This window comes from Lepus europaeus, chromosome 1 (genome assembly GCF_033115175.1).
Source record: "Lepus europaeus isolate LE1 chromosome 1, mLepTim1.pri, whole genome shotgun sequence".
In the NCBI taxonomy this organism is placed as follows: domain Eukaryota; kingdom Metazoa; phylum Chordata; class Mammalia; order Lagomorpha; family Leporidae; genus Lepus; species Lepus europaeus.
The window spans coordinates 91,389,725-91,461,813 of NC_084827.1; the positions used below are offsets into that span (position 1 = coordinate 91,389,725).

General features: G+C 38.3%; 1 protein-coding gene across 3 annotated transcripts; it reads right to left on the reverse strand.

Moving 5' to 3' along the window:
• Positions 1-19,041: 19,041 nt before the first annotated feature.
• Positions 19,042-41,028, reverse strand: MMADHC (metabolism of cobalamin associated D). 3 transcript variants are annotated; one of them, XM_062186562.1, is made up of 9 exons: positions 40,939-41,028; positions 40,449-40,507; positions 37,475-37,514; positions 34,244-34,388; positions 30,962-31,179; positions 28,065-28,170; positions 27,365-27,495; positions 20,451-20,537; positions 19,042-19,558 (listed from the first exon to the last, which is right to left on the reverse strand). In XM_062186562.1, coding segments are annotated over exons 2-9 (924 nt in total). In that variant the 5' UTR covers positions 40,451-40,507; positions 40,939-41,028; the 3' UTR covers positions 19,042-19,363. The 3 variants fall into 3 exon arrangements, with proteins under 3 accessions (XP_062042546.1, XP_062042554.1, XP_062042562.1); XM_062186570.1 differs by lacking the exon at positions 37,475-37,514; XM_062186578.1 differs by lacking the exons at positions 37,475-37,514; positions 40,449-40,507 and having other exon boundaries at positions 40,939-41,020.
• Between the last annotated feature and the right edge of the window lie 31,061 nt (positions 41,029-72,089).

The following is a 72,089-nucleotide window of genomic DNA, read 5'->3' on the forward strand; positions in this document are numbered from 1 at the left end:
GCTCCTTGATTCTGTGTCCTCTGGAGGAGAACACTGTCCTCACATGGCAGAAAGGATGGGAGGGCCAGCCAGGTATCTGAAGCCACTGTTAACAGGAGCATTGATTTCATTCAAGATGCTTTTTTTTTTTAAAGGCCCCACCACTTTTTAATATTACTGCCTTGGGGATAAAAATACATGCATTTTAGAGGGAAACATACATTCAAACCATTGCATATAGTGATATCAAGCAAAGATTGAAGTAATTAGCATAGAACATGCTTTAATCCATTTTTATAGGTAGTATTGTATATGAGGGAACTATTGAAATAATTGGTCATCATCAAACTAGTAGTCCTATTGTCTCAACTGTCTGTTCTGCTATCATGAAATAGGTGCATTCATAAGGAATCTTGCATGATCAAAATGAAAAGTGAATGTAAAAAACAGAAGTTTCAGATTCATAATATTGTTTCTAAGGAATTTCAAAAATAAAGGTGCTTCTTATAACTATACATGTGTAACTACAAAATGTAAACATTATTGAGCAAGTTGAATATTTTATCATATCTAGGATCTTCAAAAACTTCATAAAAATGTACTACCTCTTACCTCCTTTTTCCATGAACTTTGTGAAGTGCTCTTATATCAAAGGTATTGGCCTTTCTCTATTGCTTCTTATAGCCTCATTAAACAGAACCTCCTGCCATTTCTATCACCACTGATGAAGCAGAGCTGCTCAAATAAAGCAGGAGTACTGTGAATTGCCCCTTTAAGGGCAGGGAAGGCTTGTAATTAAGATTTGATTACAAATGCATGATTATGCAATGCACACTGATGACGTTATAAAAGCCCATACTGTACTTGAAAATTTGTTTTTGTATAGAGAATAAAACATTAATTTTAAAGCCACTCCATCAAATCATCAAAAATGGCCAATTAGAGAAGAGGCTCACAGACTAAGACCCGAGGAATCCAGATTCTATTGCAACCCTGGACAAATTCACTTGATTTTCTCATCTGAAAAATAAAAGGAAAGACTAGAATGATTTCTGTGACCCTCCCCAAATATTCAATGCCTTTTTTTTTTATTGCCTACAGGTTATTAACTTTGTAAAGTTCTGTTATTTTGCTTGACAAGGTTCAATGAATGTGTCTATTCCCACATGGCTTATTTTTCAAAGAACCAGAATATGATCTTAGTAGTAAAATAATGAATAATTATAATTGACTCTTTCTCTGCATAGATTTTCCCTGTATTTCATGTATTATATATATTTTATCTTTATTTTAAAAATTTATTTATTTATTAAAAATCTTTAAGGTAAACAAATTTCATGTATTTCATATGTACAGATTTAGGAAAATAGTGATACTTCCCACCCTCCCCTCCCACCTGCCCAGGCTCCTCCCCTTCCTCCTTCTTCCTCTCTTAGTCCCTCTCAATTTTTACAATGACTACCATCAGTTTACTTTATATTCCTATTTTTAATGACTGTAAGGCCATAGTACATTACTATAATTCTAATACCCAAGAGTTTAACTTTATTAGCTTTTTGCTTTCATAATATTTCAAATACACAGCCTCATTTGGGGGAGACAGCAGGTACTAAAATACATAATTAATTTCAAATTTGAGATCCTATCAGATTTTTTAACTAAACAGCACTCTCAGACTTCCAGGATTTCTTTCTTTCTTTTGACAGGCAGAGTGGACAGTGAGAGAGAGAGAGACAGAGAGAAAGGTCTTTCTTTACCATTGGTTCACCTTCTAATGGCCGCCGCTGCCAGCGCGCTGCGGCCAGCGCACTGCGCTGATCCGAAGGCAGGAGCCAGGTGCTTCTCCTGGTCTCCCATGCGGGTACAGGGCCCAAGCACTTGAGCCATCCTCCACTGCACTCCCGGGCCACAGCAGAGAGCTGGACTGGAAGAGGAGCAACCAGGACAGAATCCGGCGCCCTGACTGGGACTAGAACCCGGTGTGCCGGTGCTGCAGGCGGAGGATTAGCCTATTGAGCCACAGCGCCAGCTTCTTTTTAAAAATTTAATTAATTATATTTATTTGAGAAGCAGAGAGGCCTAGAGATAGGGACAGACGGACAAAGCTCCAAGCCATTGGCTCATTTCTCATTGCCCACAATAGCCTGGTCTGGGCTGGGCTAGGCTAGGCTGAAGACAGGAGCTTGAATTCAATCCACTTCTCCCAGGTGGGTGGCAAAGACCCAACTAATTGAACAATCCCCTGTTATTTTTCTAGGGTTTGCCTTAGTAGGAAGCTGGAATGCCAAGCAGAGCTGGGACTTGGACCTAGATACTCTGAGATGTGGACATTTCATTTCAGCCAGCCAAATGCCTGCCCTTCCAGAATTTCTAGATTGCTTTGCTATTGAATAATTTGGCTACTTCACAGATTTTTTTCTCTTTCCTTAAATATTAGTAGCTATGAGTCTTTCTCTCCACCTTTCTTCTGTGATTCAAGACATTAGATTGTACTGTAACAATCATTTTCCAGAACTCATTTTTTTAAAAAAATGAAATGCATGCAAATCATTTCCTATCTTGAAGGTTAGTTTCATAGCCAAAATAATGGCACCTGGGCAACAGCAATAGGCGGGGAAGGTCATGTACAAGAACAAACAGGTAGAATTGATAAGTTTGATCATTCTTTATAAAACTAGATGCCTCCACTTTGCAAATGCTTAAGTCCCAAATTTGAAGAATTTCTAGGTAGTTAAATGGTGACATCTATTGGCCAAATATATCACTGCTGCCAATCTTTTAAAATATCTACAAGTAGAGGATTAAAGTTGGCAAAATCACAAGCACAAAATTTGAGGTTCTTTTATTTAAATGATCTATTTATTTATTTGAAAGCTGGAGAGAGAGAGAGAGAGAGAGAGAGAGAGAGAGAGAGAGAGAGAGAAAGTTTTATCTGCTGGTTTGCTCTCCAAATGGCTGCAACAGCCAGGTCTGGGACAGGTTGATGCCAGGAATCAGAAACTCCACTCACATGTTCCACATGGGTGGCAGGAACTTAAGTACTTGAGCTATCATTTCCTGCTTCCCAGGTGCATTAGAAGGGAGCTGGATTGGAAGTGTAGCAGTAGGGATTCAAATTGGCACTCTGATATGGGATGCCAACTTCTCCAATGGCATTTAAACAACTGTGCCACAAACCTACCCCAAATTTGAGGTTCTTAATCATTTAAGATATTCACATTTGTGGATACATTTTAATGTAGTATTTTAAAATTTTCTAACATATCCAGGTATTTTACTGTTAGAAGTTTTTGTTCCCATTGTATTCATTAAAAGGCACTCATTGCTACTAGAAGGTTGTTTTTCATTACACATGGATTTACATGGTGGAAAAATTAACAGCTAAAGCAGCTTCTGCAGTAACCATTCAGTATTCACAACAATGGTATCTACTATCTAAATGTTTGTAAAGTAAGGATATTGACTTTTACATATAGCTTATATATTTATCTCAGTGCTTTCCAGTTATCCTGTGTAACATTCACAGTGTCAGAAAAGGGGCTATCATATTAAACTTCTACAGAGTCTTTAAGTTGCCTTTGAAAATAAACTTAACTGAAAAACAGAAAACAGGAGCAATTCTAGAAGTAGGCCAGGAGTTCTAATATCTGAAATGCTACATTACTTCTTTTACACTTTATGCCACACTTTTAATATGCTGAGAGGAACTTGGTGTTTTAATTGTCACCAACAAAACTTACATTTTTTCCAATATGCTATGGTGGTTTTTGCCACTTGGGGACATTATCGTCTGGAATCAAAGTAGAACTTTGGCTTTTCTGCATAAAGCAATACTGTGGTTCATGTACTTTTGATTCCAAGGGAACTATAGAGAGTAATCTAAAAGCCATGTGCTCATCCATTTGAGATTAATTGCCTCTTCCAGGTCACTAATTCATGCTTCCGTGTCCCAGGAGAGTTAATTTATTTCCCATGAGTGACCATTTGACTCTGAGAAAGTATTTTTGGCTCATCTGGGCTTAATTTAAGATTAATCTTATTATTATAACTTAGTTACACTACAATAAACATAGTTTCCCTTTCTTTCCCAGCTTATTTACTCAGTTGCAGAACTAAGTCTTCTTTTGACCCTACTAGTGATTCAACGCAGTTTAAATGGCTACATATACTGTAATTGGCATTTCAGATTGTGTGACATTGAAGACAGCGTTCTTACTACTTAAAATAACTTTAAAAATAAAGGTAATTGATGTCACATGCTCTGTAAGCAAATGACAAATCTTATATCATTCAGTAATCAAGTAAGATTGTGAAGAATAAAATTCTTCTAAAAAATATTGTTGATTTCAGTGTTGAGGATCTTTGTCCTGATTTTAAAACCAGGAGAATGAGATAGCAATCAAGCAACAGTAACCATTCAAAGGTAAAACTCTGGAATTATAAACTGATGATCTGCCATGAAGTCATTAACCCTGAAAGCCTAACTTTTCAGTATACTCACAGCTTGTACCCTTTTCAATTTTAGTAGATATTTAAATTTCTGATGAAAATAACTATTGTTTAATAGTGATGTCACTTACACAGGGTCAACAGATTGCTTAATAGTGATGCTATTTACATAGGGTCAATAGATCAACAAACAAAAATTAGTAGATAGTAAAATATATTTGAACGTCAGATAAATAATTCTTTGTATAAATATCAATATTTGGGAGGTAGGTAATGTATTTCATTAAATACACCATTCCAAATAGTCTGATTACATAGTGCTACAATTGTAAAACAAGTTGAACATCTGAGTCTAACAGGAAATTAATCTGAAACTAACAGGAAATGTCTCTATAAGAGGTTTTGGAATAAAGTGAATACCAAGACAAAGCTTCAGCTAGATTTTCTAACAATTAATAAGTTAATCAGCATCTGCTTCACAGCATCTATCACCTAATGTCTAAGAAACAGGAACTACACTTGAATATTCTATAAGCTACAAAACAGAACCATTTGGCTGATACTTTTTCATGAGTCTTGTGACAAGGGTGGCTTTGTACTATTCAAAAACTCAATTTGTAAAAAAATTCAATTTGCAGCAAAATGACATATAAACTTGAAACAGACTGAATACAAATCAGTGATTAAAAAGTTTAATGCCTATTTTTGTATCATTAAATTGTCACTAATTTTAAACAGAGTGGCAATTTAATGATATACAATGATGATACATAATCTTTATAATGGATTTATAAGAAGTTATAACAGAATGAAAACAATTAGAAACTCTGTTTTTATAGCATTGCAATTTTATCTGTTTAGCTCATTTTCATTTCAGGGAAGTAAAGTTAAAGACTACACAATTCCTATAAAGACAATGAAACAAAATTGTGAATGTGCCTAACAACTAATCAATAATTGAAAATGATGAAAGAACTGTTATATTGTTTAAAGACTGATGGGAGAAAAATCTACAATGACTCAATGTGGGGAACTGTAAGAGACAATGAATTTAACAATCCAAGAATTGAGAGATTCTCAGAAAACTTACAAAATTCTGGGAAAACTTACCATGCTACAAAAAATGTAAAATTATGTCTAATGACACAGCATTAACAACAATGAAAGGCTTTGCCAACTTGATGTTTTGCTTAATGTAAGCATTAATGTATAGCCAAAATTATGTATTTCATAACAAAAACTGTTTCATAATTCCCTTAGAGTTAACTATAAATTTGTTTCTTTTTAAAGGCTCTTCGCTGATATGAGTTTTCTTGAATAGGTTCCAGCACTATTTTAGGAGATTTGATTGTACATTAAGAACTTGCTATTAAAGTATGTTACAATGTATGTATAAGTTTGCACAACTAAATTAAGCAGTTGAGGAAATTCAGAAAAAATTACCCACATTCCGGAATTCACTGTTATTTCTACCAGTCATACCCTTCTTGTCTGAAGGATAAGCACCATCCTCAATTCCTGCACCACAGTTTTCTTTTTGCACCTTATATTACTGGAATTATATAGTGTTTCATGTCTGGCCTCTTTTGCACAGTTTCATTTCACTTTGTTGCAAGCAGCCAAAAAGCATTTATATTCATTACTATGTAGCATCCCATTATGTGAATATGTCACAATTGATACACCCATTCAAGAGTCAATGAGCCTTTGAGCCGTTTCCTACTTTCACTAGTACATTTAATGCTGGTATGCATTTTCACAATCTTGATGAATATACAGATACATTTCTGTTGAATCTATATATTACAGTGGAATTACTAGGTCTGAGGAATGTTAAGCCTTAGAACTGACAGTATTATTTTTTTTAATTTTTTTTATTTAATGAATATAAATTTCCAAAGTACAGCTTATGGATTACAAAGGCTCCCCCCCACCCCAAAATCCCCCCCCCACAACCCTCCCCTTTCCCACTCGCTCTCCCCTTCCATTCACATCAAGATTCATTTTCAATTCTCTTTATATACAGAAAAATCAGTTTAGTATATATAAAGATTTCAATAGTTTGCCCTCACATAGTAACACAAAGTGAAAAAATACTGTTGAAGTACTAGTTATAGCATTAAATAACAGTGTACATCACATTAATGACAGAGATCCTGCATGATATTTTTTTAAAAAGATTGATTACTTTTCTATGTAATTTCCAATTTGACACCAAGGGTTTGTTTTTTTTTTTTTTTCATTTTCAATTATCTTTATATACAGAAGATCACTTCAGTATATACTAAGTAAATATTTCATCAGTTTGCACCCACACATAACCACAAAGTGTAAAACTACTGTTTCAGTACTAGCTATAGCATGACTTCACCTTGGACAACCTATTAAGGACAGATCCCACATGGGACGTAAGTACACAGTGATGATGTTGATTTAACAATTTAACACTCTTGTTTATGGCGTCAGTAATCTCCCTAGGCTCTAGCCATGAGTTGCCGAGGCTATGGAAGCCTTTAGGGTTCGCCGAATTCAATCCAATTCCGACATGGACATAGTCAAAGTGGAAGTTCTCTCCTCCCTTCAGAGAAAGGTACCTCCTACTTTGATGGCCCCGTTCTTTCCACTGGGATCACACTCGCTGAGATCCTTCATTTAGGACTTCTTCTTCTTCATCTTTTTTTTTTTTTCCCCCCAGAGTGTCTTGGCTTTCCATGCCTACAATACTCTCATGGGCTCTTCAGCCAGATCCAAATGCCCTAAGGGCTGATTCTGAGGCCAGAGTGCTATTTAGGACATCTGCCATTCTATGAGTCTGCTGTGTCTCCCCCTTCCCATGTTGGATCCTTCTCTCCCTTTTTGGTTTTATCAGTTAGTATTAGCAGACACTAGTCTTGTTTGTGTGATCCCTTTGACTCTTAGACCTATCAGAGTCATCAATTGTGAACTGAAATTGATCACCTGGACTAGTGAGATGGCATTGGTACATGCCACCTTGATGGGATTGTATTGGAATCCCCGGGCACATTTCTAACTCCACCATTTGCGGCAAGTCCAATTGAGCATGTCCCAAATAGTACATCTCCTCCTTCTCTTTTTCTCATTCTTATATTTAACCAGGATCACTTTTCAGTTAAGATTTAGACACCTAAGAATAATTGTGTGTTAATTACAGAGTTCACAAGAAAAATACTAAAATGGATAAAGTATTACATTGTACATCAACAGTCAGCACCATAGCTGATCAAGTCACTATTTCTCATAGTGTCCATTACACTTCCACAGGTTTCCCTTTGGTGCTCAGTTAGTTGTCAACAATCAGGGAAAACAAATGATATTTGTCTCTTTGGGACTGGCTTCATTCACTCAGCATGATGCTTTCCAGATTGCTCCATCTTGTTGCAAATGACTGGGTTTCATTGTTTTTGACTGCTGTACAGTATTCCATAGAGTACATGTCCCATAGTTTCTTTATCCAGTGTACTGTTGATGGGCATTTGGGTTGGTTCCAGGTCTTAGCTATTGTGAATTGAGCTGCAATAAACATTAAGGTGCAGATGGCTTTTTTGTTTGCCAATTTAATTTCCTTTGGGTAAATTCCAAGGACTGGGATGGCTGGGTTGAATGGTAGGGTTATATTCAGGTTTCTGAGGAATCTCCAGACTGACTTCCATAGTGGCTTAACCAGTTTGCATTCCCACCAACAGTGGGTTAGTGTCCCTTTTTCCCCACATCCTCTCCAGCATCTGTTGTTGGTTGATTTCTGTATGTGAGCCATTCTCACCAGGGTGAGGTGAAACCTCATTGTGGTTTTGATTTGCATTTCTCTGATTGCTAGTGATCTTGAACATTTTTTCATGTGTCTGTTGGCCATTTGGATTTCCTCTTTGGAAAGATGTCTGTTGAGGTCTTTGGCCCATCTCTTAAGTGGATTGTTTGTTTTGATGTTGTAGAGTTTCTTGATTTCTTTGTAGATTCTGGTTATCAACCCTTTATCTGTTGCATAGTTTGCAAATATTTTTCCCATTCTGTTGGTTTCCTATTCACTTTCCTGACTGTTTCTTTTGCAGTACAGAAACTTCTCAGTTTGATGCAATCCCAATAGTTAATTTTGGCTTTGACTGCCTGTGCTCCTGGGGTCTTTTCCAAGAAGTCTTTACCTGTGCCTATATCTTGCAGGGTTTCTCCAATGCTCTCTAATAATTTGATGGTGTCTGGTCGTAGATTTAAGTTTTTGATCCATGTTGAGTAGATTTTTGTGTAAGGTGAAAGGTAGGGATCTTGCTTCATGATTCTGCACGTGGAAATCCAGTTTTCCCAGCACCATTTATTGAATAGACTGTCCTTACTCCAGGGATTGGTTTTGGATCCTTGATCAAATATGAGTTGGCTGTAGATGTTTGGGTTGATTTCTGGTATTTCTATTCTGTTCCATTGGTCTATCCACCTGTTTCTGTACCAGTACCATGCTGTTTTGATAACAACTGCCCTGGAGTATGTCCTGAAATCTGGTATTGTGATGCCTCCGGCTTTGTTTTTGTTGTACAAGATTGCTTTAGCTATTCGAGGTCTCCTGTGTCTCCATATGAATTTCAGCATCATTTTTTCCAGATCTGAGGAGAATGCCTTTGGTATCTTGATTGGTATTGCATTGAATCTGTAAATTGCTTTTGGGAGAATGGACATGTTGATTCTTCCAATCCATGAGCATGGAAGATTTCTCCATTTTTTGGTATCCTTTTCTATTTCTTTCTCTAAGGTTTTGTAGTTTTCATCGTAGAGATCTTTAACGTCTTTGGTTAAGTTTATTCCAAGGTATTTGATTGTTTTTGTAGCTATTGTGAATGGGATTGATCATAGAAGTTCTTCCTCAGCTGTGGCATTGCCTGTGTATACAAAGGCTGTTGATTTTTGTGCATTGGTTTTATATCCTGCTACTTTGCCAAACTCTTCTATGAGTTCCAATAGTCTCTTAGTAGAGTTCTTTGGATCCCCTAAATAAAAAATCATATCGTCTGCAAAGAGGGATCGTTTGAGTTCTTCCTTCCCAATTTGTATCCCTTTAATTTCTTTTTCTTGCCTAATAGCACTGGCTAAGACTTCCAGAACTATATTGAATAGCAGTGGTGAGAGTGGGCATCCCTGTCTGGTACCAGATCTCAGTGGAAATGCTTCCAACTTTTCCCCATTCAATAGGATACTGGCCGTAGGTTTTTCATAAATTGCTTTGATTGTATTGAGGAATGTTCCTTTTATATCCAGTTTGCTTAGGGTTTTCATCATGAAAGGGTGTTGTATTTTATCAAATGCTTTCTCTGCGTCTATTGAGAGAATCATATTGTTTTTCTTCTGCAGTCTATTAATGTGGTGTATCACATTGATTGTTTTGCAAACATTGAATCATCCCTGCCTACCAGGAATAAATGCCACTTGGTCTGGGTGGATAATCTTTCTAATGTGATGTTGCATTCTATTGGCCAGAATTTTATTGAGGATTTTTGCATCTATGTTCATCAGGAATATTGGTCTGTAATTCTCTTTCAGTGCTGCATCTTTTTCTGGCTTAGGAATTAAGGTGATGCTGGCTTCATAGAAAGAATTTGGGAGGACTCCCTCTTTTCAATTGCCCTAAATAGTTTGAGAAGAATTGGGGTTAGCTCTTCTCTAAATGTCTGGTAGAATTCAGCCGTGAATCCATCTGGTCCTGGGCTTTTCTTTGTTGGGAGGGCCTTTATTACTGTTTCAATTTCTGTCTCTGTTATGGGTCTGTTTAGGTTTTGTATGTCTTCCTGGTTCAATTTAGGTAGGTTGTATGTGTCCAGGAATCTATCCATTTCTGATAGATTTCCCTGTTTGCTGGCATACAAGTCCTTGTAGTAATTTCTGATGATTCTTTTTATTTCTGTGGTGTCTGTTGTTACGTTTCCCTTTTCATCTCTGATCCTATTGATTTGGGTCTTTTCTCTTCTTTTTTTAGTGAGTTGGGCCAATGGGGTGTCAGTTTTGTTTATTTTTTTCAAAAAACCAGCTCCTCGTTTGTCTGATTTTTTGTAATTTTTTTTGGATTCAATCCTGTTGATTTCTTCTCTGATTTTAATTATTTCTCTTCTCCTACTAGCTTTGGGTCTGGTTTGCTGCTGATTTTCTAGATCCTTGAGATGACTTGAAAGCTCATCTATTTGGTGCCTTTCCAATTTCTTGATGTAGGCACCTATTGATATAAACTTTCCTCTTAACACTGCTTTTGCTGTATCCCATAGGTTTCGGTATGATGTGCTGTTATCCTCATTTACTTCCAGAAAATTTTGATTTCTTTTTTAATTTCTTCTATGACCCATTGTTCATTCAGGTGCATGTTGTTCAATCTCCATGTGTTTGCACGTGCTCTAGGGATTCCTGAGTTGCTAATTTCCAATTTCATTCCTTTGTGGTCTGAGAAGCTGCATGGTATGATTCTAATTCTTTTGAATTTGTTGAGACTTGCTTTATGGCCTAGTATGTGGTCAATCCAAGAGAAGGTTCCATGTACTGCTGAGAAGAAAATAAATGCTTTATGTGTAGGATGAAAAGTTCTGTAGATATCTGTTAGATCCATTTGGGCTATAGTGTCATTTAAATCTACTGTCTCCTTGTTGATCTTCTGTCCTGTTGATCTGTCTATATCTGAGAGTGGAGTATTGAAGTCCCCCAGTACTATTCTATTGGGGTCTAAGTCTCCCTTTAATTCCCTTAACAAGTCTTTTAAATAAACCGGTGCCCTGTAATTAGGTGCATATACATTGATAGTTATATCTTCCTGTTGAATTGATCCCTTAATCATTATATAGTGCCCCTCTTTGTCTCTCTTAACAGTTTTTGTGGTAAAATTTATGTTATCTGATATTAAGATGGCTACGCCTGCTCTTTTTTCATTTCTGTTGGCATGGTATATCTTTTTCCAGCCTTTCACTTTCAGTCTGTGTGCATCTTTGTTAGAAAGATGTGTTTCTTGTAAGCAGCAAAAAGATGGGTTTTGTTCCTTAACCCAATCAGCCAATCAGTGTCTTTTAACTGGATTGTTCAGGCCTTTAACGTTTAATGTGACTATCGATAAGTAGTAACTTTGCCCTATCATTTTTGGGTTTCCTGTGATCTTTTGCTGTGAGGTTTCCTTCCTTTACCTTCTTTCATATTGGTGACTGTGTTTCTGTGATTCTGCATGTATCACATCTTTAAGCATCTTTTGCAGGGCTGGACGAGTGTAGACGAATTCTTTCAATTTCTGTTTGATGTGAAAGGTCTTTATTTCACCTTCATTCACAAATGAGAGCTTTGCAGGATATAATATTCTGGGCTGGCAGTTTTTCTCTCTTAGTACCTGGGCTATGTCTCACCATTCCCTTCTAGCTTGTAGGGTTTCTGATGAGAAGTCTGCTGTGAGTCTAATTGGGGATCCTCTGAGAGTGGTCTGATGTTTCTCTCTTGCACATTTTAAGATCTTTTCTTTATGTTTCACTGTGGTGAGTTTAATTACAATGTGTCGTGGTGAGGATCTCTTTTGGTCATGTTTATTAGGGGTTCTATGAGCTTCCTGTACTAAGATGTCTCTGTCCTTTTCCAAACCTGGGAAATTTTCTGCTAGTATCTCACTAAAAAGGCCTTCTAATCCTTTCTCCCTCTCCATGCCTTCAGGAACTCCTAGAACCCGAATGTTGGGTTTTTTAATAGTATCCTGTAGATTCCCGACAATATTTTTTTGATTTCTAATTTCCTCTTCTTTTCTTTGCCTGTTTCCTTTCCTGTTCTCTGTCTTCTAATTCCGATATTCTCTCTTCTGCTTCGCCCATTCTGTTTTTAAGACTCTCTAATGTGTTTGTCATTTGATCTATTGAATTCTTCATTTCATTATGGTTTCTTGTCACTATCACTGTTTCTCGTTCTACTAGTTGTTTCATTTCATTTTGATTCCTCCTTAATATTTCATTTTCACGAGAGAGATTTTTTAACTTGTCCATTAAGGATTTCTGTAGTTCAAGAATTTGTTTTTGAGAACTTCTTAATGTTCTTATCAATTTTTTGAGATCTGCTTCTTGCATTTCTTCTATCTCATCATCTTCATAGTGTTGAATTGGGGTGTCTTGTTCATTTGGGGACATTATAGTGTCTTCCTTGCTCTTGTTACCTTGGTTTCTACGTTTGTTTGGCATCTTGGAGTTGTGGCCAAAGAGCTCTGTTTGGTTCTTCAGGGTTGCCTATGCTAAGGAGTTTGTTTTACATATGTAAAGCGGTCCCTGTTCTTTGTCTTGCTGGGCTTTGTAACTAGAGTGCAGAGAGAGGCTAGTGTCCCTGCTGGTTCCCCCCGCCCTTTTTTTTTCTCTCCTCCAGTCAGCCTGGTGTAGTCCCCCCCCCCCCCCCCCCCCCCCGCCGCGTGAACTCAGACCATGTTCTAAGCTTCCTGGCCAATGTCTCGGTTTATCTTTCCTTCCAGTGCCGGGGCTCAGATTCTGCGGCTGGGCTTCTGTGGCTGGGCTTGCTGTTTCCCCAACTCTTGTGGCTCCCGTGTCCGCAGCACGGCTTGGTGCAGGTCGGCGCGCCTTGGTGCGGGTCGGCGCGGCTCAGTGCTGCTAGGTGTGGCAGTGGGCCACTTTGCTTTCCCCATAGGTCCTCCGTGTCAAATCCACTAGATCTGGAAGAGTTTCCTCTGCAGTTTTTTTTTTTTTTTTCTGAGTCTCTTCATGAGGGTACAGTAACTCCACTTTTGTTAAACTCTTTTCCCGAACTGTTGGTGCGCGTCCTCACTCTTCCGTCATCTTGGCTCCACCCCAGAACTGACAGTTTTCAAAATATTTGTTAACATTTTACATTGCAAGTAAACACACTATAAATTGCTCTATAGTTCTGTCAATACTGGGCATCTTATTATTTTAGCCATTCTGTTGGGCATGGTATTGTTTAATTTGCATATCTGATGATGGAGTAGAACATCTTTTCATGTCTACTGGCCATTTGAATATCTTTGTAAATGTTTGTCATTGTTTCTGCTTTCTGATTTTAGTTCCTTATATATGTTAGATTAGTCCTGTGTTGGGTATGTATATGGCTTGATTATTGGATACGTGTATAACTTCACTTGTTACTTTCTCCTTCAGGGTGTTTTAATCGAAAGTACTTAGTTTTAATATGCCATAGTTAGCAAACTGCTCCCTAGTTATGTCGTATTGTGCTTAAAAAAATACTTGTTGGAGCAAGTGGAGGTTAAGAAACCCACTTGAGACACTTCTAACCCACACTGTAGTGTTCCAGTCTGGCTCCTCTTCTGATTAAGCTTATAATAATGTGCATTCTGGTAGGCAGCAGGTAAGAGCTCAAGAACTTGGATCTCTGCTACCCACATGGGAGACATGGATTGGGTTCTGAGCTCCTGGCTTTGGCCTGGTCTAGCTATGAGTATTGCCAACATTTAGGTAAGTGAAACAGTAGATGGAAGATTCTTCAAATAAGAGTAAAAATAAAATTTAACAAAAAAAGTCTCCTCCAAGGTCATAAAGATCTTGTTTGTTCCTAAGTGCTTTATTTCACCTTTCATATTTAGATCTGCAATCCATTTTGGAACTGATTTTTGTGTAACATATAAAGAAAATAAAAATGCACTAGTTTCCTGTATGAATATCCATCAACCCATTAATACATATGGAACACATCATCCTTTTCTCACTGCAGTGTCCCTTTTGTCATAAATTAAGCAATTACGTGCTTCCTATGGTAGTGGCATGGTTTTACGTGATTACAACTTCCCGTAATCATTGGAAGTCAAATGCTCAAAGTTCTACATCTTCTGTATAATTTACAGCTTACATGTACTTCTATTGACACAAAGAGGGTAGTGCAGACCAAAAATCTATGAATGTTTAAAATATTCTTAGTCCCTATTTCCCAGATGTGAAAGCAAAATTTGAGGAAACATACCAAAGAACTGCGTACTAGTATATAACCTAATGTAAAATGGTGTGGTTTAAACCAAGTACAATACAAAGAAAAGAAAACACCAGTGAAAAGAATAGTTGGGAAAGTTTTACAAAGGAGGACTCAAATAAATCCTTGAATTGATCTGGGCCCTGATTAGGACATTCAATACAAAACATTAGAGACCCCCATTTTGTTTTCTTTTTAATACATTGTCCCCACTCTCTTTTATTTCCTTTGATACCTATTTTACAATAAGTTTTAGAATATACTGATTCCAATCCTGACTGTATACCGAAACACTTAGAAAGTTTTTTTTTTTTTTTTTTAAGATTTATTTATTTGAAAGGCAGAGTTACAGCGAAGCAGAGGCATAAAGAAAGAGAGGTCTTCCATCCCCTGGTTCATTCTCCAGATGACTGCAATGGCTGGAGCTGGGCTGATACAAAGCCAGGAGCCGGGAGCTTCTTCCGGGTCTCCCACTTGAATGCAGGGGCCCAAGGGCTTAGGCCATCTTCTGCTGCTTTCCCAGGACATACCAGAGAGCTGGATCAGAAGTGGAGCAGCCAGGACTCGAACTGACACTCAAATGGGAAGCTGGTACTGCAGGCAGCAGCTTTACCCACTGCATCACAGTGCCGGACCCTAGAAAACTTTTAGTGATGCTCAAACCCCACTGACTAATGAAATCAAGTTCTGGATGTGGGGCAAAATCTTCTGCATTTCCATCTCAGTTGATCCAAACATACAGCTAAGATTGAGGAGCACTGAATCTAGAAGTTGCCTCAAGTCAGTGGTTCTTGACCAGGAATAGGTCAACAAACATTTAACTAATAAATTTAACTTCAGAAAAGGAAGCATTTTTTCCTCTAGGGATATTACAGCACTGTTTGGAGACATTTTTTGTCATGACCGGCAAATGCTGCTACATATTCTACAATGTACAGGACAGCCGCCACAACAGATAATATGGCTCAAAACATCAATAATACAAAGGTGGCTAAATACTGCTTTGATGCAACAAGAGAACTGGTTGTAGAAGAGGAATCAAAGCTGGAACAAAATGCAGGATTTGGTTCAAACATAAGGATTTTGTTGATGTTACAAGTGATGGAAGACCAAGAAAAATATGAAGGTTTTACACTTGAAGCCAGAGTACTACTTCATGAAGTGGCATTCTATAATTAAACTTTTAGATATATATTTTAGTGAATTTTCAAAGAAATTCAGAGCATGGAGAGTTCAATGGAATGAATTTGTAACTCAAAACACAGCAGCTGTATTAGTTAACCCTAACATTTTTTGACCTTAAATTCTGTAACTCTGATATTTTTAGGCAGACACATAATAATAGTCTTGATGATAATAAAACAGAAAATATGAATCACAACCTGTCTCAGTGGTGGGTCTCAATACTAGCTGTGTGTCCTCATGCATGTTCCTCAGCTTCCCACTTTACCTATAAAATGAGGAATGTGGATCAGATGATCTGAAAGACCTTTCAGGACTTCCATGCAAAACTTTTCAAGTTTTTATCAAAACATAAATTTCACAAAAAATTTTTTTCCCAGTGAAAGGTCTAATATCAATTTACCTTCTATTAACAGGTAGAAAATTTAAGATGGCTAACGTTGTAAATTCTTCCTTATTCATAGGTCTCGATCATGAGAACATTATGGAAGGGATATCTGAGGTATTTTCTTCCTGTAGTATACAATACTACACTATTTTCTACTATTATCATACTTAATTGGCAGTTACTATTTGTCATGTTCTTTGTGTCTAGAAATCTTGTTAGGAACAAGGTAATAAAAGAAGTTCCATCATTATGTATATTATTCCCCAATCAGCAGTCACCTACAGGGAATAAATATTTTCAATCAGTAGAGGGCACTTCTTAATTGTTAAAGCAAATGTTCAAGTTTCAAAGAACATAGCTCAGAATGGTACAATGTAGGAAATACCTAACTAAGTAATATACATGTTAGAAATACTAAGACCACATCATTCTCTGTTGTGTCCTTTGCACTCTGGGATGTTTAGCACTATTACTGGCCTCTACTTAGTAGATGCTATAACACAATTTACTCCCTGCATTCCTTGCTCGACAGTTGTGGTAATCAAAAATGTCTCTAAATACAGGGCTGGCATTGTGGTATAGTGGGTTAAGCCACTGCCTCCGATGCTGGCATCCCATATGGGCACTAGATGGTGTCCTGGCTGCTCCACTTCATATCTAGCTCCTTGCTAATTTGTCTGTGAAAGCAGCAGAGAATGGCCCAAGTGCTTAGGCCCTTGGACCCATGTGAGAGACTTGGAAAAAGCTCTTGGCATCAGCCTACACCAGCATCAACTGTTGTGGCTATTTGGGGGAGGGAACCAGTGGATGGAAGATCTCTCTCTCTCCTTCCCTCCCATTCCCACACCCCACTACATAATTCTGGCTTTCAAATTAGTAAATCTTTAAAAAAAAAATTAAAAAACTGTCTCTAGGGCCAAAACTGCCCAATTCAAAAATCACTGAGAAGATAACACCTCTCTCAACAGGTTATCTATAATGATACATGATAAGAATTACTCTCACAATGTTAAATCGAAGAGGTCAGCTATAAAAGTGAACATTTTATATAGTTTCATGTATCTATATGAAGCACTAAAGCAGGCAAAACCAATTTATGCTATAGAAATTCAGATAGTGGTTACCCTTGGGAGAGGCAGAGATACTTGTAAGGGAGCAAGATGAACCTGAGGTGTTCTGTGATTTGATCTGGGTGCTGGTTACATAAACAGAAACATATACTTTCAAAATGTTATGGGAATCATTACTCATCTTTATTGTAATGACAGAAAACTTTGTGGTTTTTGGTGTTTAGATTATAATATCCATTATCAAGTGATTATAAAGTTGATCACCTTCATGTAAACATTGAAAAACATTAAAAATATAGAAAATTACTGTTTCACTACTAGTTATAGCATCACTTCACATTAGACTACACATTAAGGACAGATCCCACATGGGATGTAAGTACACAGTGACTTCTGTTGCTGACTTAACAATTTGACACTCCTGTTCATGGCATCAGTAATCTCCCTAGGCTCTAGTCATGAGTTGCCAGGGCTATGGAAGCCTTTAGAGTTCGCTGACTTTGATCTTATTCCAATAGGGTCATAGTCAAAGTGGAAGTTCTCTCCTCCCTTCAGAGAAAGGTACCTCCTACTTTGATGGCCCTGTTCTTTCCACTGGGATCTCACTCACAGAGATCTTTCATTTAGGTCTTCTTCTTCTTCTTCTTTTTTTTTTTTTTTTCTTTTCCATGGTATCTTGGCTTTCCATGCCTACAATACTCTCATGGGCTCTTCAGCCAGATCGAATGCCTTAAGGGCTGATTCTGAGGCCAGAGTGTTGTTTAGGACATCTGCCATTCTATGAGTCTGCTGTGTATCCCACTTCCCATGTTGGATCTTTCTCTCCCTTTTTGATTCTATCAGTTAGTATTAGCAGACACTAGTCTTGTTTGTGTGATCCCTTTGACTCTTAGACCTATCAATGTGATCAATTGTGAACTGAAATTGATCGTTTGGACTAGTGAGATGGCATTGGTACATGCCTCTTTGATGGGATTGTATTGGAATCCCTTGGCACATTTCTAACTCTACCATTTGCGGCAAGTCTGATTGAGCATGTCCCAAATTGTACATCTCCTCCCTTTGTGTTTGCACTTTGTGTTTCTGCGTGGGTACAAAGTGATGAGATCTTTACTAATTATATACTGATTCGATCTTCTGTATATAAAGATAATTGGAAATGAAAAAAAAAAAACAACCTGGTGTTAAATTGGAAATGGCATAGAAAATTAATTAATTAAAAAAAATTATGTAGGATCTCTGTCTTTAATGTGCTGTACACTCTTATTTAATGCTATAACTAGTACTCCAACAGTATTTTTTTCACTTTGTGTTGCTATATGGGGGCAAACTGTTGAAATTGTTACCTAATATATACTAAACTGATCTTCTGTATATAGAGAATTGAAAATGAATCATGATGTGATTGGAAGGGGAGAGGGAGCGGAAAAGGGGAGGGTTGTGGGTGGGAGGGAAGTTTTGGGAGGGGGAAGCCATTGTAACCCATAAGCTGTACTTTGGAAATTTATATTCATTAAATAAAAGTTTAATAAAAAAAATATAGAAAATTATCCATTTTGGTTAATTCATTTGGTACAAGTTATTTTTTCTTCTGAGACCTGTCTACTTTTATTGGCAAAAGCCTAACAAATAAAAAAATTCTTTTGATGTATATCAAGCTAAAAGAAGAAGCTTTTTCACAAATGAGGCACTTCAACTGCAAAAGCTGGAGAAGTATGATTTAATGGCTGAGGCATAGTTTTAACTGAAAACAAAGTATATTTACTTGTTTTACGGAGTTATGGGATTTTTTTTAAGGTTCATATGCTTTTATACATAAAGATGTATTGTCTTTATGTTTCCATTACATTATTTCAAAGTAACAGACTGCATTAGAACATTTAACAGATAAGAAAAAAATCAGAAATGGGGAAACCTAAAATGAATTAAATTCTCAACTGCGTTGTTAAAAAACACATTGTAGCTTCTTAACAATTTTTAAGAATTACATTTTTTAAAATATTGCAATGAAAAAACACATTATCATAACCAAAAGTGTGATTTATTTTTGGAGAAAAATAATTAAAAATGAAGTTTTTCCAATAAAGGGGAGAAATAAGACCATACCCTGGTTACATGTTAACTGTCACATTCTGTGCAATATGGATGTGCTCAACATGTATTCAATGAAAATATCAATAATGAAGTTTGCAATTTAGAACCTCAAACCACCTGCCAATGTTGCAAATTCAGAAATATTGAAATAAATACCTACAAAATAAGTATATTTTAAAACCTGAAGTCTTGACAGTGTTTATAGATCAATCCATCATGTATAAACAGTACAGCAAATAAACTGATGTTACTGTTAGTTTCCACTTAATTTCTTCATAATATGGCTGTCTGGTGTTGCATTAGTGAAAATACTTCCTACAAATACATGGGTGCCCCAGAGGCTATGACGAATCACTTTACAGCAGCCAAGATCATCGACAGAGAAACCTAAATGTCGGTAGCGTTCATCTGTTTCAAAAAGAGTGTTGTTTGTATATGGTCCAAAAAACTGGAAGATATAAAATACAAAGTAATATTTTCATTAGGAAGAAAGGCAATGTAGTAAAAGTTTTCATGTAAACATGAAGATACATCTACCAATACTCCAAATATTTCAAGTAGGAAATAAAAAGGTTATATTCAACATCTGAATTACTCCCTCCTTCTAAATACCTATGCATTCTGAAATGCTACATAAATGATTTAGCAGATTTTGTATTTTACCTCAAATGTGTAATATTACATAACCTTTAAAGATAAAACGAATCTTAGAGAAGTTCACTATCATTTACATTATAAGGAAAAGTCCAAAGCAAAAGTTTTTCATTTCTAGTCCATGGTTTGTATCTTATTTGCCTTTGAGAAGAAACAGTACTTAATCCCATCTTAAGATCCAAAAAATGATTTTATTACTACTTGTAACTGAAGGATACATCCAGAATTTAAACTCTGATCACAATAACAGTGACATTTTCTTCAAAGTATAACCTATAGATATTAATTTCCAAAAAATTATACTTGTAGATATTTTATTGTTTTCTTAGCTATAAACTTTCTTCCTTAAACAAACTAGACTATATTTCCAATTTTCAGCTTACAAATAGTAAACATACCAATAAAAATAAAAAAACATCTACTAGCAAGAGTAGTGATTAATAACTACTTTGGTTATTTTTAGTAGGAAAAATAAAGTTGCAGTGATGGAGAAACTGAACTGTGAGTAACAGAAGGCTCTCAAAACTTGAATGCAACTGACCTACAATAGTACTTCTTGGGTAAAATTGTGATATTTTTAGAAAGTCATAAATGATCAACTTTTACCAAGGTTATAATAGTCATTTTACAATAAAAACCACTGCTATCTCATAATTTGGTTTTAAAAAAGCATTTTAATTACTCACTGCCAAGCCAGATGATGGGTCAATAAAGTCAGCCCAATAGCCTTCTGCTCGAAGAGCATAGCAAATTTCCTTAGCACCACTGATGAACTGTATAGAAAAAGCACAAATAATATATTCAAGATAGCATCACTATAGATTGCCTAATTTTTTGAAAAAAAATTTAAATGGATCTCTGCTTATGAAAGAAAACTCAGTAAGGTTAATAAAAAATAAGTTAAGATTGTAAAGTTGTAAAAAAAATTTTTTCCCATTCCAAAATATTAATGGTTACTATAACACTTTAATTTCAAGAAGTCTTAATTCTCTATTTTTTTATCTAAATTATTTTCTTTATGAAATATTTCTAATTATTTCTATATTATAACTTCTGAATTTACCATAAACTATAGATTATAGTTGCTATTTTATATCATTATGGAGCTATCAGAAATGTATAACAGGAAAATAAAATGTAAGAAAAGTTCTGAATCATTCATTAGTTTAAATGATAGCTGTTTGTCTAGGCCAGGGCTGTGTAGTAGTGGGTAAAGCTGCAGCCTGCAGTGCTGGCATCCCACATGGGCGCAGGTTCAAGACCTGGCTCCTCCTCTTCCGATCCAGATCTCTGCTATGGCCTGGGGAAGCAGATGAGCCAATCCCTTGGGCCCCTGCACTCGTGTGGGAGACCAAGAAGAAGCTCCTGGCTCCTTGCTTCGGACTGGTGCAGCTCTAGTCATTGTAGCCATATGGGAAGTGAACCAGTGAATGGAAGATCTCTCTTTCTCTCTGCTTCTCTGTAACTCTGGCTTTCAAATAAATAAATAAATAAATCTTTTAAAAATTGAGAGCTATTTGAAAACATCTTCAAAACATCTCTCCACTCCCATATTCATGAAATTTTTCTGAAAAAGGGGTTATACACCCCTGTGTATCTTTTGCATACCAGTGCATAATCACTGCATACCATGTGCCTATATCACAATTTTAGTCTTTCAAATCTAATGTCTACATCTTTATTAGCTTTATCAGAAGTTCAAGTAATGAAAAACTGGAAACAAATACTAAGACTAGATTACAATGCTTGAAATAAAAGGCCTAATCAGTTAAAACAAGGGTACAAAGCATACAGTTCCACTTCTAGTCATGTCAGCATAAGTAATGAATTCAATATCCTATTCAGTAATTATAAAAATTGATCAAAATATGGGGTAATTAGTTTTAGAATTTAAGTAATTGCCAGACTATAGACTTTGAGAGAAGTAAATAAATGAAGTAATCTCCATGTTTGCTCTCTTTGTTTGGGGACATTTTCTTGTCACAGGACAAAGATAAGGAGCCCAATCAAAGTGATGGTGCTGAGGGAGGTTAGGGTGGGAAATAAAGAATCCTAAGTTTTAAATTGAGCACAGCTCTGAATAGCATGGTGTATCTCAGTTTCTCTTGCTTCTTCTGTTCCCTTTGTACAGCATATCCATATTCCAAATGCTACCTGCCTGTTGAGTCATTTAGTTAGCTGCTGAGCTATCACAGCATTTATGTTCAAGTCAACCTGACTTTACTACTTTACTTAATAATGGTCCTAAAGCACAAAAGTAGTGGTGCTAGCAATTAGATTATGCCAAAGAGAAGCCATAAAACACCTGCTTTAAAAGTGAAAAGAGCAAAAGTATAGTAAGACATTTTGAGACATTTATGTAACTTTTATAACATTTTTGTCATCACTGTTCTATTTTATAGTATTATTTTAATCTCAATGTGCCTCACTTGTAAATTATGCTTTATTAAAGTTATGTACATAAAAGTAAAACATACAAATAGTTCAGTGCTATCTGGGGGCTCAAGCATCCACTGGGAGTCTCAGACTATACCCCTCAATGAAAACAGGGGACTACCATATTTGCTGACTAGGCTTTATTACACAAAGTTTATGGCAGACTACTGTTTTAGACTAGCCTCATGTATTAGTTTCCAGTAGGCTAGACCAAACCAGAATGGTAATCATTCATGGCAGGTGCCATGTAATTAACAATTAAACTGACTCTGGCAAAGGCCAGTTTAAAAAAGAAAAACAAATCTAAAACTCATGAGATTCATACCAATTAATTGAAGGGGTCCAGTATGCCTGAGCCAGCATGATAAGAAAAGTTCTGTCCATTTTAGTCCCATAAGCAAAACAATTTCAAAAGGGCTAATGAATTTCATTTTTCCTGTTTGTACTTCAACCCTTTTCTATCTATAGTGTCAAATTCCTTTGCTTGCCTCATAGGAACATACATTCTAGAATAGAACTGAGGTGAATAAAGTTCTGTCCAATACTGGAATGGCCAATAAAACCCAATTAGATCTTTAAATAGTTAAAAGTTGGCCCAAGGTAAACCTCCAGGCCTTGGGTCTTTAGTTAACATACTGCAACCAATCTTAGTACATAAACAAACTGAAAGCCCAACTTAGAAGTGAATTTCTTAAGAAATATCAAGGGCTTCAGCCAATCACAGTAGCTGAGTTTCAGTCAATGGTGGTATAACCTGAGCTATAAACAATGAAGTTGTTTCTGTCCTGGCTTCTGCTTTCCATCTATAAATATTTCCTGGCCACATGGCAGAGTAAAGCTTTCTCTGAAACTCTTCATGTTCTAAGAGCTGCCTGATTCCCACATCATTCTTTGTTCAAATAAATAGTTAAAACAGAATTGTTTTTACAGGGCCGGTGCTGTGGCGCATCAGGTTAAAGCCCTGGTCTGAAGAGCCGGCATCCCATATGGGCACCAGTTCTAGTCCCGGCTGCTCCTCTTCCAGTCCAGCTCTCTGCTATGGCCTTGGATAACAGTGGAAGATGGCCTAGGTCCTTGGCCCTGCACCAGCGTGGGAGACCTGGAAGAAGCTCCTGGCTCCTGATCAGCACAGCTCCTGGCCGTTGTGGCCATCTGGGGAGTGAACCAACAGATGGAAGACCTCTCTCTGTCTCTACCTCTTTCTGTAACTCTTTCAAATAAATAATTCTTAAAAAATTGTTTTTCTGAAACTAAATCTGTTGTAACCTTATTTTTTGATATTCTTCACAGTTTCTTGATAGGTATACCATCGAAGTGAAGGACCCTTATGGGGGGAGGGACAAGAAACTAGGCCTGGGCAAATATCAGGGGCTTCTTAAGAGGTTAGATGTTCCCCAGAGTCCAGCGGGCAGGACGTTCTCTGGGAAGGAAAAGTCAATCCCCTTCAGAGAATCTCTAGGCACGCCCAGAGCAGAACTGCCCCTCCCCTCCGGGAAACCTCTGGGTGCACCCAGAGCAGAGCTGCCCCTCCCCTCCGGGAAACCTCTGGGCGCGCCCAGAGCAGAGCTGCCCCTCCCCTTCGGAGAGTCTCTAGGCGCGCACTTATGATGTCACTGCGACCGGCCAATCCTGTAACACCTCAGCACTCTCCCTCAGCATTCTCTGGTATGCTAATTGTCCCTCCGAACTAGCCAATCCCGTGCCACCTCTGCATTTTCCACCAGCACTCTCCACCAGCATTCTTCGCCAGCATTCTCCCATATGCTAATGGTCCCTCTGAACTGACCAATCCTATGCATGCACATTAGGAATATGCTAATTCGTTGCCTATATAACCTGTGTGAAACTGCCGCTCAGGGCTCCTCACCGCCTGAGGTGGGGGCCTGTTTGCGCAAACGTTCAATAAAAACCTCGTGCTTTTTGCATCAACTGGTCTGGAGTCTGGATCTTTGGGCGTCCTCCCGAGCAAGTGGGCATCTCTGCAACTGAGAGGTCCAACAGAAGTAAACTTTTTTTTTTAAGATTTGTTTATTTCAATGGTAGTGTTACAGAGAGGCAGAGAGAGCACGCGCACATGCGAGAGAGCGAGAGAGAGAAAGAGAGAGAGCGAGAGAGAATGAAAGGTCTTCCATCCACTATTTCACTCCCCAGATGGCTGCAATGATTGGAGTTGTGCCAATCTGAAGCCAGGAGCCAGTAGCTTCTTCCAGGTCTCCCAGGTGGATGCAGGAGCCCCAGCACCTGGGCCATCTTCTACTGCTTTCCCAGGGCTTAGCAGAGCTGGATTAGAACTGGAGCAGCCAGGACTTGAACCGGTGCCCAGATGGGATGCCAGAACTGCAGGCAGCAGCTTTACCCGCTATGCCACAGTGCCAACCCCAAGCTAACATTTTTTCTCAATACCTTCATGTAAACTAATGATGAGCATTAAACATTAAAATAATTCTGTATTCTGTAGACTGTATTCAATATTTACATTTATGGTTGTATCTAATTAACCCTCATAATTCTCAAAAGTACTAAAACAACTGAACATAGTACAGTAACTAGGGATAACATATTTTAATTTTTTTTTCCCCTCAGGAAGACAACATTTATTTATTTATTTATTTTTTTAACTTTTATTTAATGAATATAAATTTCCAGTAACATATTTTAATTTAATAGACATGTGCTATACCTAAAACCTATAAGCAGAGCGAAGCAATGTAATGCAAATGCTTAGAAACATTAACTAAAAGACACCAAATTAGCATAAGAAAAAAACAATTTAAATATTTCTATTTCTGTTCAAGGGGTTGGTGTGGTGGAACAGTGAGTTAAGCCACTGCCTGTGACACCACCATCCCATATCAGTGAGCCAGTTTGAGTCCTGATTGCTTTGCTTCTGATTAAGCTCCCAGCTAATGCCTTGGGAAGGCAGTGGGAGATGGCTTAAGTACTTGGGCACCTGTCACCCACATGGTAGATCCTGATAGAGTTCCAGGCTTCTGGCTTTCGCCTTGTCTAGCCCCAGTTGTTGTGGCCATCTGGGAAGTGAACCAGCAGAGGGAAGATCTCTCTCTGTCTCTCCCCGTTTCTGTAACTCTGCCTTTCAAATAAATAAATCTTAAAAAAAAAATGCTGCTCATCAACACCAAATACATCTTCTGGAAAAAACTGGAACAGATTTAAACCATATAACATATATTATCTACCTAGAGAAAAAACTATGTATGATTCTAAAATAATCACTAATATAACTTCAATACACTTATCTTTATTTCATAGAGAGTGAAACAGCTACAGCCACTATAAAATTAAGTTTCAATAAGAAAGATGTTGTCATTTCAAAATCCTGAAACTAGTTATTGAAAACTGACTTAGAACTATACCAGAGTCAGTTACACATTAGGCTCAGAATTTAACCGATCAAAAATTAGGGCTGCTAATGCAATGCATATGTGAGAGTTCCCTGGTCACTCAATGACAATGATAAATTAAGTACTTACTAAGCTTTATGTTAATATACAAATAAAGTGTTTACTGTTAGTTATTGCTTATTCCAATTCTCTAAATTCAGATGTTCTTGAAATCACTGACAATGTTTTATGCCTTTCTGCAATTTCTTTTTTGATAAGCATTTAACTAATATGTTCATGACTGTTAAAAACCACATGAAAATTATTAGATAGCTTTATGTGAGACAGATATATGATGTCATTATCATAAAATACTACTAAATATAGGAATTACAGTATTGCTACAAATGATAGGGACCATACATCCAATCCTAAAGAAAATATAATTCTAACCATTATCCTAAAAGGAAATCAGTAAAGGAAAACTTTCAACTCAAAGTTAGCTAAGGTACTCAAATGAGTTATTCTTAGCCTGTCATACAGAGGAATATTCCTTTCTGTCTTTCAGACAAAGAGACTGATATAACCTAACATTAAATTCTTAGAGAAATAATTATACAGGTTTAAAATATAACATGAGAAAGTACTACTTATCACTTCCCAGACAGATACAAATGAAAAGAATGTTAACACATAGGGTAAGTTAGGGTGATAGCCATACACAAAGAAAATCTTTTTGGTGGGCAAATTAGCAGTGTGTATCAAAATTTTAATCTAATTATCCTTTGATTCCTCTCTACATAGGAATCTAGAGAGATTAGTATGCATTAAAACATGTACAGACATTTTTTTACTAATGTGTTGCCTATAAATGCAAAAGTTTGATTTTCAACCTATAAATCATTAAGGAAATTTAAAAAATAATTTAAAAACCTCCTGGTTTAGACATGCTTTGTAATGCTATGCAAATTTTACAAAGAATGAAATATATCTATGTATAATGATATAGAAAAGTACTCAAATATATGCTTAGGTAAAAGTAAAAGAGGAAAAAATATAGGCAGAATCATCATATTGTTCATTGTCAACATTTACTCTTTGGAGAGGGTTGGGGTAATTTTCACTCTTTCTTTTTCTTTCTTTCTTTCCTTTTTTTTTTTTTTTTTTTTTTAAGATTTATTTGAAAGGCAGAGTTACAGAGAGAGAGGTCTTCCATCTGCTGGTTCATTCCCCAATTGGCTGCAATGGCCAGAGCTGGGCTGATCCAAAGCCACGAGCTTCTCTCTGGTCTCCCACATAGGTGCAGGGGCCCAACGACTTGGGCAATCTTCTACTGCTTTCCAGGCCTAGCAGAGAGATGGATTGGAAGTGGAGCTGCTGGGACTTGAATATGGGTACCAGCACTGCATGTGGCAGCTTTACATGCTCTGCCACGCATTGGCTCCGTAACTTTCACTTTTTACTCAACATGCATTAAATGAGGGTAGTGGAAGAGATGGAGAGAGAGAAGGATTTAGAGAGGGAGATACAGGGTAGAAGAATAAACTTTATTTTTGTGTCTTTTTTTACTGTTATTTTCCAAATTTTTGCAAACAGACATACATTTTAAAACATTCAGAAAAGCACTGAACATAATCTAAATTTTTCAAGAATATTTTAAAAAAACGGTCACTTTTATCTGAAAACAGATGTGAAGTCCTTTATAATTAAAATACTTCAGCAGAGAATGAATAAAGACTGGGTCATACTCATAATTGTAAAACACTGGCTCTATGGTATATAAATACGATCAAAATTAAACCATGCACAATTGAAACAATTACCTTTTCTAAGAGCATTTCTCTTTCAGTTTCTACCTCTTCACTCCAAACAGTCATATCATTCTGAGTTTTCTGTGTTACAGTCAGAATCATTAGTTTGCTATTAGACATTTCTGGAAATAGTGATTCAAAATCTACAAATAAAACAAAAATTCAAAGAAGAAAATAATTTGTTTTGTGAAAAAACAGTGTATAGAACAGTTTATTAAAATACTTTAGAAAAATGATCAGGTTAAATCACTGTGATATTACATTATTTTTATAAATGTATGCAATTTTTTGAGAAGAGTAAAATAAACTTAGTTTTGTTCACATCTGCTTTTGTTGGATGAGCTGAAATATTACCACCAACAGTTCTGATGAATACACAGGGTTATATGTTATTGGTGTTAATATAATTTTCAAAAAAGTTTATTACCAAGAAAAGAGTTTTCTCAGTAACATTTACTAGCTCATGAAATAATAGCTATAATAACCACGCAGGAGGAAAACTGACTTGAGCTTAAGAGAAAACGTTATTGAAAATTATAACATTCTATCTACTAGCAACAGAACATAGATGCTAGGAAACATCTGAAAGCCTCCATCTTGGCCAGGCAATCATATCTAGCCAGACCTTAAAATGTAAGGTAAAGCACTACAATTCCTATGGAGTACATTATTTAGTATACATTAGTGATTCAATGTATAAAGCACAACATACCTCTTCGCAGCAATTCTGGACATGTTTGGATTGCACACTCTACCCTGGCACTTTCAAAGTAAGTTTCTGCACTGTTAATTTCCTGTTCAACAGGTGTATTATGACCCTAGGAAGAACAGGGATATATAAGTGAAAGTAATGTAGGGTTCAAATAAAATGTATGCCTTCTATGTACTTACCACGTTAGAAAGTTTTTAAAAAAATAAATTCTAATCTACCTGGAAGATGAGGTAATAATATTTTATATACTTAAAACTCTGATGAAAGATTTTAAAATTTTCAATGAAATAGAATATGTGCATATATATTGATATTTAAACACATGGTATGAATTGAAATTTGCTAAAACTCTAACTACTATGACTCTATCATGATGTCTTTCATATTCTGTGATAAATATAATTATCTTTTCTTTTGTGCTATCATCTATAAAATGGGGATAGTAACACTAACTAGCAAAATACCATGATTCAATAATACAGCCTCTCCTACAGGGAGAGCTGAGGCTTTTATTCAACTGAAATTTACTGGGAGCCTACTATACATCAGCCACTAGAATAGGAGCAAACATTACACAGGTAAAATTTCAGTCTTCACTCTCAGGTATACCAGAACTAGAAGAAAAATGAACATAAAGAAATTAATTCAACTGAGTATTAAAAGTGCTACAGAGTTATGAAGAATGTCTTCTGGGGATGGATGAGGAAGGAATTTGCTTTGCAAGGAGGAATCAGGAAAAAAGTTGAAATGGTAATATCTGAGCTATCTATTAACTAATGTGTTTATCTGATAAGTAAAGAACAGGTGGAATACAGGATAGGAATTCAGGAGGAAAAGCAGATCAGTAAAACCAAATAACAGTATAAAGGCATACAGTGGTGTATTTAAAAAAAGTTAAGCTGTGGATGGAGTGCAGACGTAGTAGGAGGTGGTGGGATACAGGGAACAGTTCAAAATTGTGAAATGAAATATTTTTTTCACTGTTTTGTTTCTATAAAAGGAACAAATTTCATGTTTTCTCCCTCCTTCACTGTTTCCTCCTTCTTAAGCAAACAGAAATAGTAAGATCACATACAAAAAACGAACATGACTATTAGTAAAGTACGTATGATAACGAGAAGGAGAAGATGATAGATCAATTGTCAACATTTATTATTGGTGTTTTAGGGTACTTAAGTGCTTTGCACATATTACCATATTTAATACTCACAGAAATCTTGAGAGATTGGAATATTATCCCTATTTTACTTACAAACAAAAAGAGGTTCAAAAATATTAAGTAACTTCCTCAAGGTCACAAAATTAAATAAGTGGTAGAGAAAATTTTTGAGCCTAGATTTATTTTATCACCATAGTCTCTGACAATATAATGCCTCTAAGAATCCATATAATGTAAAGAGCCCTTGAACTTTGGCAGAGAACTGAAAAGACACTAATAACTTAAGAATAAATTCAGTGATAGGCGTAATATGATTTTGATACTACTTATGGTGACGTGATAAAGAAAGGAAGTGAAGCTTGGTACTACTTTGGGACAGGAGGACGGTTCTGCCAATTTGGTTGCACAGGTTTTGGGAGAAAACAGGACTACTTCACATTATTTAATATGGAAAATCTAGGAATTTGTGAGACATTCAAATAAAAATGTTTGGTTGGCAGAAAGAAATATAGAGGCAGACATGTCAGAAATAGAAATGCTGAGTTAGGAGTTATTAAAAAATAGTCTGTGTAAGAAGCCAAGAGATTAAGTGACCAATACATAATTTAAATGAGTATGAAGGACAAAAATCCATGAAAAGTATAATTTAATTTGTATGCAGAGGAGAAACAAGGAGCCAAGAAAGAAATACAATTATTTGGGACAAAAAAGATAGGGGAAGTCAAAACTAAGGTTTGGTTATGTACCTAACTCCTAGTTGTGAGGGACACTGCTGCTTCTAATAATACGGCTTTGATCAAAAACTCAGCCTGAAACCACACAGAAATGTGAAAAATGGTAAACATCAGGGATTTGACAGAAACCCTGAATTTTATTAGCTTTTACTCAAATGAGCAGTGACACAATGCAAGTTTAAAAAATTCAAATAAAACTTAAGAAACATTCCCCTCCCAAACTCTCAGATATTGTTTTATAAAAAGTTATTACTCTTCCTTTTCAATTTACTATATTTTAACAATTTCAGGGATCTCAAACTTTTCTTAAGCCTTTACATGGGCAGGGGAGTATTAAAAGTAGCTGGAAGTAGGTCCATATCTAAATTATAATTGACATTTATAAAAGTGAAAAACAGAATCCAAATTTCTAGCAATCCAAAATAATAATTATCAATATTTGAAATAAGTAGTTATTATAAAAACATATTAAGACTTCTACAAGGGCTGGTGCCACAGCTCACTAGGCTAATCCTCTGCCTGCGGTGCCGGCACCCCAGGTTCTAGTCCCGGTTGGGGCGCCGGATTCTGTCCCAGTTGCTCCTCTTCCAGTCCAGCTCTCTGCTGTGGCCCGGGAAGGCAGTGGAGGATGGCCCAAGTGCTTAGGCACTGCACCCGTGTGGGAGACCAGGAGGAAGCACCTGGCTCCTGGCTTCGGATGGGCGCAGCACACCGGCCGTGGCAGCCATTTGCGAGGTGAACCAATGGAAAAGGAAGACCTTTCTCTCTCTCTCTCTCTCATTGTCTACTCTGCCTGACCAAAAAAAAAAAAAAGACTTCTATGAGTACCTAAAAATTATATAACAAAGATCATACAGGACAGTAACCAGTTTTTAATGTTCTTTCTGTATATACTGGAAGAAGTTTGATTTCTTTTTATTTTTCAATGAATGTAACATGCTTACAGTAACTGAAAAGTAATACAGCATCAACTAGAACACAAAACAACAGTATTAACAACTTACTTGAAATTCATTTACATATTGTGCCATTACGAATTCATGTCTTTCACTTGATAATGGTTCTGCTAGAACATCAGGCAAAGTTTTATTAACTTGGTTTTTCTTCTGTGAAGCAGTGCCATTGAGGTGACAATCAAATCCTATGTTTCCAGGAAGCTGGAATCTCTGATCCTGAGGTCCAAATGGTCCCATAACTTCATCAGGCCATACTGTTCGAGTGCCTGAAGAGGAGGAGCAACAAATGAATCATATTTTCTATGATAATTAAGTGCTTTGGCAAAGTGAAAGAATGCTCTTCTTATAACTGTGCATTTTTTATCTGAGAGATCTTTTAAATTTTGCTTTCTCTGTGAATATAAATTATTTTGTCATATCAAAAGTCTAATCAAGCAACTAGTGCATTAAAAAAAAGCTAGGTCAAAGAATATATATATATGAAAACATGTTTTTATATCTTCATATTCATATTTTTAAATAGTGAAAAAATATTTAAAAGGAAAGACATCAAACTTAACAGCAGTGATCCTTGGGGAGGAGCATTCAGCTGCTGTTTCCTAGTGATATCTCTATCAATGGGCCGGAAAAAAAAAAAAAAAAAAAAGAGTTGCACATTATGTGACAAAATGCTCTATTTACTAATCACATGAATTAATACAGATTACAAAGCAGACGAGACCACATTATTTACTTAAACCTTAACAAATATCCTAGCTTATAAAAAATTTAAAAAGATCAAAAAAAGAATAAAGTAGAAAATTAAACTAATAATTACTCAGAATAGGGGGTTAATTTAGAGAAACTTAAGGACAAGTGTTATTCACATTAAATGGCAATAAAAACAGTTATTTTTTAATACCCTGCCAGAATAGAATGACTGGAAAAGGTCATGTAAATGTGGTTCCCTCTTTGCTGGATTGTGAGTGTGATTACTTCTTTCATATGCCATTATCATGGAACTTATTCCTGCTGAACCTTGATACCTTCTCAAAATTCTCAACACAGACACCTTAACCCAATGTTTCCCAGACTTTAAAGGACTTAAGAAAAATGTGGGATCTTGTTAAAATGTAAATTCTGATTTAATGGCTTGGAGTAGGGGCTCAAGATACTATTTTCCTAACAACTTCTCAGATAATAGCAAGGTTGATCATTTTGAGTAACAAGACTCTATAAATAACAATAATTGTATTCATCACAAATGCAGCTCATCACAAGATAAAGTCTTTTAAAGCATTTCTGAACAAGATGAGTTTTAACGACTATTCATGTCTATGAGTTTCTAGTACTCTTCATAAAAAATAAGTGCTTCCCAATAATAGTGGATTTGATTAAACTTTCATATAGATTTAGGGTCATTTAGTATTTCTGTTCTGTGAAAGGTCTGCTCATATCTTCATTTGTTGTGTTTTCTGGGTTTCCACTGGGTTCTTCTTCCTACTAATTTTTTTTTGACAGGCAGAGTTAGACAGTGAGAGAGAGAGACAGAGAGAAAGGTCTTCCTTTTCTGTTGGTTCACCCCCTAAATGGCCACCACAGCTGGCGATCCAAAGCCAGGAGCCAGGTGCTTCCTCCTGGTCTCCCATGGGGTGCAGGGCCCAAGCACTTGGGCCATCCTCCACTGCACTCTCGGGCCACAGCAGAGAGCTGGCCTGGAAGCAGGGCAACCGGGACAGAATCCGGCGCCCCGACAGGGACTAGAACCTGGTGTGCCGGCACTGCAAGGCGGAGGATTAGCCTGTTGAGCCACGGCCCCTACTAATCTTTAAAAATGCTTTACATATTCAGGATACCAATCCCTTACACAACCTGATGGCAAGTCTTTCATTTATGATAACTTATGATTTATCTGAAAGTGACATAAATTGAATAGTCGTCAAAGATGGTGGGAGATGGGAAGCTTTGAATGCCCAGGTCAATGTCAAATACATTGTGTTTCATGAAAAAGTATTTTTCATGAAAAAGTGACTCCATGCATGACAACTTTTGAACACATTAGATTAAATTTCTAAGAGTCTTTAACATTTTAGCGTGCATTACAAATTTCTAAGACAGGAATACAGAAGGTAGCATTTCTCAAACTTAACACAAAAATCTTCCACTTTTTTTTTGTTTGTTTGTTTTAACCATGAAGAATGATTCAAAGTTTGAGGATGGTTTAGGAACTGCTGATAAAAGTCATGATGTAACCAAAGTTTATGAAGAAAATGGCATGATTAAAATATTTAGAATGATTAGCCTAACAGTGGCATACAAAATAAATTCAAAGATGTACACTTTATAGACAGCAGGTGAGTTACTGAATATACACTAATATATAACATGTGTCAGCTATATTTAAGAAACTTAGTGAGGGCTGGCATTGTGGTGTAGTGGGTAAAGCCATTGACTGTGATGCTGGTACCAATATGGGTGCTGGTTCAAGTCCCAGCAACTCCACTTCCAATCCTGTTCCCTGCTTATGTGCCTGGGAAAGCAGCAGAGGATGGCTCAAGTGCTTGGGCCCCTGCACCCACATGGGAGACTTAGATAAAGCTCCTGTCTCTTGGCTTTGGATCAGCGCAGCTACAGCCATTGAGGGCATATGGGGAGTGAATCAGTAGATGAAAGATCTCTCTCTCTGTCCCCCTCTTTCTCTGTAACTCTGCCTTTCAAATAAATATATCTAAAACAGGAAAAATAAATTAGGGAAGAATATCAGGAAGTAGAAGCACAGGTTACCATAATCAAAAGGAGAAATGTTTCAGGGAGACTGTGTGACTGAAGATAGAAAGAAACTAAAATTCGAGAAAATAAGCTTTGGAAACAAGTACATATATGGTCCCCATTTTATGATAGTGCAAAAGAATATATATTCAGTAGAAACTGTATTTACATTTTGGATTTTTATCTTTTCCTGACCCACCAACATATAGTATAATACCTATTGCTGAACAGGCAAGTAAGCCACAGCTCCCAGTCAATCATGCATTCATGTGGGTAAATAACTGATAGCCTTACAGAGTACTAAGCTGCTAAACTATGATATTGGGCTAGATGTATTAAGTGCATTTTTGACTTATAGGTATTTTCAAATTTAAAGAGTATATCAAGACATAGCCCCATCATAAGTCAAGGAGCATTTGTATTCTTTTACTTTTCATATTGTAGTTTTCTGGTATAAATTATTTATGCAGAACACATAAACACAACTTTAAAAATATTCATAAAAACCCAAGAAGAAACAGTAGAAGAAATACAACTCAAAGTGTTCTGATACAATTATAAGTAATAATAACCTTTACTTACAAATATCTGGAGGTGCAGTAGCCACATGAGATTCATCGGAACCTGAAGATCCTGCAGTTGAAAAGGCTCTGGGGTTGACAACCCTCTTAACTAAAGAGCAAAATCCCGGGAGATAGGAAACCAGTCTGGCTCTGTTACAAAGCACCTAACAACAGCACCAAAGTTAAAAATTATTTATTCTAGATATTAATGCTATGTTTACATAGATATTCTCTGCAAATCATCATACTGTTTTTTACTTTTATTGATCATATACTACGTGACAAGTTTAAAAATAAATAATAGGACTGCTGTTAGACTCAACATGGAGTCACTTTTGTCAAACCCTAATAAAACGCAATTGGAAAGTCATGAAGTGCGTTGGTCCTTTTGCATATTTGCCTGACAACAGAATAATAACAAAAATCTATGCCAAATCATAACATTGCACAAGGGCTACTACAACCTTATACACAAAAAAATTTGACAAGGATTCTTACACAGCAATTGTTTGTTCAATCTTGGACTGACACTAGTCTTGTTACCAATCCTCATGGCCAACAATGACTGTTTCTAACTATGAACTCTTCCTCATTTTACCTTTAAAAACTTATTTTTAAAATATTTATTTGTTTATTTGAAAGGGAGGGTTACAGAGAGGCAGAGGCAGAGACAGAGAGAGGTTTTCCAACCATTAAGGTTCACTCCCCAAATGGCCACAACGGCCGCAGCTGCACAGATCCAAAGCCAGGAGCCAGGAGCTTCTTCCAGGTCTCCCATGTGGGTGCAGGGACCCAAGAGCTTGGGCCATCTTCCACTGCTTCCCCAGGCCATAGCAGAGAGCTGGACTGGAAGTGGAGCAGCTGGGACTTGAACCAGCGCCCATATGGGATGTCAGCACTTCAGGTGGCAGCTTTACCTGCTACACCACAGAGCCAGCCCCTAAAAACTCTTGTCTTCTGTTGCCTGCCTAAGTATATCTATGACTCCCACAGTTGGCCATATCAGGGATTACTCTTGGATATACTTTGTTTTTTGAGAGCCCGTTTCTCTGCCACACATTTTTGGGTTGATAGCACCAATATTTAAAAACAAACAAACAAACAAAAAAAACACAGTAGCTTACTTTGGTTAAAAGTATGTGTCTTTTCTGGTAAAAATTAGTATTAAGAATGCCATACAAGAAAGAAATGAAAACCCTATGTTCATAATTTCCTAGACTGAGCTTAGTTACAATGGACAGATGTGTTTCACACATAAACTTTCAGCAAAATAGTTGGCTCAGATTAATATAACACAGGAGTTGGCAAAGTATTTTACAATACAGCCTGCTGTTCTAGTAAATAAAGATTTATTCTAACATAGCCATACCCATTCATTTATTTATGCTTTCTCAACATAATGGCAAGAGTTAAGTAGTTGCAATAGAGATGGGATAGCCCTAAAAATTAAAAGAACAAGTGTATCAACTGTGAAATGCTATTAAGAGTTAAGTAATTGGGGCTGGCGCTGTAGCACAGCGGGTTAACGCGCTGGCCTGAAGTGCCGGCATCCCATATGGGCACTGGTTTGAGATCCAGCTGCTCCACTTCTGATCCAGCTCTCTGCTATGGCCTGGGAAAGCAGCAGAAGACAGCCCAAGTCTTTGGGCCCCTGCACGTTCATGGGAGACCAGGAAGAAGCTCCTGGCTTCAGATCAGTGCAGCTCCGGCCGTTGCGGCCAATTGGGGGAATGAACCATCGGATGGAAGACCTGTCTCTCTCTCTCTCTCTCCCTCCCTGCCTCTCCTCTCTCTGTGTAACTCCTTCAAATAAATAAATAATTTTTTTTTTTTTTTTAAAAGGAGAGTTAAGCAATTAAGAGACCAGGAGTAGGGGTGTTGGGGAAGGAGAATGGCTTTGTGGATTAGTGAGTAAAGCTGCAGCCTGTGATGTGGGCATCCCATATGGGTGCCAGTTCATGTTCTGGTTGTTCCACTTCCGATCTAGCTTCCTGCTAATGTGCCTGGGAAAGCAGCAAAATATGGCCCAAGTGTCTGGGCTCCTGCCACCCTATGTGGGAGACCCAGATGAAGCTCCTGGCTTCTGTTTTTTACTTTCATTGATCATCTACTACGTGACAAGTTTATTGCGGCCATCTTGGGGGTGAACTAGCAGATGGAAGTTCAATCTCTCTCTTTCCCTCTCTCTGTAACTCTAAATTTCAAATAACCAATAAAGGCAATATGGAGAATGGATTGGAGTGTGGAGGGTAGAGTAGTATGAAAATTAGTTACCGGCCGGCGCCGTGGCTCAGTAGGCTAATCCTCCGCCTTGCGGCGCCGGCACACCGGGTTCTAGTCCTGGTCGAGGCACCGATCCTGTCCTGGTTGCCCCTCTTCCAGGCCAGCTCTCTGCTGTGGCCAGGGAGTGCAGTGGAGGATGGCCCAAGTGCTTGGGCCCTGCACCCCATGGGAGACCAGGAGAAGCACCTGGCTCCTGCCATCGGAACAGCGCGGTCTACCGCGGCGGCCATTGGAGGGTGAACCAACGGCAAAGGGCAAAGGAAGACCTTTCTCTCTCTTTCTCTCTCACTATCCACTCTGCCTGTCAAAAAAAAAAAAAAAAAAAAAAAAAAAAAAAAAAAAAAAAAAAGAAAAGAAAAGAAAATTAGTTACCAGGATGCTGGATCAGCCTAGGCATTCGTAAAGTTCAAAATCATTCCTTTTTCTTTTATCTAATATTCTGAAATCCAATCTTGCTGTTCCTACTTTGTTTCTTATCCTAATGTAGCATCCTAGAAATGGTCTTCCAGCTCTCTGACATATTCCCTACAAATTTTACCTTCCTTTTTCTTATTCTATGCTGTAATCATGTAAGAACATCTTCTCAACATCTTTCATATTACTCTGTATTCCTTTAAGCCAGGGGTAGGGAATCTCTTTATGGCCAAGGGCCATTTGGATGTTTGGAACCTCATTTGGACACACAAAATTTTCAGTTTAATTAGCCTGCTAGAGAACTGACTGAATTCCTAGTCTTGCGTTAGATTGCCTTGGCAGGGACAGACCAAACAACTTCACAGGCTTTCAGCCTTATACAACCCTTAGGCCGGACATTCCCTACCTCTGCTTCAATGGTCACAGGATTTGCTTACTTTCCCCTTCCCTTGAGGCCTGGCAAACTCACACTGTCAAGACTTGGAGAAATATAAATTCTTGGGTGATATGCATCTACAAAGCATATGGCCTATCTCCAGAGAATTCTATATACCTGAAAATTTAAGTGTCCATTCTTTGGGCCTGGACCCAACCTGCCCAAAGACACAAAAACAGCAATTATAGCAATTATTTGGCTTTTTACTTACTAGACAAATGGACTTTTGGATGTCTGTATAATACAAATTAATCATTATAATAATAATAATATAAATTAACCTTTATAACTGAAAATAATTCAGGTTTAAAGGTAATTAAAATTTTAAGTTCCAAAACTATTGTGTAGAAAGGCTCAAAATAAGAGGTTAAATAAGAATATTTGAACATTTTTAAAAATTTAAAATCTAATTAAGTAATTGAGAGGCAAAGAGTCTGAGAGACAGAGCAAGTGTGAGAAAGCATACTGTCATCTACTGGATTACTCCACAGATGCCTGCAACAGTAAAGGCTGGGTCAGGGTGAAGCTGGGAGTCAGGAACTTGATCCAGATCACCCATATCATATGGGTGGCAAGGATCCAATTAGTTGAGTCACTACCTGCTGCTTCCCCAAGTGTGGATTAGCAAGACTGGAACTGGGAGCAGAGACAGGACTTGAACCTCAGGTACTTCAACATGGGATGCGTGTGTCCCAACCAGTGGCTTCACTGCCAGGCCAAATACCTGCCCTGACAACATTCATTTGAAAGCATGTGATGGTAAATAAACAAGATATTAACTGTTATGGGGCCAGGTCCAGTGCTACGTACTTTACACGCATTGTTTTATTTAATTTCTACAACAATTCTACATACTATTAACACTAGGTTTAGTATAATTACTAAAATATGATTCATGATCATGCACATTCACATTGCTTCAAGGCAAAAACACAGGGAAAGATCATTCAAATTAGTTTAGAAATTGTCTAATGTTATTAATGATTATTTTAGGCCAAGAATTAAGGCTACTAGATTTCTCTTAAGCCATTTTTCTTCTTAATGATCAACATGTAAAGAAAGTATATATTAAAATGTGAGTTTTGTTCCTAGCCTAAGAAAACCCAATTACCAAATTTCATTTTAATGAAAGATGGCCAGTATTGAGTTTGCCCAAAGAAAAGGACAGCTGAAGATAGTACTAATTTGTTTCAAACCTTACCCTTTAACCCGTTAAGATTCTCAAAGCCCTTACTTTGGAGGTAAAATGTTTTGTGACAACTTGACAGACTTTATGACAATGGGTCAGCTAATGAATATAATAATTAAAGGTGACAGTTAATGAATACTTCCAAAACTGTAACAGTTCAGTTTATTTTTGTCTGAGGATAAGTCACAAGCAACTCACTTCCAACAAACCTAAGTGGTCTAGACTTTGGAAAATATTAGGCTATTTAGATTTAATTGCAAAATCCTTAGTATAAAAAGAGAAACAGCTTTCAGGCACACTTTTAGGGCTTAGTCCTGTTTCTTGGTCAAGTGAAGGGAACAAAAATGTCTATTTCAATTGCTAAAAACTAATGGTGTAACAAGTACATCCACACCCATCTACAGATACGTCTTGTGCTTATTTTTCAATGTTGTAAGAAGTTTGAACTGGTTATCAACACTGAAAAATTGCAAGATTTCACACAAAGTCCAGATGTTTAGCCTTTCTTAAAATCTCAGAAGATAAGGCAATAGATTTATCCATGCAAAAGGCATTAATTAATGAATAACAGATCACCGCAACTAAGGGAAGGCTACTCTTTTCATATCAGAGACACGTATTTCAGTTTGTCATAGTCTCCACCATTGCTGTTTATGATCCTTGCTATGTTTGCTAATTACAGAAGACCCTCATATCTGCATATTTGGTTATTACTATCCATTCAGAATTTACAAAGCAAAAAAATTAACACAAAAAGTTCCTTTTAATACTAAAATTTAATTGTATTTTAATATAAAGTCACCTAATTCAATTTATTCAGTTAAGCCAATATAAAGTCAGGAGAGATACTAGCATTTTAGTTTATTTCCATTAATTTCCCTTCCTTGAAAGCACCATATACATTTTTTTCTTTTTAAACAACATTCCCTTTCTGTGCAGGTTACTGTTCGACAAAAATTTACCTTAAAAACTAGTTCAGACTGATGGTTCCTGCTTATTTCTTTTCTGGACAGTTATACCTTTAGACTTTATTTAATATATCACCTTCAATTGCTAGAGTAGCAAACCGGCTAACTGTTGGCACATATTGTTCCTATCACAAACCATAACTTAAAGAATAAACCTTAAATTACTGAGTCTAGCACTCAAAGGTATTACTTTGTCCCCACTTCACAATCCAACCTTCCCTCCCCACTAATCGTTTTCACACATCTTTTATTTGAGAAGGCAGAATGACTTCTTAATATTTGAAAGAGGTGGGCATTCTCTAAATATGCCCTAGTTTCCTCACCTACACCTTCACTCTCTCAAGTGCCATCCATTTTCAAAACTCAAGTTAAATGCACTAACCACTAAATGATCCCAACTCCCTGCTATCCCCTCTAAACAAAGCTCTGAATCTGCTTTTCACTTTTTCAAAGCTTTGTAAATGGCACGACTGTACTCTTTCTACACCTGTTTTCCTATGTTTCATGTGCCCTTATTACATGAACGCCTACGGCAGGATCTTTCAGTCACATGAATAGTATGTGCTCTTGCTCTCATTTTGTGGAATCTGAAAGGTCATTTCTTATACTGAAACTGCCACGGAGAAAAAGGGGCTTAAATAGTCTAATCTACTGAAACAATGTCTTTAAAAAATATGGAAGGGGTACTCGCACTGAGTTTCTATATAAACCTGAAATCAGAGAAGTGCATGTGCATTTAAAAGAATGTGCTCAAGTTACCTCCAAACATAACAAGGATTTCACATCCAAACATGACAATGATTTCACACTTCGTGCTATCGTGGCATTTTTGAAACATTCAGTCGAACATGACCCCGCCAACGCCATCATAATCCCTCCCTTTCCTAAGAAGTTCCCAAACCAGATTACCGATTCTAAGGGACGAGTTACTCACATTGGCCATATCTGGCAGAGGAGGCAGACGCAAAGGCTCCCCTGTTTGTAAACTTACTCCTGGGAAAGGACAGAACAGAACAGGTTCGTGACAGACTGAACTCTAACACAGGCGGCTCGGGTAAGGTCCACGATTACCTCCTCCGCGCGCCTCGCCCACCGCAGGACCAAAGTCCAACGAGGCCAGGACCCGTCCCCCGCCCCCAGGAGGCTGCGCAGAGCGCCCGCCCGCCGGGGCGGCTCGCCTCGGCCTCGGACCCGCCAGACCGGAGTCCTGAGGGCCGAAGCAAGTGTTTTAACACAGATCCGGGGTGTGTGGCAACAGCTCCCAGCTGTTCGGACCGAGTTGAGGGCGCGAGAAAGAAGCGAGCCTAAAAGGGTGACAGGACGACTAGGGCCTCGTAGGCATGGGGGCAATACCCAGGGCTGCGGCCCGAAGGCAGAGGAATTTGGAGAGGCTAACGCGAGAGGAAGCCGGCCGCACCACTTACCACCGCCGCCTCCACCTGCCCCAGAACCTCACTCTTCCTGCCGTGGAAATGGCGGCGGCGAAAACAGCGACAGCAGCGACTACGCCGGCAGCTACCAGACTAAACTAGTCACTTTCGAGCGCATCGATGAGAAGGATCGTCGAATCGGTGATGCGCACGCGTGTCACGTAGGCCTACGTGGCGCTGACTTTCGGTAGGATGCTCCCGGGCAGACGACGTGGGAGGAGAAAAGGTGGGGTGGCCCGTGAGGACGGAGAGGAGGGTTACAGGGCTTGCTCGTTGACAACTTGAACCCCTTGCAGAATTCCTGTCACCGTAAACCTTTCTAATTGCCTCCAAGCGGCGCAGTTTCCTGTTTTTCTGTCAGAAACCCGTATTTCATTGAGCTGGACCTGGGTTGTGACCTAGTGGTCATTTTTCTGTTCCAGGAGCCTTCCTGAATTCCCTGTCACATTTACTTGCCGTGGTTCCACGGACTCTAAACTGTGACAGTTCTTCAGCCCTACCCCCACGCCCCCCAGTAATCTTTACAGCTTTGAAACGTTCTCTTCAGGCATGTTGTCAAAGGTGCCTCCCCTCGGGTTTACCTGACCTGTTTCGCATGGATTGACTGAGGCGGTGGATTTGTGAGTGCAGAGATCCAGTGCCCTTCTCAGCACGACGTATCAGTGTGCATAACATCAACACTACTGACTTGTCGTTGATGCTAACGTTCGGCCCTTCTGAGGCAGTGCTTGCTAAGTTTGCTCCGTGAAGTTTCTCTTTCTTCCAGCCTGTTCCATGACACCCTTGGGAAGGATGTCCCCATGTGCGTTCCAAATTGTAGGAGTGGGAAGTTAGGCTCAACCTCTTCTGAGGGCAGCGTAGCTTCACAATTATTTGAAATACCTCTACATGAAAGAGTTGGCTGTTTTCCTCATTTACTTATTCTTTTATTTGTGTCAGTATCATTTGAAATCGCAAAGGCCCTCTCAGAAAATTGTCCCTGCCCAACACTCCTCATGGTGCACATTTATTTCCTCTTTTCCTTTCCATCCTAGAAATTAGCTTGTCAAAAGTAGAATGGAAAGCAAAAATGCTTCTTCTCAAATTGCCTTTAAAAAAAAAAAAAAACTGGTGCTTTTTAATGCTGAGGATTTATTGTTCTAAAAGTTGGTGAGTGACTAAGTCATTATACTCAAGCTGAGAGGAGGAAGAGAAATGTGTATTTTCTCAGAAAATATCAGATACACAGCAAGAAAAAGAAGAGAGGAGCTCTCTTTCTTTGTTGGTCTCTTATCAAAATCTGGATGTCAGGTCCTTCAGGAATGGAATTTGCAGAAAAGCTCCAAAGAAATTGGTCATTTGGGGCCTTTACATTGCAAACATAAGTGACATAAAATAAATTTTTTTCCACTTCGACTATGACCTTGTCTAAATAACATCAGAGTTGGCGAACTCAAAAGACTTCCATAGCCTTGGCAACTCATGACTAAAGCCTAGGGAGATTACTGACGCCATAAACAAGAGTGTCAATTTGTTAAGTCAACAACAGGAGTCACCGTGCACTTACTCCCCATGTAGGATATCTATCCTTAATGTGTTGTACAATGTGAATTAATGCTATAACTAGTACTCAAACAGTACTTTACACTTTGTGTTTCTGTGTGGGTGCAAACTGTTGAAATCTTCACTTAATATATACTAAATTGATCTTCTGTATGTAAAGATAATTGAAAATGAATCTTGATGTGAATGGAATGGGAGAGGGAGTGGGAGATGGGAGGGTTGCGGGTGGGAGGGAAGTTATTAGGGGGGAAAAAGCCACTTTAATCCAAAAGCTGTACTTCAGAAATTTATATTTATTAAATAAAAGTTAAAAAAATTATTTCTAGCTCTGAGGAGATAGTTCTAGATTATCTCTTAAACATAAATATGACTAGGAGTAACCGATCTGAAGAACTTTACTCCCCCTACAGATGCCATTTTAGAAAGGCAGGATATATCCTGGGTTAGCTTCAAATTTGATATTTCTAGCTGGGCCATGTATCAGGCTAAATTACTAAGTCTCTTTATGTTTTAATTTCCTTGCTTCTAAAATGAGCATAATAATTGTGATCTTAAGAATTCTGTGGGCCGGCACCGTGGCTCAACAGGCTAATCCTCTGCCTAGCGGCGCCGGCGCACCAGGTTCTAGTCCCGGTCGGGGCGCCGGATTCTGTCCCGGTTGCTCCTCTTCCAGGCCAGCTCTCTGCTGTGGCCAGGGAGTGCAGTGGAGGATGGCCCAAGTGCTTGGGCCCTGCACCCCATGGGAAACCAGGATAAGCACCTGGCTCCTGCCTTCGGATCAGTGCGGTGCGCCGGCTGCGGCGGCCATTGGAGGGTGAACCAATGGCAAAAGGAAGACCTTTCTCTTTGTCTCTCTCTCTCACTGTCTACTCTGCCTGTCAAAAATAAAAAAAAAAAAATTCTGTGAAGAGTAAATGGGTTAATATATTGACAGTACTTATATAGCAACACACACACACACACACACAAAGCTGAGGGTGGGGTAAAACCCAGAAGTCTTCAGAGAATGGAATACTTAACTGATCATTGAAGTTACTTGAAGCTTTGTGATTCTAAAATTTCTCTTTCTATTTGACTTACTTGTCCATATTATATTGCAAGATTTCTGGTGAAATGGTGATTGTCAGCTTTTTGAGACTAGGAACCGTGTGGTACTCATCTTTACTGTGATATAAAATCTTCTGTCATATATAACCAGGAGATGGAAGAAGACAGCCATCAACAGTATTGCAGGAGGCTGTCAGGAATAACTTCAGAGTGGATGGTGATGCTTGGACTGTGCTTTGAAGGATGAGTATGTGCTTGCGTAAATGTCAAGAGCAGATGAAAAGGGTTGAAAGCATTTTAGGTACAGGAAGCAGTGTGGGTAGGAGCATAGAATCCAAAGCGCTGTGAACTGATTGGGAGCTCCACAATTATTTTAAGTGACTAAGTTGAAGGTAAATAGGTACACGGTCACAGTTGGCCTTCAGTGCCATAGTAAGGTAGATGTAGTGCTGGAAGCAATGGAAAAGCAAGCAGGAAGATTTACGCAGAGTCATGTCATTTTCAGAGTGATGTCTTTGGAAAAGATCCTCTGGCAGCTGTGCAGAGCATAGATAGAAAGGGTGTGGGACTGTGGTTGGGTCAGCCAGATAGGAAACATTTGGGTATCTATGAGAAAGAACACAAGAACCTGAACTAAGAACAGGGGGAAGTTAAGAAGTCACCAGCATAGCCATCTGTTTGTTCAAGATGAGGAACAGGGGACAGGTTGAAAATGGTTCCCAAATTTTTGACTAAGGATACTTGGTGAATTGATTTGCTTTTACTGAGGTTAATAATCCAGTAATATTAGCATTTGTGGAATGCATGCCGCATGGCAGGTACCAGGATAAGCATTTTTCCCATCATTTATTTATTTATTTATTTTTGTGATAGTCTTTTGAATATAATTTATTATTCAATATTTAATACCATTCAATATATAAATTCAATGCATACATCTAAAGGTCAGTACCATTCAATATGTCATTAGTCCACAGGTTATAACACACATCTAGGAGTAAGGCAACTTCCAGAAATATCCAGCAATAGTAATAAGTATAACACATACAAAGCATACAAGCATGACCAATCTAAACACTCATGGCTAAGAATGTAATATGAATGCTGCATTCTCAGTTTTGTATCATGGCCACAAATACATCTAAGTCCAAAGTCCAGAGTGCAAAGTCTCTATTACCACTCAGAGAGATGGATCTCAGAACAGTCACTTATGGGCAGGAGTCATGGGATGACTGGCGCTCTGGGCAGTAGGCTTGAAGTTCCAAGACAGATGGCAAGGGGAAGGGTTGGAGAGATCACCCGATAAGAGGTCCGGTCCGGCTCTGATGTCAGTTCTGGCAGGATGTCCAGGCGAGGTTGGCTCCAGCAAGGTGGTGAGCAGAGCTTCAGACAGTGAAGTCTTGGGCAGAGTTTCACTTGCACTGAGCCATGTTCCCTGAAGGGATGAAGAGCAGTTGTGAGACTTGCCTTTTTATCCCTCTTCTGGGGAAGGTGGGCAGTGAATGTGCTGTGGTGTGTCACCAATTACAAGCTCATCTTTTTTGTGTTTCACCAATCAGATGTTGGTGTTTGGGTGTAACCAATGGTGTTTTAGGGGTCATTACTTCACCCACACTACTGCACCATGATTGGCCACACCCAGAAGACCCCTAAAACCCCATCATTTATTTTAACCCAAGTAATACTACAAAAAATGGAGATGTTATATTATCCTTATGTTATAAATAAAGATATTAAATCATAAAGAAGTTAACCATGCTACTGGAGCTTCAAGGGCTGGATTTATATCTAGGTCTGTTTGGTTTAAAAATAGTGTTTCCTTCCCCATAGAATTCTGCCTCTCAGGAGGAGAATAGGTTTAAGGATAAAGATAATGAGTTTCGTTTGGGAGATTTTGAGTTTAAGATGCCTGAAAGACATTTGTGTGGAATTGTGTCCAAAAAATAAGTTGTTTGGAAACAGGGCTGTTGCTTAGGGAAGTGAACTATGTAGGAGATATTTTTGAGGATCATTCCAAAGCCATAAGGATCCTTTGAACTGGTGTACAATGAGAGACTTGGGGGAGGAAGAATGTTTGTTAAACTTTTGAATAAGTATGTATGTTTTTGTATATTTTTCAGTAAAGCAGTTCCTCCATCAACCTCCCAGGATCAGTGTGTACAGTTTCTTCAAACCTTTAAAGGGTCCCTGCCTCTGAAGATATCAACAGCTAAATTAGTAGAGAATATAAAAGAAAGGAGCAAAAGTCAGATCTGTAGGAAATATTGATTACTTAAAGGGACAGAAGTAAAAAATGTGGCAACTTTCAGAGAAGTTTCAATCTGAGAGTAGGTTGTGAGTAGAAAGAATGAGAGGGAGGAATGGAGAGAGACAAAGGGGGTATTCTCGACATCAATAGTATTAGGTGCTACACAAAGGTCGTGTTGGGAACCAAAGGTCCATCCTATCTGCGAGATAGGATAGGGGTGACTTTGCTAAAGGACTTTCAGTGGTGTAGCAGGGAACAGATGTTTCATTACCATGTGATTCAAAGGATGAAGCATAAACAGCTGAGGACAGAGCTTTAATAATAAGCTTTAATAGTAAGAAGAATAAAGAAGAGATCTGTTGTGTCTCTTGGGACTTCCCTATATTCTTGCCACAGAGAGGATATTGGTAAATATGTGTAGAAAGTTAGACAGATGAAGAAGTAGTGGCAGCTACTCTTAATAACAGCTGTTCTTTGTTCTATTTCTAGGCTCCATACCTACCTAACATCTGTCTTCTCAATAACTCTGCTGGGGAAGCAGTAGTCCCTGCATGTCATAAGTGAGGAAACTGAAGGAGACCCTGCGGCTGAGTAAACTGCCCAATGCCATTAAGATGCATAGTGATGGATATGAGATTCAAACTTGGATTTTTCTGGCTTGAAAGTCTCTGTTCCTCCTACCGCAATAAAACTAAAGAGAAGAGAAAGAGGTGAGTAGCTGACTCGTGGCTATTGTTCCAGTTGTCACTTGTCTGTTTGCTTTCCTCCTTCCACTCCCTCTTGATGTGGTGTTTGTCTTCAGAGGCAGAGCAGAGCTCTCAGAACTATCAAGGTTGATCAGAGTACCAGATTACAAGATTATTCAGAGGCTAATGTGTAATCCTTGGGGTTTCCTTTCTCATCACTCCCTCACAGATGCTTCCACTAATGCTTTCTGATAATCAAATGACTTCCTTTTTATTCTATGAAACACTAGTGCTCAACAACAAAGGGTACATACTTAAGGGCTCAACCTGGAAATACTATTATATTCCTGCCTACGCTTTATATAAAGGCAATAATGCTATAAAAGCAAAGGAGTCAACAGGGGATATTTTCTGCTCAACTAAGCATCTCTACATCACATTAGAAGCTTGAAGACAAGACTTTGTATTATTTAAAAAAGTTGCATAGATCTTTATTACCTGGTTCTAAGGAAATAATGTGTAAACGAAGGGTAATAAGAAGAAGAATAAAGAAGCGATTAGGTTCAAGAAAAGTATGAAACAATGTTGTTTCAGAGTTCTGTAACTCAATACACCATTGTAAGTTGGCCACATGGAGGGTGTAATACCTGTTTAGTACCAAATGCATGAGACAGGCATATGCATAGGCCATTTCTAGAAAACCCAAGATTTTCCTGGGTATCCCTTGTAGTATTCCATACATCATTGCTAGATGGTAACATGGGAATGTTACAGAGAAATGTGATAGAGAATGTTACACTTCTCTGGGGCATAATGGAGGAGGATCCTTGATTTAATATTTTGACCTTTACATTGTGACTCATATAGTCTATCACTGGGCTTAAAATATGATATATTTTTAAAGTTTTTTTAAAAAATACTTATTTATTTGAAATGCAAAGTGACAGAAAGATATGTTTTCTATCTGCTGGTTCATTCCCTAGGTGGCCAGAACAGCCAGGTCTGCTGGGCCAGGCTGGAACTCCATTCAGATCTCTGTAATGGGTAGCAGGGGCCCAAGTACTTGGGCTACCTTCTGCTGCCTTCCCAGGCACATTAGCAGGAAGCTGGATCTGAGGCACAGTAGCCAAGAGCTACTGTACTGGTACTTCCATATGGCATGCCAGCATCACAAGCAGCGGCTTACCCAGCTGTTTAACAAGGCCTTCTCCTAATTATGATATTAATGATTACCTATCTACTCTTCTCTGTCTCTCTCCTTATCATTAAAATGAGGACATGATGTTATCTACCTAATGGCTTTTTGAGGACTATATAGATAATCCATATAAGGAATTTAACACAGTGCCTGGAACTTAGCAAGTGCCCAGTAAATGTTAACTGATGTCATATGATCATTCAATTCCTGTAAACTCCATTCTGGGAGGAGGTGATAATGTGGTAAGGAGCTTTGGCTTTCAAGGACACATACAACATTCATAAAGAGTGTTACTTCCCTGGGCCTTTTTGTTTCTTTGGTACTAGAAATGATTTTTCTAGAGAGGAAAAGACATAGGTTTAGGTGGGATTCCTATCAGAAAGTTGGCCTGTTTTCTTCCTAGCTATTTCTGGAGGTGACTTTGGCTATCCCTTAGGACTCTGAGTATATGGACAAAGTAGAGAACAGAGGTAAGGATAAGATTAAAGCAAAATTTCTTTAACCAGTGAGCAAGAAGCATCCATCATTCACATTTTGCAAATGTGACTATAGTAAGCTAGCCACATGAACAAGAGGAAATTAACAGGTTTCAAATGGGAGTATAAAGTTACCCAGAAGTTTGTTAGAAATGCAGAGTCTCTGGCTCCATACCCAAACTACTGTCTCAGAATCTGTATTTTCACAAGATTTCTAGCACCTTGTGTTTATTGTAGAGTTTGAGAAACACTGTTTTAGGCCCTTGAATGAAACTGACCAAAAGGTGGGCTTGGATTGGTAGCAGTGGGGCTTGCAAAATGAACCTGGCCTAATATGTACATAATCAAAATTTATGAGAGTATACCCTTAGGAATTTGCGTTTCAAAAAGCTCTTCAGGGAATTTATTATGAACACTAGAATTTGAGGATCACAGGTAAAAGGCAAAAACTGAACTGAAGGAAGACATGCAATACACACTATGAACACCAGGTGTCATTATTCTACAATTTTAAAATGAGTAATAGTTAACAGCAAAAAGAATTATTATAAGCACATTTTCTCAATTTGACTTGTCAAGATCTAGGGAAAGTGACTTCTAGATTAAACAAGTTCAGATTTTATTGAAGGTCTCCACGATATATAGATGGTTTACAAAGAGATTTAGATATTTTGGATATATGTGAATAAGCTTGCTTCAGAAGAATAATGTCCTCACTGTACTTGGGGAAATTAAATGAATGTTTTTGTGGTTGAAAAGCCAAACTGAATTCTGCAGTTTGAAAGTAGGTAAGGCAGCTCAGTAACTCTTTCTGAGGATATCTTTTCATTTTCCTGGACAGAGGTCATGGTGTTGCTTTGATACAGGGTTTGCCAGGTGTTTAATTTTCATCTACAGTTCCTGTTTGAAATTCTTATGTAGTGCTCACATGAAGATTTTCTTTATTTGTAAAGCTTGCACTATACTGGTAGATTTGGATTCAAGTTATAGCTTTTCCATCACCTCCATGTGGATTATGATGGCAGCTCTTAGACATCTATTTTCATCATCTAGAATTGTGAAATGGGCATGTGAGAGTTTCCATGAGAATAATACAGATAATATAATTAATGATACAGATACTATAATTAATAAATTTGAACTGATTTTATTGATTAAAAAGCATTAAATAAGTGCAAGGTGTTATTTGAATGCTTCATTGTCGAGGCTTTACTTTGTTACTTGATCATTTGAACTCCCCTAAGTGCCATTTCCATAAAGACAGCACAGGTCTTTGCTAGAAGCCTAGTTGTTTTTCCAGGTTGGGATTTTCGTACTCCCCCAGGTAGGTTTACCTGACAAAGTACAGGACACCCAGTTAAATTTGAGTTTGTTTGTTTCTTTCTTTTAAAAAAATATTTTATTTGAAAAGCAAAGTTACACAGAGGCAGAGAGAAAGAGAGAGAGAATCTTCTGTCCACTGGTTCACTCCCCAAATGGCCACAGTGGCTGGAGCTGTGCAGATTCAAAGTCAGGAGCCAGGAGTGTCTTCTGGGTCTCCCACATGGGTGCAAGGGGACTTGGGTTATCTGCTACTGCTTTCCCAGGCCATAGCAGAGATGGATTGGAAATGGAGCAGCCAGGACTTGAACCTGTGCCCATATAGAATGCTGGCACTGCAGGTGGTGATTTTACCCGCTGTACCACAGCATGGGCCCTGAAGTTTGAGTTTCAGATACACAGTGAATAGTATTTTTTAGTATAAATATGGAAGGATTGCATGGCAAACTCTAATTGCTCACTTCTTCAATTTTTGCCCATAGGAAAAACATCTGATTCAGATAGGAATATAGATCTAAAAAGGCTTTGAGAGAAATCATTGCTGTCTGAAAGTTTACATCTTCAAATTTTCATACCTCCTATTTGATTTTATTTTCAATTTCTATTCTGCAGTTACATTGATTTTTGAAAATTTTCATACATCCTATTTGATATTATTTTTAATTTCTATTTTGCATTTATGTTAATTTTTGATTGTGCATTAACACCTCTTTCTCTGCCCCACTGTGTGGTTATGGGAATAGAAGGAGAGAAAAGGTAAATCTACAAAATGACATAATTCTACAGCCTTAAAATGTTGATGTTATAAACAATTCTAATGCATTTCTTGTGCAGTCTCTGTCTAATTATATTTTGTGCAGTAAATAATGCTGCTACTATATATAGACTATACATAAAGAGAGCTCACATCCCAGTGCTGGAGGAGAGTAGAGAGGTGGAAGGTGGAACTTTGATATATGCTGTGTGGATAGATGTCACCCTGGGAAGAGTTTGCAGATTAACAGTACTTGGGACTTTAACAATAAAACAATAAAACCATATTTACACTTTTTGGGTGTGTGCTGAAGTGGAGTGAAGAATCACACTAGGAACCCTGATGTACAGGGTGGCCAAGTCTAACAGGAAATCCCTGGAAGATGACTGAAGAAATGTCACCTTTGGGCTTTCCTGACTTTGGACACTAGGTGTCAGTATAAGACAATGCAGCGCTTTTAGAACTTGTGGTTGTGCTGGATGGAGGAAATAGTGAGAGAAAAGAGTTGTGAGATGAGATTTTGTTTCCTGCTGTTAACACAGAGCCCTTCAATTTGTGGTAGAATATTGAATCTTCACTAGGGACAGAAATTGTGGCAGATTCACTTCTGGGGATTTTCTCCCTTTTTTTCCATTCTAGGACTGATTATTTCTCACTTCTGCAAAGTACTTAATTAGTCTCATCAGGCCTCCAAACCTGATACCTGTGCCTAAATTTAGACATGGAGATGGAGAAGGTATTTAATTGGTAGTTAGGCCCATTAGAGGAAATCAGGAGAGCAGCAGAGGGACATTGTGCTGGGGTCATTTGAGCTGAGCATGAGGGTAAGGATATAATACTGGCCTGTGTACTCCTGTCACTAAGAACATTTGCTAATTTGCTAACAGATTGCAGTAGGAATATTCCTGGAACCCTGAAGACCCAGTGGCCTGTCATTTGAGCATAGCAGGCATTCTCCCATCCCACAGGAGTATCGATGATGTTTCCACTCTTTATGGCTGGATGATGTTTGGTGAGATCAATGATGTTTATTCATTGATTACAGATGCTTTTGTACTTAGAAATACCAATAGAATCTTGGATCAGGTAAAGTTTTCCTATATTTTAATTTTTATTGATGGTTCTGAGTTCCATGGAAATTATATGAATATTAAATGAGCTTTGAGACCTGTTTTCCTATTGTTTTGGGCATTCTCTGCACTCCATCTTGTATTTCTGTCCTTTCTCCTATGGAAGCAAAGCAGAATGATTTAGAATGCTTAAGAGTTTGTGGATGAAAGTCATCAAGCCTTTATTGGTAACAATAATCTGAAATTCAGGTTAATTTTCATGCCCTGATTCACATTCCTCCTGCCTCCTTTACACATTTAGGTTTGTCTTTAGTTGTCTTGTAACATTACTTTCCCTTAGCCAGAGTAAGGATCAGTGCCTCCGCCCCCCCGCCATTACTTGTACACATGGGCCTACTGTTTTATACATGCAGTGGACACCAAAGTCCATAGATGTGCATATCCCTTATGCAAAACAAGTGACACATGTTCAGTATAGAAACATTTTTTTTCTGAATATTTTTACTCTGTGGTTGGTTGAATCCATGGATGCAGAACTCTTGAAGGGACGGCCAACTGTAATATTTACCCCATGATTATAATCTAGTCTTAGTTGTTTTTTAATAGATTTACACATATGTACATGCATGCATGCACACATCCATATAACACACAATGAACTGGATTCTAAGCTTTTTGAAAGCAGGACTATATCCCAATGACAACTAACAATATGGTGTATGTTGTATATACATTCTCAGGATAGCCATCTTCTGTTCATCTTTCTGGTTCTAGAGCCAAGAACACAGTAAACATTAAAAAATGTTTATTGAGATAGCTGAGAAATTTGTTCAAACTACTCTGCTGAAGTTCTCGATATTTGATAGTGGTAGATTGTGACATCTAGTGTGAGAAACTGGTGCACAAACCTAAAAAGCTTGCCGAAGTCTTTTCTCTTCCATCACAATTTCCCCAGGCTGGCACAATCCGCACTTTTCTCCCCTTGTTCATGACTTCTCCATTTGGTTCTGAATTAGTAATGCATTCTATATCTACACTGGGGAAAGCTCACTCAGGATATCATATCGGTAGGATAGGGTTAATAATAGTACCTACCTGGTTGGAGTTGTGTTGTGATTAAATGACTTTATATATATACTATACATATATATATATATACATCCACACATATATATTTAGAATTTTTATATATATGTATTAAATGCACATATATAAATATATATTTATTTAGAATTTTCCTGCATATAAAAGTGATCAATAGGTGATTATTTTTATTGTTGTGATTATAACATTTATTTTTAGGTGTGAATAGAACCTTTCTGAAGGGGCAGGCATCTTCCCCTTTTTCATTCCCGGTATTGGTAATTTGTGTCTTTATGTTTCCTCATCAGTTTAACTACAGATTTATCAATTCTATTAATTTTTCTTATACTATTAGTTTTTTTTTCTTCTTTGTTTTCAAAACCATTGATTTCTTTATACTTCTTCCTACTTGTTTTGGGTTTTTTTAAAAAATTCTTTTTGTAGTTTCTTATGATATATAATTTGTTGGAGACCATACTTCTTTTCAGATGTAAGCATTTATCTTAATTTTTCTTACACTGTGTCAGCTGCATACTATACATTTCTTTTTTTAATTTAATTTAATTTAATTTAATTTTATTTTTGACAGGCAGAGTGGACAGTGAGAGAGAGACAGAGAGAAAGGTCTTCCTTTTGCCGTTGGTTCACCCTCCAATGGCCGCCGCGGTAGGCGTGCTGCGGCCGGCGCACCACGCCGATCCGATGGCAGGAGCCAGGTGCTTCTCCTGGTCTCCTGTGGGGTGCAGGGCCCAAGGACTTGGGCCATCCTCCACTGCACTCCCCGGCCACAGCAGAGAGCTGGCCTGGAAGAGGGGCAACCAGGACAGGATCGGTGCCCCGACCGGGTCTAGAACCCAGTGTGCCGGCGCTGCAAGGCGGAGGATTAGCCTGTTGAGCCGCGGCGCCAGCTGCATACTATACATTTCAATATGTTGTGTTTCAATTTCATGCTGTTAAAATATTTTCTAATTTTTTGTCATTTCTTCTTTATTTATGAGTTACTCACAAGTGTATTGTTTTATTTGCAAATATTTGGAGATTTGCCAGATTGCTTTCAGTTGAAATAGCTACATACTTTGTATGATTTCAATTCTAAATTTCTTTTTTTTTTGTGTGTGTTACTTTATTTTTTAAAAACTTTTATTTAATAAATGTAGATTTTGGATTATAACATTTTCCCCCATAACCTCCATCCCACCTACAATTTCTTAAGACTTGTTTTAAGGTACTAAATACTGTGCACATACAATGAGTTCTTGCAAAATATGTATATTATGCTTCGGTTGGTCATGGTGTTTTATGAAAATGTCAGTTAAGTAAAGTCAGTTGATAATGTTGTTCAAGTCTTTTATATCCTTCAGATTTTCTGACTCCTTATTCTATTAATTATTGAGAGAGAAACATCAGTCTTCAGATAAAGCTGTCTCCCTTGATCCATGGGGGATATATTCAATGACCCCTAGGGGGTGCCTGAAACTGCAGATAGTGCTGAACCATGTCTATGTCTATACAGATAATGGATATAGATAGGTATTGTTTTTCCTATTATACATATTGATGAACTTTCACCTTTTCACTTAAAGTAAGCACTTTATAGCTTTTTTTTTTTCATATCTGTATTGCCAGCAATAATACTGTTTTACTTTGGGGGCATTATTATTAAGTAAAATAAAGGTTACTTGATCACAGAAGCACTGTAATACCTGACCTTCAATGTGATAATCAAAATGGCTACCATAATAGCATAGACATGCTGGACATAGGAATGACTCATGTTCTGAGCAGGATGGAATGTGATTGCCTGAGATTTCATCAAGCTACTCCAAATAGCGTGCAGTTTAAAACTATGGATTGTTTGTTTATGGAATTTTGCCTTCAGTATTTTTGGACATAGTTGACTATGAATATCTGAAACTGTGGAAAGTGAAACTATGGGTAAGGAGGGACTACCATATAAGGGAAGATTTGTATATGTCTCCTTTCGGTGCTATCAGTTGTAATGCTTGTAGTTTGAAGTCCTGTTTGTAGGTGTTGAATACAGGCTGCCATAACAGTGTAACATAGAGTGGTTGACTTAAATAGAAAACATATTTTTCCATAGGGCTGGAGGCCAGAACACACAGGATCACAGTGCTGACATAGTTTCTGGTGAGGGCTGTCTTCCTAGCTTGCAGGTGACTGTCTTCTCACTGTGCCCTTCATGGCAGAAAAACACCTCCAAGGTCTTTCCTCTTTTAGATACCACTTCTAATAGATTAGGCCTCAACACTTATAACCTCATTTAATGTTAATCACTTCTATAGCGTCCTTATTTCCAACACAGTCACATACATTGGAGTCAAGACTACAGATATGAATTGTGGGGCCACACAATTCAGTCACACATATAAGATTGTTGTGCCTTCTTCATGAATTAACTTTTTCTCACTATGAAATACTCTTCTTTTAGCCATTATAATTTTCATTGATCTAAAATACTTTGATATTAATAATGCCACTCAAATTTTATTTTTTTAAAGATTTATTAATTTATTTGAATGGCAGAGTTACAGAGAGGCAGAGAGAGAAAGAGATCTCTTCGATCTACTGGTTCACTCCCCAAATGGCTGCGTGGTCGGAGTTGGGCTGATCTAAAGCCAGAAGCCAGTAGCTTCTTCCAGGTCTCCCATGCAGGTGCAAGGGCACGAGGACTTGGTCCATCTTCCACTGCTTTGCCAGGCCATAGCAGAGAACTGGATCAGAAGTAGAGCAGCTGGGACTTGAACTGGCACCCACATAGTATGCCAGCACTACAACTGGTGGCATTACCTGCTACACAACAGAACTGGCCCCTCAAATTTTTTTTGATAAGTGTTAGCATGGTATGTGTTTTTCCATCCTTTTATTTCTTGTATTTTTGGTGCAGTATGGCAAATTTTGCCTTTTAAATGGAATCTTGAAATTATTTTTGTTTAATGTCATTATTCAGATGGTTAAATAAAGCCTACCAACTTGTTATTTTCTATTTGCCTTTCCTGCTCTTTGTTTTGTTTTTCTGTTCCTCTTCCTTTTCATGAATAAATTGACTATTTTTATAGTCATATTTTATTGACATCTTGGGGGGTATACCTTCTTGTTTTGTTTTTCATTGGCTTTTCTTGAGTTGCCAATATCCACTTTTAACTTGGTTTATATCAAATAATATTAGACATCCACATATGTAAACTAGGAAGTTTACAACATTGGATTTTGTTCTCATTATTGCTTGTGTTATTGTTATGTATTTTGTTTTCACATATGCTATAGAACCCACACTATGTTATTCTAATTTTTGCTTTAGTCACTTAAGTTTTGAAAAATGAGAAAATTATTTTTTTTACATTCTCATATATACTTCCCATTTCTGAGATTCTTCAATCTTTCATTGAGGTTTGACTAGTGTTATTTCAGCTCTGTCTAAAGAACTTCCTTTAATATTATAGTGGGGTTATTCTCATGGTGATGAATTCTCTTCATTTTGTTCAGTTTGTATTTACTCTTCATTTTTGAAAGGTGTTTTCTCTTGGTCAAGAATGGTAAGTAAACAGATTGTTTTCACCTTTCTATATATTTGGCTTTCATGGTTTATTATTGCTGTGTATGTACTATAACAAAGCACCTTATTTTCCTGGCTGATTTTAAGATTTTCTCTTTGGCCGGCGCCGCGGCTCAATAGGCTAATCCTCCACCTTGCGGTGCCAGCACACCGGGTTCTAGTCCCGGTCAGAGTGTCGGATTCTGTCCCGGTTGCCCCTCTTCCAGGCCAGCTCTCTGCTGTGGCCTGGGAGTGCAGTGGAGGATGGCCCAAGTGCTTGGGCCCTGCACCCCATGGGAGACCAGGATAAGCACCTGGCTCCTGCCATCAGATCAGCGCGGTGTGCTGGCCTCAGTGCACTGGCCGCAGTGGCTATTGGAGGGTGAACCAACGGCAAAAGGAAGACCTTTCTCTCTGTCTCTCTCTCTCTCACTGTCCACTCTGCCTGTCAAAAAAAAAAAAAAAAGATTTTCTCTTTGTCACTAATTTTCAGCAATTCTATTATTTAAAGCCTTGAAATGCAATACCCCTCTTGAAGCTTCTACTTGATGCTCTATCTAGTTTGTTGCTGTTAGTTTTGGCGTTTATTTTCATTCTGGCTGGTGGCAACATGAATTACCCCTAGTCTTCTCAGTTACAAGGATTTTTCTCACTACTCCATTCCTTTTTATTCCCCTAGATTGGGTCATTTCCTGTCATGCATGCATACACCTGTATCCAGCCAAAATATGTGAATCCCATGGCAGATCTGGGGAATCTTTGTGCAGCTTCTTTCTCTGTGATACTATATCCTACTCATTCCACCTTTCTTGGTTCTCTTGCATTTTAATATCTGTTTTTTTCAACTCAGAGAGACCGCCTGACTCTGTTATTGCCTGGAAGCTGCTTACAGGAGTTAAGCTGGTGCATCTTGCACTTTCTTTTTTCTTTTTTTCTTTTCTTTTTTTTTTTTTTTTTGACAGGCAGAGTGGACAGTGAGAGAGAGAGACAGAGAGAAAGGTCTTCCTTTGCCGTTGGTTCACCCTCCAATGGCCGCCGCGGTCGGCGCACCGCGCTGATCCGAAGGCAGGAGCCAGGTGCTTCTCCTGGTCTCCCATGGGGTGCAGGGCCCAAGCACTTGGGCCATCCTCCACTGCACTCCCGGGCCACAGCAGAGAGCTGGCCTGGAAGAGGGGCAACCGGGACAGAATCCGGCGCCCCGATCAGGACTAGAACCCGGTGTGCTGGCGCTGCAAGGCGGAGGATTAGCCTATTGAGCTGTGGTGCCGGCCCGCATCTTGCACTTTCATCATCTGTTTTCTTTCTTTCATGAACTGCAGTCCTGTATGCCTCTTCTTTAATGTCCATAAACCACTATGTCTCATATTTTCTGGTTGTTTATAATGTGGGATGTGGTAATAGTGCTAAACCCATCCTATTTTTAAAAGGATTTAATTATTTATTTATGTGAGAGATGGACAGAGAGAGAGACAGGTCTTGCATATACTGATTCACTCTTTGAATTCTTTTTTTTTTTTTTAAGATTTATTTATTTTATTTGAAATTCAGAGTTACATAGAGAAGGAAGGAAAGGCAGAAAGAGAGAGAAAGAGGTCTTCCATCTGCTGGTTCATTCCCCAGTTGGCCACAAAGGCTGGAGCTGCGCTGATCTGAAGCCAGGAGCCAGGAGCTTCTTCCAGGTCTCCCACAGGGTGCAGAGCCCCAAGGACTGGGTCATCTTCTACTGCTTTCCCAGCCCATAGCAGAGAGCTGAATCAGAAGTGGAGCAGCTGGGACTTCAGGCTGCGGCTTTACCTGCTACATCACAGCGCCAGCCCCTCCAGATTCTTGAAATAGCTGGGACTATGACACACTGAAGCCAGGATCCAGGAATTCCATCTGTGTTTGCTGTGTGGATGGAGCGACCCAAGTCCTTAAACTATCACCTGCTGCCTCCCAGGGTGTACATTAACAGGAAGCTAGAATGAAAAGCAGAGCTGGTACTCAAACACATGTACTCTGATATAGGTGACCCAGATATCTTAAGGACTGTGCCAAAGGCCCACATTAAACTCATGCCTTTTATCTCTCTTTTGGCTTGAAGCAAAAGTATCTGTATGTATGCTGAAAGGTGATTTTTTTCTGACATCTTAACTCCACACTCTAGAGTTTACGATAAAAGAGAATAGCCAGAAATTAATGCTAGTACTAGTGCCTATATGGATATTCTAGTAATTGCTAGATAATGATAAATAAAAATATCATGAAGATTCTTTGTATTATAAAGCTATTTGACCTGTACATCAACTATGGTACAGCAATATCATGAAATGCAGTATCCTTTTCTGCTAGAGTCTGCAAGTCTTAGAATTTTAAAACATATTACTCTCACTATTTCAGATGCGGTAATTGAAGTTCAAATAGATTATTAAATTTCTGTCTGGCAGACAATTGCCAGGAAGGGTCCAAATAGAATTCATATGCCAGCTGCCTTAATGGATTGTGAAATACTATAGGTAAATGAGAGGCAGTTTTAATATTGTGACTTCAAATTGAAAGATTATTGTTAACTTCCTAATAGATAAACACATTATTGCCTTTCAATTCACTTTTGTTTAAAAACAGTTTCTTCTGGGATTTTGCATTGATACATGGCTTTAGCTTTGAAACAAATCCCAAAGGCGTCAGTGCAAAATTTAGCATCTAAATCTTCTTTAAAAAGAATATAGAATTTTCATGAGCATAGTAATACCATTTAGAAATAATACATATGTACATACATGTGAATATGTATATATAGTTTTAAAGTCTATAAAAATTATAATTTCAGCATTTTCATTAGTCTTTTAAGGTATCTTGAATTTTTCAATAAAAGTACTCTATTATTATGCACTTAGAGATTTTTTTCTAGGCAATATTATGTGAATTCATTGCTTTCTCAGAGCTTGCTATGGATTTTCCAATGTTGCATGGAATAAACTTTTCTCTTTTGTGGCAGTTTTAACTATCTTTAAAAAATAGTTTAAATCCCTAGTTACTGCATCTCAGTGTTAATTACTTTAAGAAATGCTCCCTAGAAAAAATATCTCAGTATTAATAGAAAAATTTTCTTATAATAGCCAATTACAAATTTTAGCCAGGATTCTTAATAAATTTTTCTTTGACATGAATTTTTAAATACCAATTATAATGAATCTGCTTCTGTAAATCAAAGAAGTGGTTAAAACCAAATGATCCAATTACAGGTTTATTTTAAATATTAATGAATAAGGAAAACGTTTTAGCTCCTTAAGATGCTATTGTTCCCTTTATAGAATGTCAGCAAAGTAATCAATCTTACTTTGATTAGGCTTGTGTCTTGTCTTCTTTTTCTATTATATTTCTGGAGACTTTTCATTTGCTGGAGGAAAAAACACTCAGAATGGTATGGGGCAATGAGAAATAACAGCTAGGAATTTTACAGGGCTTTGAGGGTGGAGAAACTGAGAAGACACAAGTGACTGCTGTACTCTGAGTTCAACTGTGTTTGCTGTGCTTCTCTAATTTCATTATAAGCAGGTTTGAGTCCCAACTGCTCTACTTCTGATCAGCTCCCTGCTATGGCCTGGGAAAGCAGTGAAGATGGCCCAAGTGCTTGGGCCCCTGAGTGGGAAACCTGAAAGAAGCCCCTGACTCTTGTCTTCACATCTACCCAGCTCCTGCTGTTGTGGCCATCTGGGGAGTGTACAGCTGATGGAAGACCTCTCTCTCTCTCTCACTCTCTCTCTCTCTCTTTGTGCCTCTGCTTCTCTGTAACTCTTGCTTTCAAATAAATAAATATACCTTCAAAAATTGTATAATTGCTTTGATTGTATAAGTATCATAATTATCTAATTTTAGGACATTTTCATCACCCCAGGAAAATTTTGTACCCATTTGCAGTCACTCTGTTATTCCCTATTCCCCCAGCTTATACAATTGCAAATCTACTTTTTGTCTCTATGATTTGGTCTATTCTGGGCATTTCAAATAAATGGAATCATAAAATGTAGACCTTTTGTGTCTGGTTTCTTTCACTTAACTTACTATTTCCAAGGTTCATTCATATTGTTCCATGTATTTCTTTTTATGATGCAAAAACATTCTATTGCATGGATATATCACATTTTGTGTATCCATTCATAAGTTGATAGACATTTAAGAGCGCTAATTCTTCTTAAATGTTTAGTAGAATCTAGCAATGAAGTCATGTGGTCCTGGGCTTTTTTTTTTAAAAAAAGGTTTTATTTATTTATTTGAAAGATCAAGTGACACACACACACACACACAGAGATCTTCCACCTGCTGATTTACTTTTTTTTTTTTTTTGACAGGCAGAGTTAGACAGTGAGAGAGAGAGACAGAGAGAAAGGTCTTCCTTCCATTGGTTCACCCCCCAAATGGCCACTACGGCCCCTGCACCCCTGTGGGAGACCTGGAAAAAGCTTCTGGTTCCTGGCTTCAGATTGGCTCAGCTCTGGCTGTTTCAGCTATTTGGGGAGTGAACCAGCAGATGGAAGACCTCTCTCTCTCTCTCTCTGCCTCTCCTCTCTCTTTGTAACTCTGACTTTCAAATAAATATATATAAATCTTTAAAAAAAGGTGTAATGTTTTAAATTTATTAATGAAATTGTTGAAGTGACTTCTGACTTAAGATTGAAAAGCTATCACCTCCGAAGTACTCTTTGAAGGACATTTGGAGATGTTTGTCCTCTCTACAGCAAAGGAGAACAAATGATGGAATCACATTAAGAAGTCTGTTTACAGACACATGGAGAGTGGGGCAGGAAGAAAAGATTGTTAGATCCTTTTACAAAGTGTTCTGATGCTTGATTTGGGAGCTGTCTCTCATAAGAAGCACGGCAAAAAATGGGAGTAAGCTTTGATAAATCATTTTCTTTAAAAGAATTTTTGTGTATGTTTAAGGTATACAATATAGACAGTAATGATATGAAAGGCTTCACAAATTTTGTTTCATCTGTGTTCAGGGGCCACAAAGTGCTCTGAATGCTTGATTTGGGAGCTTTCTCTCATAAGAATTACTGGAGAAAAATGTGTGGAGTAAGCTTTGATAAATCATTTGTTTTAAAATAATTTTTGTATTTATCTAAGGTATACAAAATAGACAGTAACAATATGAAAGGCTTCACAAATTTTGTTTATTCTGTGTTCAGGGGCCACACAAATCTCTGTATCATTTAATTGTGCTGGCAAAGCTAGCATTTAAGTTGTGATAGGGAGAAGAGCTCAGCTCACCTCCTTCATTGCCTCAGCACTTGGGCTGCATTTTAAAAAGCCCCATGCTGTCCTTGAAACCCTAGGATGAGAAGATACTTTACTTTGTTGGGTTAGCCTCTGTGTTACTTTAGGGTTCAGCCAGAAAAACAGAAGTCAAGCTAGGTCCCTCTGTAGATGAAATTTATTCCAGAGAGCAGGTTACACAGATGACAAAGAGGGAACTTGAGGGACAATGATTGGGGCTCTCAGAAGCTGAACCATGGAAGGAAGGACTACTTTAAGGGACTTCCAGGTTTCTGGAGTATCCGAGGGGACAAAGAAAATGGGGTGCAGGGACAGATGCCCTCAAGATTACACCATCTTGCCCTCTGTCTTCCGGCAGCATCCCCCATATGCCAAACACAATCTGGCAAGAGACAGGCACACCAAGTACATTTATGCAATAGAGATTGTGTGAATTAACTTATCGCCCCTCTCCCACCTGTGACAGGCTCCCTCGGGTACAACCTCACTCACTACTGTTTTCAGGGCTTGTGTGTACATGTGTTTGCATATGCATATCTTAGATCATTTCTGGCTTTGTTTCCTAATCATGAGAAAAGTGCAAGTGCTAATTTAACAGTGTATGCAAAATGACAGCTAACACCCTTATTTTCAATTGGCACTTAATATTTACATAATGCCAAAACATCTGGTCCTTCCCATCAATCCAGGCATGCAGTTAGTCCAGTTGATTGCTGAACAGCTGGCTGCTTAACTGGAGTTTTGATTATGGCTGAATTGGCTGGATTTTTGGTGTCTTGTAGACTAATGTTTTGACTGGCTAAAGATGGAACAGAGCCAGTTAGCAGAGAGACTAGTAATAAATTTGTGAAATTAAACTTTCATATAGAATTTCATAGAAAATATAATTATTTCAAGTGGTTTTCAAGACCACTCTCAGAAGCTCTGAACCCTGGTTAAGGGTATCTCTGTTGTCCTCTGCCTGTGTGTTCAGGGTCTTGTGACTCCCTATGGCCATGCACCCTTAAAGCACCTGTTTTCTGCACGTTATCTCCTTGGGAAGGATCTCCAGGTTCCTAATTTTCAGCTTTTCTGTCTCTTTCCCCAGCAGCTCCTCTCATTACGTCCCATCTGTCCTGAGATTGAGAGGTCTGCTCTCGGTTGCAGGATCAAGGCGTCCCAGAGACAAATTCTGAAGTTGTTTGTGGACGAGATACATTAACATGTATCTCTTCATCTTGCCATATGTGAAAGTGGTCACAGCTGAGACTGGAATTCAGGCATACTTGGCAACTTTTTACCTTGTGCTTGCCAGAAATATGCTTGCAGAAATACTGAGGAATATGTCCTGGAAGAAGGAGGAACTAGATGGGTTGGGCCCTCAGCAGAGAGCCTTGGCTGTCATGGAGGCAGGGTCAGCATGTGTTATGGGTCCTGGACCTACAGGAATATATCTGGGCTTTGTGGTGAGCAGAGGGACTCTTCCTAAAATTTTAAGGAAAGCTGGGGATTGAAGGAGAAGAGTAGTGAGAGAGAAAACTCACAGTTCAGGCACCTAAGTAACAGTCCTTTCGCCAAAGCAAAATGAAAGGGCTATTTCTTTCCTTGAAATAGACCTTGATAGATTTGATTTTTGCAGGGTTCTATTAGAGACTAGAGTACTTATAGGAATGATGACTGAGGTCAAGGGTCATCACAGGAGTTTCCAAGGATGTTATTATTTAGGTATGAGATAGCTACTGAAGACTTGCACTCATTGAAAAGATGTATACAGAAGATGGCTAGAGGCCTGAGGGCCTGTCACAAGTGGATGTACAAGCCAGGGATATTTAAATTATTCCTTTAATTGGAAATTCATTTTAACCCACATGTGTCAAAACCTAAGAAAAATGCAGGTTATAGCAGTAACATGCAAGGGAACCCACAAAATTCATGGGAAATGGAATTAAAAGAGAATATGGTATTCGGATCTGGCTGAAGAGCCCATTAGAGTATTGTAGGCATGGAAAGCCAAGACACCCTGGAAAAAAAAAAAGAAGACCTAAATGAAAGATCTCTGTGAGTGGGATCCCAGTGGAAAGAACGAGGCCATCAAAGAAGGAGGTACCTTTCTCTGAAGGGAGGAGAGAAACTTACACTTTGACTATGACCCTATTGGAATAAGATCAAAGTCGGTGAACCCTAAAGGCTTCCATAGCCTTGGCAACTCATGACTAAAGCCTAGGGAGATTACTGACGCCATAAACAAGAGTGTCAAATTGTTAAGTCAGCAACAGGAGTCACTGTGTACTTACATCTCATGTGGGATCTCTCCTTAATGTGTTGTCCAATGTGAAGTGATGCCATAACTAGTACTAAAACAGTATTTTTAAACTTTGTGTTTCTGTGTGGGTGCAAACTGATGCAATCTTTACTTAGTATATACAGAATTGATCTTTGGTATATAAAGATAATTGAAAATGAAAAAAAAACAACCTGGTGTTAAATTGGAAATTGCATAGAAAATTAATTAATTTTTAAAAAATATCATGTAGGATTTCTGTCTTTAATGTGCTGTACACTCTTATTTAATGCTATAACTAGTACTCCAACAGTATTTTTTCACTTTGTGTTGCTATGTGGGGGCAAACTGTTGAAATCTTTACTTAATATATACTAAACTGATCTTCTGTCTATAAAGAGAATTGAAAATGAATCTTGATGTGAATGGAAGGGAGAGGGAGCGGGAAAGGGGAGGGTGGTGGGTGGGAGGGAAGTTATGGGGGGGGGGAAGCCATTGTAATCCATAAGCTGTACTTTGGAAATTTATATTCATTAAATAAAAGTTAAAAAAAAGAGAATATGAATTTCTGATTTGAACTTTTTTGAAGCTTCCTTGTCTTTTTTTGCTTTGTTTGGAGTCCAATGAGTAGATTGATGGTGGCTATTTCAGATCCCACCAAGAATAACTGATGAAGGAAAATACTTTTAAACAATCCTTTAAGTATCTTTGAAATAATACTTCATTAATTTTCTTAATATCTTCCTGGTTTTATTTGTTAGCTTAAGACATGGAGACTTGTAATGTTACTGTACAGTTATTGATAGAGGCCTGGCTGCTGCTGGGGAAATGAAGGGTGTAACATCTAAAAACATTTATGAACTTGAAGTAGATCTTTACTATCTCAAACCTAGCAACATTAAAATGTAAATTATTTCAGTTTATAGGAATAATTAAGATAATTGTTCAGTTAAACGATGGTATTGCTGATTGCTCCTGCTTATTAATTCGCTTAACCGAAATTTGCTTAGTGTCTTTTTTAAAAAAGATTTATTTATTTGAAAGACAAAGTTACAGAAAGGCAGAGGCAGAAGTAGGTCTTCTACCTGCTGGTTCATTCCCCAAATGGACTGATCTGAAGCCAGAAGCCAGGAGCTTCCTCTGGGTCTCCCCCGCAGGACTTGGGCCATCTTTTGCTGTTTTCCCAGACCATGGCAGAGAGCTAGATCAGAAGTGGAGCAGCCGGGTCTTGCACTGGTGCCCATATAGGATGCTGGCACTGCAGGCGACGACTTTACTTGCTACACCACAGTGCTGGCCCCTGCTTAGTGCCTTTTATGTATCTTGTAGGTCACTAGCCAGGGTAATCTTTAGTGAATTCAGCAGATGTAAAATCTAGTGCAGGTATGTTGACTTAGCTTCCCTATTTGTTTAACTGAGATAACAGCTGAAAAGTATAAGACATCTTACATGAAAATGTTGTATTTATACACCAAAACCTATAATTCTTTCTAAAAAGAATTTTACTTTATATCATGAGAAAGTATGTTCCTGTTCCCAAGATCTGGGGTATATTTCAGTGTTTAATATGTTTGTATGAATGCATGTGTATGTATAGTATGACTTGTGTCCATATTTACTAGAGCCTTATTTGGTTAATGAAAGATTTCAGAAACAAAAACATCCCATCAAATATGTAAGTTTCAGATGTAGAAAAAAAATTCCAGTTTTTATTTAAGCCACCAAAATTGTAGTCAGCTGCTGGGAGAAAAACAAGGACAAATTTCTTGTTTACAGGGCACCCAGAGTTCAGCCCTCAGATAGTTTTGGTTAAGACTTGATTCTCTTCATACTAATAATTGTATAAGATACTTTTTTTTTGTGAATCAGTGATTATTCAACTGCCAAGTGTCCTCCTTTTTCTTGTGTTCTTATGGTACGTTTATATTGATACCTTTGACTTTGGACAGTCTTTACTGAAAACTTACTCCTCTGTTGCTCTTCTATACTTTAAAATTGTATTCTAGGGGCTGGCATTGTGGCATAGCAGGTAAAACTGTTGCCTGCAAGGACAGCATCCCATAGGGGCACTGGTTCTAATCCCAGCTGCTCTATTTCTGATCCAGCTCCCGGATAATGGCATGGGAAAAGCAGCAGAGGATGGCCCAAGTGTTTGTTCCTCAGTCACTCACCTGAGAGACCTGAATGATGATCTTGGCTCCTGGCTTTGGCCTGGCCTAGCCCTGGCCCTTGAAGCTATCTGAGGAATAAACTAGCAAATGAAAGCGCTCTCTCTCTCTCTCTCTCTGTGTGTGTGTATGTCTATGTTTCTCTCTCTGTAAAACTTTCAAATAAGTTAATAAATCTTAAGAAATATTCTATAATGAGAAAAATTCTAATTTTTGTGTGTGTATGTATATGTGTGGTTTTCCAGTTCTTTCATTAGACTCCTTTTGCATATCTCTTAATTCTACTGGCAAGGAGCTGGTATGAAATATTAGTTAAGTATTTAAGCTTATAATTCACTTGTCCTCACTACCTAGTCTCTGCTTCTCTGGATTGAGTGCATTAGAGTGTTTACTTCTTGTAGCTACACTGCCATGCCTAGAATAACCATAATATATTTGCCTTATGGAAAGTATACTACCGGGTGAGGCAAGTCTCACAACACCAAAGGAGAGGGAGTTAAGCTGTCTGTGCAAGGGTCAGAGCTTTCCCATGTACATGGGCCAGAATCTGCAGACAGGGAAACCAGTCTTGATGAGCTGTGTTGTGTTCACAAGGCCTCCAGTGCTGACATACTCAACAAAATCTTAACTGACTGTTTCAACAATGGTAGCTTTTGATTCTTCCATGAGTTTGGATTTAAATCCATCACCCTCATTGTCTAAAAATAAGACCTCATAGGCACTCGTTGCTATAAAAGGAGCCTAGTAGACCACCTATGAAATATGTTTTTGCACATTCCCTCTATTAAAAACACACTTTATACCTAGAGGTAAAGCTACTCAGAATATTTAGGTTTGTTTGTTTTAGATGTAGGGAAAAAATTCTTCCATATGAATATAATTGCTCTTCAACTCTATATTTATTTGCTTTTAATCATTGTTTTTGACACTGATTATTCTGGATCATAGCTGAAGAAGTGCTTGACCCCTTTCAGTTGGAAAAGATGTATTATTAAATGACAGGAGAAGGAAGAAGAAGTGGCTCAATAGGCTAATCCTCGGCCTGCGACTCTGGCACCCCGGGTTCTAGTTCCGGTCGGGGCGCCGGATTCTGTCCTGATTGCTCCTCTTCCAGTCTAGCTCTGTGCTGTGGCCTGGGAGTGCAGTGGAGGATGGCCCAGTTCCTTGGACCCTGCACCTGCATGGGAGGCCAGGAGAAGCACCTGGCTCGTGGCTTCGGATCAGCACGGTGCGCCGGCTGCGGCGTGCCGGCCGCAGTGCGCTGGCCGCAGTGGCCATTGGGGGCTGAACCAATGGAAAAGGAAGACCTTTCTCTCTGTCTCTCTGTCTCACTGTCCACTCTGCCTGTCAAAAAAAAAAAAAAAAAAAAGAAAGAAAGAAAGAAACCCTCCCTTCACTATTGTGCTTGGATACATTCCTTTAGTGGAGAAGTGGGAGAGAAAGAAAGGAAAAATAAAACAAAGATAACCCCCTAGAGTAGCCGTCTAACTGCTTTCTCTTTAGTCATTAAATTTTCAAGAAAAAATTTTCTTAAAAAATGTAACAGACCTATAAAAATTATACATATTTATGGATACTATGTGATGTTTTGTTGCATGTTTACATTGTGTGATGTACAATCAGGGTAATTATATTTATTGAAAAATTCATTGAAAAATTTAACATGAATGTAAATAAATTTATTTGTTCATTAAAGAAAATCATACTTGGTGCCAGTGTTGTGGCACAGCAAGTTAAGCTACCACTTGTGATGCCAGCATCCCATATCAGAGTACTGGTTTGAGTCCCTGCTGTCCTGCTTCTAATCCAGATCCCTGCTAATGTGCCTGGGAAAGCAGTTGAAGATGGCCGAAGTGCTTGGGCCCTTGCCACTCAATGTTGGAGACCCAGTTAGAATTCCTTGCTCTTGGTTCAGTCTGGCCTACACATGACTGTTGTGATTATCGGGGGAGTGAATCAGCAGATGAAAAATCTCTCTTCTCTCTTTCCCTCTATTGCTCTATCTTTTGAATAAATAAATATGTCTTTTTAAAAATATTTGTCTGTAAGAAAAAGGTCCATTTGTCCAATTTCTCTTACTTTTCTTTACTTCTAAAGAAGTAAAAAAAAATCTATTTTTCTTACATTATTTGTGATCAGTTCAAATAAAACAGTACAACACATTATATTCCAGTTTGAGATTCACTCAGAACTGAGTTTAGTGCTTTCTCCAGGGTTTACCTATAAAGTAGGTTTACCTATAAGTAGGTTTACCACCTACTTCTCCATTTTGTTTCTCATCTTTCATAGCAGATATTTTTTGTTGGATTTGTTAGGTAACAAATAGAATGGTAACTCTTAAATATTTTTGCTACAGATGTTTTCTAATGTTTGTAGTAAGATATTTACATATTGCTCTGTAAAACTTCATTTTCTTCCTTGTTTCTCAGCTCTACATATAGCAACTGTTAAAACAGGTGACATTGTCTCCAGACTGGGTGAAAGTCTCCATGACCTCCTCAAGGGTAGTAACAAAGGGCAGAACCCAGATTAGAAATCTTATTTTCTTCAGAGGTTGGCCATCTTGAACAGGTATATTAGAGAGTAGGCTCTCCACTTTGGCTCATCTAAAACTCATCTTTTGCTTAATGTACAATTGCCTTGTCTCTTCTGCTTTTCCATGAGATCAGGTCTCTTGTTACCTCATTCACAGTTTGGGGCCCAACAACTTGCATAGTACCTAGAATGTAATAGCTAATACATATTTGCAAGGAGGAGAAGCAAGTGGCCACTTTTGTAAGATGCCTATATAATCATCTCCTCACAGAAGCAAAACTTTGAGCTGCTAATCATGCACCAAGGCACCTTTATGGGAAATAACGAAGCCAGGTAACAGACCACTGTGCTGGTTTTAGTAAAATAAGAAAAAAAATACTTAAAGAAGGTAAAAAGGAAAGAGTTGCCTGTATCACCCCTCTCCCAGCCTCCAGTAGTGCAATGTGAAGAGAAATATCTCCAACTGGAGGCGAGAGGGGGGAATTAAGTCAAGACCTTAGACTTGAAACTCAATTTCAGGGGGGCAGTGTTATGGAATAGTAGATTAAGCCTCCATCTTGGCTGACATCCCATATGGGTGCCGGTTCAAGTCCTGGCTGCTCCACTTCTGATCCAGCTCCCTGCTAATGGCCTGGAAAAGCAGTAGAAGATGGCCCCCTGCACTCTCATGGGAGACCTGGAAGAAGCCCCTGGCTCCTGATTTTGGATCAGTCCAACTCTGGCTGTTGTGGCCATTTGGGGAGTGAACCAGCAGATGAATGACCTCTCTCTGTGTCTCTCCCTCTGTCTCTCTCTGTAACTGTGCCTCTCACATAAATAAACAATTCTTAAAAAAAGGGAGAAAAACTCAGTATCAGCCCTGTGACAATTAAACTTAGAGTCAGAAAGGAACCCACTGGGTCTGTTCCCAAGCCAGTATCTACAGACTGAGCCTTTGGACACTCATTGGTCAGGTGGTCATGGAACCACCTCTATCACCCCTCCCCTAGTCTCTGGGAGATCTCAGAATAAGACTAAAGCCACCTTGAGTCATACTCAAGGATTATGGCAGGCAAGCTAAATTTAAATTTTTCCATGAAGCACAGTGTAGGAGACTGCTGCAGTGAGATCTGGCACCAGAAAGCCCCAATGCCTATATCTGTCAGGACTGTGCTCATAGATGCAGCCATTAGATCTGTCCTAGCATCAGGCAGAGACCTGAACCATGGTGGTGAGACATAGGTGTGACCCAGTGTACTACACTGTGATAGCCTGGGTGTCCAAGGGATTTCATCATCTAACTCTCCCTAATACAAGGAGTAAGAATTCAACCACAGGGGAGGTAGGGCAGGGAAATGAGCTCAGGGCTTTGCCTTGATGCTCAGTGCCAATGCTGGAGAGGTGCCTAACCGCAGGTCAGTACTTCTAGACAAAGCCTCTAGACCTATCCCAGCATCAGATGGAGAACTGCATCCTGGTAAGACAGATGACTATTTTAGCTGGCATCACCCCCACTCCCAGCCTCTTGCAGATTTGGGGTACATCCACAAGATAGCACAGGGCTCTGTGGGGTGAGACTCAGGTATAGCTCAGCATCATGTCAACCTGGAAATCCAAAGGACTGCCTTTACCACCCTTTCCCTAACTTTGGGCAGACAATGAGGAGCAAGATTCTAGCCACTGTGGGATGGATCACCAAAATAGACACAGAACTGTGTCTCAGATCTAGTAAAACCATCCCTGGGCAAATGCTAACTGTTCCTATACCTTGGCCACAGATGGAGCCTCTGGACCTGCCCCAGACCCAAGTGGACACTCATGGCCACAGTCAGTTGAAATTTATCTTAGCCAGCATAATATGAGGTTGATTGCAATAACCCTGTGCCACAAGTTCACCTCAGAGGCAGGCATCCCGCAGCAAAATAGGCCCTACTTGTACCCCATGCAGTGCTGGTCTTGACAGTCTGTGGGTTCTGGGTGTGATCTAGCATTGCAATATAAGTGCTATGGAACTATTTAGTCTGTTCTTCCCCCAGCTCCAGGAAGCATTATCCAAAGAGACAAACTGTTGGCTTATGGAAAGAAAAGGCAGATGAGTGCCAAAACTTTGTATAAACCTGAGGCTGGAAGCACAGAATCCCATAGACCCATGGCAAACTGTAGTCTGACACTATCATGACCTTCACCATGCCCTTGCCAAGGCAGGTATCTGAATGACCCCTGTAGAACTCTAAGCCAGCACATCTTCTATCTCAATGGACTAAGGGATGGTGCCACTAGAACTCAAATCTTGCTCTCTTGGCTTCTATCAAGACCCGCATACCTATGTTGAGACCAAGAGGAATGCCCCATTTCCCCACTGCCACTTCCATCAATTGCTGTAGAAAAAAATGTAGGAAGATTATACTACAACACCCAGCTGACAGTAGAGACAAAATAGCCTACCAGAGCAACTCCTGAAGATTTATCTTTAGGAAAATGTCTTTTATCCTAAAGGACAATCATTAAAAGTGACAAAAAACACTAATCTTCCAGATGTACAAATATCAGTTTAATGATACAGGAAGTATGCAAAAGCATGGCAATATGATTATACGTTTATACAACATTTCATACAACAGCTTCAGAACACACATCCTTTTCATCATTATCCCTTAGGATAAACAATATATTAGGTAAAACAAATCTCATGTATTTTTCATTTTAAAAGTTATTTATTTAAGAGGGAGAGAGAGAGAGAGAGAGAACGAGAGAGAGCTCCCATCTGCTGTTTCACTCTGTAAATGCACAAGTGATCTTGCGGGTATGGATTCTTCCTAGTCTTCCTCTGTGATGAGTTTGGGCACAGTGGGCCTGCAGTTGTAGGAGTTTATCAAGGGGAAGACCTAAAAGCAGCAGTTCTAGCAGCTGGTGCACCAGATGACTGAATCTTGATGGGGGAAGTGCATGGACAAACCTGGGCCAAAGTTGGATAGTTGGGCTGTGACTGTGTTGAGGGCCTTACGGATACAAGCCAATTCATCATGAATTGACTGGAACAGACCAAGAAATCCAAATCAGAAAACGTGACTTTCTGACTTTCTCAGAAAGCCTGACTGACCTTAGCATTACCTCTTATAAGAGGAAAGTAGATGAAGCAACTGAAACACAATTGATGGGATGATTAAAGAAACTGCTATGGTATCATTGGTTCCCACTTTTGTCACTCTTGGAAAGTTCTGTCATTTCAAATAAACAAAACTAATCATTTTTTTTTGTGGGAGGGTTTGAATGTCACATGTGTATTTGTTGTGATTTTAATCTAACCATTTGAAAATAATTGACAGATGAATGGGGTACTCTGTCAGATACATATTACTATATATGGGACTATGCTTTTCTCGAGGTCCCTTTAACTTCTTCCTATAATTTGATAGTGGAACTATTTTCTATAATTTTATAGTGGAACCACATAAGTAAAATGCTTATTTGTGAGAATTCATTTCATATTTCTGGGGGAGCATTTTACATCTGTCTAAAAGGGCAGCAGTGGAGAAAGAGTAATTTGGTACTTGACTGTTGGCTGCCTTATTGAATGTCTGACTACTAATGCTGGAAAAGCATCTATATGGTTTGTGCAGTACACTTTGTGTTTATGGTTTACTTCCCTCCCTATACTATGATTTACTTAAATATCTTTATTAAAATATGTTCTCAAGATAGTATAGTCAGCCTGAGTCTAGAGGCCTCTCCTTACACAGGGTTCTAGCCAGTAAATGGAATTCTCATTACTAGACTACCACAAGGGTAAAGTTACCTTACCTGATAAATCAGAGTAAAAAAACTCAAAGATGTGCCTAAATAAATACAACTTTAGGTGAAAGATCACAACAATTTGGAGTAGAAGTGCATGCCTAATGTTAATCAGTATAGATTCCATTTGTTTCATTCTTTTAATCGCTGAAATAAAAGCTTCCACATATTGAAA

Coding starts and splice junctions, on each gene's coding strand:
- MMADHC (XM_062186562.1), bottom strand. Junction 27,496..28,064: donor TCCAGAATTGCTGCGAAGAG/GTATGTTGTGCT, acceptor TTTTATTTGTAG/ATTTTGAATCACTATTTCCA. Junction 20,538..27,364: donor GAGAAATGCTCTTAGAAAAG/GTAATTGTTTCA, acceptor TTTTCTATACAG/TTCATCAGTGGTGCTAAGGA.